The sequence below is a fragment of the Hyperolius riggenbachi genome, chromosome 3 (assembly GCF_040937935.1).
Source record: "Hyperolius riggenbachi isolate aHypRig1 chromosome 3, aHypRig1.pri, whole genome shotgun sequence".
NCBI lineage: Eukaryota > Metazoa > Chordata > Amphibia > Anura > Hyperoliidae > Hyperolius > Hyperolius riggenbachi.
In genome coordinates this window covers 495,894,250-495,966,338 of record NC_090648.1, presented here as the reverse complement: position 1 = coordinate 495,966,338, position 72,089 = coordinate 495,894,250, and the positions used below count along the sequence as shown (strand labels likewise).

The 72,089-nt window shown below is 46.9% G+C and overlaps 2 protein-coding genes across 2 annotated transcripts; both read left to right on the top strand.

Moving 5' to 3' along the window:
* The first annotated feature begins 14,336 nt into the window (after positions 1-14,336).
* Positions 14,337-17,001, top strand: LOC137561743 (E3 ubiquitin/ISG15 ligase TRIM25-like). The gene is made up of 2 exons (XM_068273088.1): positions 14,337-14,550; positions 15,250-17,001. Exons 1-2 carry the CDS (start codon positions 14,337-14,339, stop codon positions 16,617-16,619), a joined length of 1,584 nt encoding a protein of 527 aa, XP_068129189.1. The 3' UTR covers positions 16,620-17,001.
* Positions 17,002-23,929: 6,928 nt separating this feature from the next.
* Positions 23,930-68,105, top strand: LOC137562426 (E3 ubiquitin/ISG15 ligase TRIM25-like). The gene is made up of 2 exons (XM_068273770.1): positions 23,930-24,025; positions 66,508-68,105. The coding sequence occupies exons 1-2, from the start codon at positions 23,989-23,991 to the stop codon at positions 68,103-68,105; spliced, it is 1,635 nt and encodes a 544-aa protein (XP_068129871.1). The 5' UTR covers positions 23,930-23,988.
* The last annotated feature ends 3,984 nt before the right edge of the window (positions 68,106-72,089 follow it).

Sequence of the window (72,089 nt, the reverse complement as noted above, 5' to 3'; positions counted from 1 at the left end):
AATCATTTTCCCAGGTATGTACTGCTCTGGGTTCACAAGCTGGGGATGTATGAGAGTCACTTCTGCTCCAGTGTCTCTCAGCCCAGTGGCAACTGTACCCCCAACCGTGACAAGCTGCAGATTCTCTGCATAGCCAGTGGCATTCCTGGTAGCATACAGAGCAGTTGGGACTTCACGGGGGTTTGAGGCCTCACTGGATTTTGGTCTGGGCAAGTCGTGCTGATATGACCCACCCTGTCACATACAAAGCATTTCCGAGTGTCAGTGGTTGGTTGCCTGAATCCAGGAGACAGCGGTGCTTGCCTCCTCTGGGTGCTGGGTGAAACAGGTTTAGCAATCTGTTCTCCTCTCCAGCTGGGCGTAGTAGTCCTCCGGGACTCGGGTGCTCTATGGGCCGTGTAGGAATCGGCCATTTCCGCAGCCTCATCCACTGTCTTTGGTTCTCGATCCAGCACAAACAGCCGGACATCAACAGGACACGTGTGGAGGAACTGGTCTTTTATCATCAGTTCCTGCAGGGCATCCAAGGTTTCCACTGACAGTCCTTTTAGCCACTGCTGGAAGGCAGTGCGCATGTTGCACGCATGATCCAGGTAACTGTCATTAGGACCTTGCTGCACTGTCTTGAAACGTTTTCGATACACCTCTGGCGTGAGGTGGTATCGCGCAATGATGGCTTTCTTAATCGCCTCAAAGTCTGTTTCTTCCTCCTGGGGGAGACTCACAAACGCCTCCAGGGCCTTGCCTCTCAGCCCTGGTGTGAGGTATCTTGCCCACTGCTCACAGGGCACCCCATACTGCCGACAAGTCCTTTCAAACCCCTGTAGGAAAGTGTCTATGTTAGAGTCCTTGTCCATAGCGGGGAACTTATCCAGGGGGATTCTGTGGACTCGCTCACCTTCGCGTTCTGCGGGTCCAGCAGACCGGTTCTGCTGCTGAAGTTTAGCCAGCTCCAGCTGGTGTCGCTGGGCAGCTTGTTCCCTCTCGGCCTGGAGTCGCTGTGCCGCTTGTTCCTTCTCTGCCTGTCGGTGCAGTAGGATCAGCTTTAGGCGCAGTTCAGGATCAGCCGAGTTTAATAGCTGTAGATCAGCTTCCAAAGATGTCATCTCTGTGTTCGGTGGATCATCCAGGACATCGTCTCCCCTCGCATTCTGTGGCGGGAGCGATTCCTCCACTGGCGTGTCGTGAGCTGCATCCGCTGACATTGAAGCACGGGCTTGCTCTGCCTCATCATACTCCTCGAGCGCACGAACTAACTGCTCCTTAGTCTGGCCGCTCACCGTCTCGATGCCTTTGTGCTCACACAGGTTGAGTAGTATCTCTTTGTTTTGCCTTGCATAGCTGGATGCTTTCTGAGCCATCGTGTTGCAAAAAAGAAAAAGAAAAAAAGGGGGGAAGGGAAAGCAAAACACCAAGTGTGTATCTTTGAACAAAAAAAAAAGAAAAACGTATATAGATTCTGCACTGAGTAGACTTCTGTAGGCTAGTTGCTTCTAGCAAGCTTCCAGCCTTTAGTACTCAGGATAGCGAGCTAAACTGAGTACTAATGTACTAAATGATGCCACCACTGCCAGCCAATTATGTCAGGAACCGGCCCGCGGCACGCCTGCGTATACGGTTCCCGACTGCGGGTTTGACCAGATCGAGAGGGGAAGCAGCCTTAGTCAAGCTAAAACAAGGCTGGGACCCCTCAGAACACCTCTCACTGCCACCACTAGCCGTTTCTAGACACGTTCACTCAGCTGTCGAGTGCTCAACACGCACTCCGCGTTTTCGTATTTGGGTCAGCTTTGCGCTTAGGCCGAATACGAGAACGCCACGCACACACACACAATTGCAATCTTACACTGTCGTGCAGCAAAACCACTAACAGTCGTTCCGAACGATACTGTTAGACTTCCCACTCGGCTGTCGAGCGCAGAAGTGCCTCATACACACAATGCAATTACAATTTCATATGGTAGTGTTGCTCAAGCATACAATTAGGCCTGGATTTATACAGGTTACACTTCAGTCTCTTCTAGGCTATGAGTGTTAGTTTAGTACAGCAGAAGTCAGGCTTATTAAATAATAATTTAATATTCCAGGGAAAAAAGTGGAACAATGCAGAACTTAATATATACAAAAGATTACAAAAAGACAAAGTAAAAATGTTACAAGATAAAAGTTACAAAAATAAGAGGTTACAAAGATACACACCAAGCAATTTGCTTACCAAAATACAGGAATCCAGATAGAAGAACCTTGAACTTTTGTGGACGGACACAATTCTGGTTAGACCAGGAGTCCACTAGCTTGGGCCAAGAGACCAGCTGCCGCTACCGTCAGGAGGGGACTGATTTGAGGTAGCTGTCCCTTGGTTTTTATAATGAAATATTCGCCTCGAGGCTGTAAGCCTGTGTGGACGGGGGGGGGGGGGGGGACCTAGATTTAATTACATCCTCAGTCATAATTGGATTTCCAGAGATCTAACATCCACATACATGAAAAGATTCCCCTAGTCCAAGTTACAGGTGACAACCCCATTGTTGACAGTATTTCCTAGCTGAACTAGGACCTCCACCAATAATTTAATTTCCACAGGTAGAAAATGGTATCAAAAGGACTTCACCCCTTCAATCATTTCCAGTAGGCTGTCAAATACATTTCAAACATTCAGGTGTCAGCTTCCCCCTGTCCCCAAGACTCTGGCAGGCTTGCCTTGTATTGGACAATGGCTGACACCAGACTCAAAAGCCATGCCGACCAGCCTATTCTTCCTCAATTGGCAGCTAATTAGCAGTAGACACAGTTTCCCCTGCTGGACAATGGGGCAGAGGTAATGGACATCTACATACAGAATTACATTAGACTTCAGTTTACTCTGGCCAGGTGACCAATTACTCCCAAGCACAATACACATCTGAGGTTTTAGCCAGTAGACAGAAACAGGACAGAAATATGTTCTGTTATTATCCTTAACATTATCAGCCTCATAACTAACGGCTATATTCCTGACACTGCATCCTCGCAGTATGATGACTCAATAAATCACCCCAAACTCACCGAGGAAAATTGCGGGGCTCCTTCCGTGTAGAGGCAGAGCTTTGGGCTGTAGCTCTGCCTCTCCTCGCGTCAATCCCCGCTGATCACCGCCTCTCCCCACCCCTCTCAGTCTTCTTTCACTGAGAGGGGTGGAGAGAGGCAGCGATCGGCGCAGATTGACGCGAATGGAGGCAGAGCTACAGCCCAAAGCTCTGCCTCCTTCGGGCAGCAAAATCCATGACCAGAAAAGTCGTTGATTTTTGCCCCGGGAGTTTGGGGTGATTTAGTTAGTGTTCAGTTGCGAGGATGCGCCGTTTCAGTTAGGGCATTCATGTTAACAAGGTTTTTAAAGCAAAAACATGTTTTTTTGCAAGGCTTCAGAGTCTCTTTAAAGAGGACCTCCATGCAAGAAAAAAAAAATCTGTCAGCGCTGCTGTAATGAAAAGTTATATTTACCTCCGGAGACTTGCCCCACGAAGCCGCCCAGAATACCCCACATCACTACACTTCCACCACTTGACCCCGCCTCCGCTCTCTCCTCCGAGAAAAAACGCCTGGCAATTTAATGCAGGAAACAGCTTGGCGTTTTTCTCTCTGATGAGAGAGGGGAGGCGGGGCCAAGCGGTGGAAGTGTAGTGATGTGGGGTCTTCGGGGCAGCTTCGTGGGGCAGAGGTAAATATAACTTTTCATTACAGAAGCGCTGATGGATTTTTATTTTTTGCATGGAGGTCCTTATTAAGTAGGTAGATAGTTGGCACTGAGCCAAAACTTTGTACTTAAAAGAAAACTTAAGTCTCCTAAAAAAAAATGACTTGTACTCACCCGGGGCTCCCCTCAGCCCCCTGCAGCTGAACGGTGCCCTCGCCGTGTCTCTCCGATGCAGCTGGACTCGCTGATAATCAGCCGCGTTCCCAGCCTGTCGGCCGGTGACGGCCATACCGGAAGTGGCCGCCGGCGAGTCCAGCTGCATCGGAGAGACACGGCGAGGGCACCGTTCAGCTGCAGGGGGCTGAGGGGAGCCCCGGGTGAGTACAAGTCATTTTTTTTAGGAGACTTAAGTTTTCCTTTAACGCCTTTTAAATGTCCGTGGCACAGGAATATAAAGATACAAGAATGCCTATACACTATATCCACTGCAGACGGACGTTGTTTTGTACTAAATTACCTTTAAACCTCAGCGGCATATGGAAGACAGAGCACCTACACCATATTTTATGGCATATAAAACGCACTCGGGGAAAAAAAGTCCATGCATCTAATATGCCAAATACAGGGAGTCCCTGACATATGAACGCCCGCTGATGCAAATCGTCGACCCACCACAATGTTGGGGACTCCCTGTACTGTCCCCTGTGTGTCTCCTCCTCCTCCATGTATAGCCGCTAGAATCAGCAGCGGGGCTCACCTAATCCAAGGATGATCACGGACCTCTCCTCTCCTTCATGGCTCCCCTAATGCCAGGCTTCTGCTGATTGCATCATTACATGTGACCGGCACTAGAGACGCAGTGAAGGAGGGGAGAGGTCTGTGATCGCAGCTAGAGCTGCTGGATTAGGTGAGCGGCGCTGCTGATTTCAAAGCCCCATACACATGCTCAACAGCGGTCTTTTATGCTTTCACAACTTTTGTTGTAAAACTCCCTGCTTAAACCCACCCTCCGTTTCCTCCCTCTCTGCCACAGATTTAGCCACCCACTTCACCAACAAAATTGTCTCCATCCGCCAGGAAATATCCAATCTTCACCTCCCACCCCCTCCCAACCAGCTCCTCCTCCACCCTATCCTCCCCTCACCTCCTTCACTCCTACTACCACTGAGGAAGTCAACCACCTACTGCAGACTTCCAATACCACTACCTCCCCCCTTGACCCCATCCCTTCTGATTTACTCCAGCCTCACTTCACGGAATTGGCCCCAGTCCTCACTACCCTGTTCAACCTCTCCCTATCCACAGGCACCTTCCCCTCAGACTTCAAGCAGGCCACTGTACTACCCCTGCTCACTCGCACTCCCTCGACCCCTCGCTACCCTCCAACTACCGTCCTATCTCCCTCCTCCCCTTTGCCTCAAAACTCCTTGAGCGTCTGGTTCACAAACGCCTGACCCACTTCCTCAATGCCAACTCACTGCTAGACCCACTGCAATCTGGATTTCGGCCTGCCCACTCAACCAAAACTGCTCTCACCAAAGTGGTCAACGACCTTGCCTTAGCTAAAGCTGAAGGTAAATACTCCATTCTCCTCTTCCTTGACCTTTCAGCAGCTTTTGACACAGTAGATCATCCCCTACTCCTCCAGTCCTTGGGCATTCACAATCTCTCCCTGTCCTGGCTTTCATTCTACCTCTCCAACCGCTCCTTCACGACCGCCTTCAATGAGTCCTCGTCCACCCCCAACCACCTCTCGGTGGGAGTCCCCCAAGGTTCAGTCCTTGGCCCCCTACTGTTCACCCTATACACATCCTCCATTGGCAAGGTTATCTCCTCCATGGGTTTTACTATCATCTGTATGCAGATGACACCCAGATCTACCTCCACACCCCTGACTTATCCACCACTACCATGGATAAGGTCTCCTCCTGCCTATCAGTCATCTCCTCCTGGATGTCCGCTAGGTTCCTGAAACTAAATCTAGACAAAACGGAATTTATGATCTTCCCACCCCGGCCATCCACGAACCTCCCAGATGTGCATGTCACTGTTAACCACACTACCATTCGCCCTACCTCTCAAGCCCGCTGTCTGGGTGTCACCCTGGACTCCGCACTCTCCTTCACTTCCCACATCCAAAACCTCACAAAGTCCTGCAACTTCCACCTTCATAACATCTGTAAGATTCGCCCTTTCCTGACCTCTGCCACCACCAAACTCCTCATCCATGCCCTCATAATTTCCCGCCTTGACTACTGCAATGCCCTGCTGTCTGGTCTTCCTACGACCCGAACAGCCCCACTGCAGTCCATCATGAATGCGGCAGCCAGAATTATCCACTGCTCCCATCGCTCCACCATGGCAGATCCCCTCCTAGAATCCCTCCATTGGCTTCCTATCCAGTCCAGAATCAGATTCAAGATACTGTGTCTGACCTACAAATCTGTCCACAAAACCTGTCCAACCTACATTTCCGATCTTACTCAGAGGTACACACCTAGCCGCTCACTCCGCTCTTCCAATGAACTTCGCCTAACCGCCCCCCGCATCACCCAGTCCCATGCACGCCTCCAGGACTTCTCAAGAGCTGCTCCAACACTATGGAACTCCCTACCTCCACCCATTAGGGCAGCCCCCTCCTTCAACATCTTCAAGAAAGCCCTCAAAACTCACCTTTTCACTCTGGCCTACTACCCCTCACAAGTGCTCTAAACCCACAGCTGAACTCTGGTCCCCTACCTTTCGTGTCCTTACCTCTCCCTCTAGATTGTAAGCCTTTGGGCAGGGTCCTCCTCCTTTTGTGTCCTACCTGATCATGCACCTCCATTACTGTGAACCCATGCTATGCATCTGAGTGAACCTAACTTGCCTAATCTCCATGCTCAATCCAGTGACTGACTAAACTGTCACCCCTAAATATTGTCTGTAACCTAAATTAATGTTCAGCGCTGCGTAATATGTTGGCGCTTTATAAATACAATAAATAAATTAGTTGAAACAACTAAAAAAAAGTATTTTGCTATTGTTCACACAGCTAATAAGACTGATAAGAAGTCAATCCAACTGTTGGATTGACTTCTTATCAGCTGTTTGAACAATAGCAAGAGACTTTTTTTAGTTGTTTCAACTTGTTTCACAACAAAAGTTGTGAAAGCATAAAAGACCGCTGTTGAGCGTGTGTATGGTGCTTAAAGGGGAACTTCAGCCTAAACAAACATACTGTCATGAAGTTACATTAGTTATGTTAATTAGAATAGATGGGTAATATAATCTCTTACCCACCCTGTTTTAAAAGAACAGGCAAATGTTTGTGATTCATGGGGGCTGCCATCTTTGTCATGGGGGCAGCCATCTTTTTGGTTGAAAGGAGGCGACAGGGAGCAGGAGACACCGTTCCAACTATCCTGTGTCCTGATGACCCCTCCTAGCTGCACACGCTAGGCTTCAAATGTCAAATTCAAAATGTAAAAAAAAAAAATTGCACCAAAACAGCAGAATGAGATGAACAAATCAGAAATCCCATCATTCTTTGCACAGCATAAGGGGAAAACTGTTCATCACAGGCAAAGAAAAACGTGGGCACCAGTAAAATGCACACCTCTGTGTTTAATGATGCATTGCAGGCAACATTCCAACAGATTTGACAGCAAAAAGGCAATACTTCACCCCATCCAGGTGCACCCAGCATAGAGACCCCTCGGTCAACAATTGTTTCACATCAGAGATGCATCATCAAGGACCCTTCAGATCTTGGCAGCGTGGGACAGGAGCTCCACGCCAGCAAGACAGCGCTTCCCTTTTAAAGAACTTCCGGGTGCGCTCACATGATCCCACCGGCCAATCAGATTGTCCTGTACGCATGACGCGGCCGCATGCGTACAAAAATACGCATGCGCATGCGGCATATATGGGTTGGCTGCCTCCCACGGCTGAATGTCGCATACCATGCGTCCATTCATCCGCGTGGGATACATCATGCTGCCAATCCCTAGCAAAAAACTTTTTGCTTAGTACAGGGTTACTGACTAACCAGGGGGAGCAATGGCCTGGCGGCCTGTGCACACAAACTGGAAGAATACTCAGGATAAGAGGCACGGTAGCTCATACATATAAGTAATTACAAAAACCATTAGCGAGAGGTGAGAAAAGGTCACCAAGTGTAATGAAACAAGAAAAGCAACGCCACAGATTCAGCCCAAGAAGGAAGTATATCAAGGAGATCCAAATTGGAATTAGCTCGACCATTCGCTTTACCCTCCCACTTAAATAGCCCCTCCCATACAAAGACCCTCCCTCAAATATTCCCTTACAGCAAATTTATAAATGCATATCTAATATTTACATTAGGAGCAAGAAAAACCTATGTCATTTTTTATCTACCTTTCAAGGAACACAGCAAGGTCATTTTTATCATTGAAACCTAACGGACCCATGGCCTCGGTTTTAGAGATTAGGTAAGCTTCTCGCTGCAACAATATTTTCTCACGGTCCCCTCCCCTTTTGGGATTCTGGACATGCACCAAACCCACCATCCTCAACAGTGAAGGGTTGCTGTCGTGCGCTACACTAAAATGCTCGACCAGCCTAGGTACTCCTCCTTCACCTTTTCTTATAGACCTGATGTGTTCCACAAGTCTTTCACGCATAGGACGCGTGGTTTCACCGATATAATATCGAAGACAGGGACAGAAGAGCACATAAACGACAAATGCGGTTCTACATGTAATAAAGTGTTTGATCTGGACGTCCAAATGTCCTAACCTCACGTTAGATGCTCTCAGCATATGGCTACAAGTGGGACAAAAACCACAAGGGAAACTACCCATAATTCTTCGATTGTTTAGCCAATTGTCCTGATGCTGTTGAATCTGCTCGCTTTGAGTAACCACAGAACCCAGGGTAAACCCCTTTCTGTAAGCTATAGTAGGTGCCTTAAGCACCTTATCTCCTAATCCTGTGTCACGTTCTAAGATGGACCAATTTTTGGAAATAATTTCCTTAATTTTTCTTGACATAGGTGTGTAATCAAACACAAAGATGAAGTTATCCTTGTCTTTTGCTCTCACTTCTGGGGATTTCTGGTCTTCCGCCCCCTCCAGCAACTGGTTCCTATCCTGCTCTCTTACTCTCTCCAGAGCCCTATCAAGGACGGCAGCCTCGTAACCTCGCTCTAAAAATCTCTGGTACATCTCACCTGACTGTAATTCAAAATCCTGTTCATTAGTATTATTTCTTTTTAACCTCAAAAATTGGCCATAAGGGATGGCTGATTTAACATGGGGGGGGGTGATAACTGTCGTTATGTAGCACCGAATTTGTCGCTGTGCTCTTCCTGTACCCCTTAGTTATTAGGGTATCCCCCTGTACCTCCAGTGTTAAATCAAGGAAAGCGACCCGATCACCTCCCCATTCACCTGTGAACCGCATATTCAACACATTATCATCCAGGTACTGCATAAAACGGTCGAACCTGTCCCTGGTGGACGCCCAAATGACAAGCACATCGTCCACATACCTCGACCATGTCCTCAGATCATATCTATAGGGATTTCTTTCCCCATAGATTTACTCTGCTTCCCATTTCGCCAGAAACAGATTAGCGAAAGTTGGAGCTACCGCTGTTCCCATTGCTGTACCAGCTATCTGTTTATACCACCTCCCCTCAAATCTGAAGGCATTGTGATCTAATACAAACGAAAGGCAATCACCCAGAAACCGACTTTCTGCGTCAGTTTTCCAACCACAGTCATGTAAGTGTTCGAGGACTGCCTCAACCCCCATTTTCTGCGGTATCCTGTTATACAGGTTCACCACATCAATGGTGGCAAGGCAGTCACCCTTCCTCCACTCCAACTGTTGTACCATTTGCAGGACATGGGTGGTGTCCTTCAAATAAGATGGCACAAAAGATAACAGAGGTCTAAGGACATGGTCGAGGTACTTAGAAAGGGGCTCAGTAACTGAGCCCCTTCCAGAGACAATGGGCCTGCCCGGGGGGTCCACCAGGGACTTGTGGACCTTGGGCAGGAAATAGATCACTGGTTTCTTAGGATAGGGTAAGAACAAGTCTTCTCCCAGTTTAGCATTGAGGAACCCCTCCTGAACTCCCTTTCTGAGGAGGTTCCTCAGTTGATTTTGATACTGATAGGTGGGATCCCTCTCTAACTTTAAGTAAGTATTGGAGTCCCCCAACTGCCTCATGGCTTCATTGATATAACTAGCTGTGGACATCACGACAATATTCCCCCCCTTGTCCGCTTTTTTGACAGTCAAGTCACGGCGGGACTTCAACCATTTCAAGGCCCGCCATTCTGTAGCAGATAAATTCCTTTTATCCCGAGGATATATCAAGGCTTTAGCGTCCCTAAAACTTGCTTCTGGAAGATATCAAGTGCAGAGCCCGACATGGGCGGGAAGGGGGCGACAGACCTGCAGGCCCGATATGGTCGGGCCCGCAGGTCTGCCGCCTCACCCTCCCCGCCCAGGTCCCCACCCCCCAACAGCAGCGACTGCAAATCAGCCAACGCCATTACATCTCTCGGAGTTGGATTTGGAAAGAAGCCCAGATTCCCAACTGGACAGGAGGTAGGCACCGTTTCTCCAGAGCCATAGATACGACATATGTTCATCTTCCTCACATTTTTATAAAGATCGATCTCAAAACGTGTGTAATCAAAGTTCCTTGTGGTCACAAAATTCAAGCCTTTGGATAACACATCAATGCATGCCTTAGGAAGCTCTACATTAGATAGGTTTAGCACTTGTACAGTTCCAGATCCATCACTCTTAGGTTGTATTATCGGGGCGGTAGCCCCTTCCACGACACTCGTCTTGCACATTCTGCCCCTAGGCTTTCTCCGTCCCCTCCTTGTTTTTCTAAAGGGATATTTTTGGGTTTGGGCCCTCTTTTTTCACCTTCCGAGTCTGAACCAGACTCAGAGGTCCAATGTCCTTTTTTGGATTTAGGCTTGCGGGGCTTCCTTTTTTTGGGATAATTCTTTGGTTTATAGTCCTGTTGGACCCAGTCGAACTCACGACCTGTTTTAAAGTCCTCCTGATCTCTCAGGTATTTGTTAAGCTTCCTCTCCTTAACTTCCCTCTGAACTGGAATCAAACGTTTATCGATCTTATTAACAATCTGGTCAGCTTTTTCCTCTTCTGCAATTTTGTACAACTGATCTTTCGTGTCCTCTAGCTCACTGGAAACTTTATCGTATTCCTGTTCTGAGCGTTCTAGGGCCAAGCCCATTAACGTTTCAGCAAATGTGAGATGAGCGGTTTTCCACTTCTCCACGAAAGCAGAATCATCACTGTACTCAGCAGGGGGTCTATAATGACGAAACCCTCGAGAGGTGTAACCCTTCTCCTTATACCTCTTAAATGAGGCAATGGTCCAGAATAACCGAACCTCCTTCTCTGAGCTCTTCCACAGTTTATGCTCTAGCCGCCTGGTATGTAGGTCTCTATGCAAGGGTGTTGCGCTACTGTCATCTGAGAAATAAGTTTCCCAGTCAGACCTTTCAGACTGAAACGTATCACTAGGATCTGGTTCATCAACCACCAACATTGGTTCTGACCCTTCATGTGACGTTGTCTGTTGCATTGGTGCACAACTCATTGGAAGCAGATAAATATGGTAGCAAATTCAAAGATGAAAACAGTGATGTGTGCACACAATGAGGCCTTGTGGAGAAACAGGTGATAACTTGAAACCAACACAGCTCTTGCAACTTCTCTGTGCCTCCACATTTAAGAAAACAACAGTTCAATCTTGTTCATCACAGGCAAAGAAAAACGTGGGCACCAGTAAAATGCACACCTCTGTGTTTAATGATGCATTGCAGGCAACATTCCAACAGATTTGACAGCAAAAAGGCAATACTTCACCCCATCCAGGTGCACCCAGCATAGAGACCCCTCGGTCAACAATTGTTTCACATCAGAGATGCATCATCAAGGACCCTTCAGATCTTGGCAGCGTGGGACAGGAGCTCCACGCCAGCAAGACAGCGCTTCCCTTTTAAAGAACTTCCGGGTGCGCTCACATGATCCCACCGGCCAATCAGATTGTCCTGTACGCATGACGCGGCCGCATGCGTACAAAAATACGCATGCGCATGCGGCATATATGGGTTGGCTGCCTCCCACGGCTGAATGTCGCATACCATGCGTCCATTCATCCGCGTGGGATACATCATGCTGCCAATCCCTAGCAAAAAACTGCCCGGGCAGTTTTCTTCTGTACAGCTAAAAATGAGGCTTGTATAAGAGAAACAAAGTTCTGATGCCGTGAAACTGTTAAAGAAACACCAGGCCTTTTCAGTGCTGCTGAGTCGATTTTTAGTCTGGAGGTTCACTTTAATGGTTATACACATGGGAGTGGGAGACACATGGGGAAGCAGAGGACAAACGGGTGACACACAGGACACACGTTGGGGACACAATAATTGGGGGAGAACATCTACAAGATGCTCCTGGAACATGGACGCACCAGATATAGTATAAAAAAAAATTTCCCTGTTTTTTTGCCCTCTAAACCGAGGTGCGTCTTATATTTCGGAGCATCTTATCCACCGAAACTTACGGTAGTTGTCCGTGGCAGTCTAAGGGTTAATTAATTATTTGCAGAACTTGTAAAGAGTGCATAACACTTTTAGGTGAGAACAGTGAATTAAATAACCCTGATTAGTTTGATGCATTCGACTCATTGGTTCAACCCATTGGAAATTAACATTCTTTTATGGTGTAGTTTACTTCTAGTTGAGCTACCCAGAAACCACCTTACCTCACTCAGTTTCGGCTGACTGCGTTGATGAACGAAGTTCGCTGGAGACATCCGATATCTTGCTGACTGCAGGAATAACCTTACACGTAATGCTAAACCTACAGAGGGGTCTGGATGATGACTTCTCTGAAAATGGGTTATTCTGTAGAGTTGGCCCCATTGCAACAACATAACTGGTTCTTACAGACATGACCCATTTCCCTGCTCTGTAAGGCTGGTTCACAGTGGGACGTTGCGTTTTAGGGGACGTTAAGGTCGCATAACGTGCCCCTAACGCAACGCCTGTTGGTGTTGGAGCAGGACGCTACCAAGAGCCGCGTTACAAGCAGCTCTTGGTGCGCCTGCTCTGTCGGAGGCAATGCGGAGACCACGTGAGCGGAGCTCTCTGCATCACGTGGTCCCGCCAGCCAATCCGCGGCCGCTCCAGGATGTAAACACTGCAAGTGCAGTGAATAATAAGTAGCCATGTGCCTGGCTACGTAGCGGCCTCTCCCCGCCTCCTCTCCGCCCATAAAATGAAAAAAAAACCCTACTGAGCATGTGCAAACCGTCTAACGTGGCTTAGCCGCGTGTAAAGTACTGCATGCAGTACGTTATGTAGACGTGCTGCGTTACAACGTAACGCAACGTGGGCACTGTGAACAGCCCATTGATTTTTCATTGCTGTGCGTTGGGGTGCGTTACAGGCTGCTCTAACGTGCGCCTGTAACGTCCCACTGTGAAAGCAGCCTAAGGGATCTTTACGTTTAACCCTAAAACAAGGCCTGTGTCAGTTTCTGCTGTATTGCTGCATGGTCACACAGAGTAACAAACGCTATGAGCTCAACTAGTGAGTACAGGTGAACCCCAATGTCATCAACCTATCCAACAACAGACTGAAAATGAACCAATCAAATGCCATTGCAGCTGATTTTGATTGGGTTCACTTTCACTCTGCAGACTAATCATAACCAATTTAAGCTCACTGACCATCCACATTGCCTACCACCACCTTCCTATCACTATAATCTACCTATCACTAAAAATGATTATCTCCCTGTGATTAGAAACTATCACCATTGTTGTGTTATTAGTATAATTTCATTGTGATCTGTATTATCTGCTTGTTGTCAGAAATGTTGGCTTATATTTGCTACATTTTGTATGTTAAGAAAAGGGGGTGTGTCTTGGGGTGCGGCCTTTGCTGAGGAGCAGAGTTTAGGGCGCCAGAACTTATAGCCTATAGGCTCCTGAGCTGAAAATCCGGCCCTGGGGAGGATGCTGATGTTGCACCGTTGATGGAACAAACAGGACAAGCAAAGGGGTAACCACACCTTAGCAGGGGGTGAGTTGGGGAGTGGGGGGGTCCTATGGACTCTGGCAAGTGCCCAGTTCGCCCATATTGAAACTTCAACTGAGTACAATGTTCAAAAAAGGAGACATTAAGAAATCTGGACAAAGACTTTCTTTAAAAAGGGAAGGGGGGGGGGGGGGGGCTGTCCACCCAAAAGTAACACAATTGTTTACTCAGGTCGATTATGTTTTGATATGCCAAGCCAATCGATCCCCGTCTGGTTGGAAATTGATCAGATAGCGACTGATTCCTATCATGAACAATAACCTCAATTTCACTAGATTCCAAAAATCTATTGAGGCTCTCACTCGATAACCTGCACTAAATTGATGAAAGATCAACCGATTAGATATTTTGAAGCTCTCGATTACTGTCAGATTGGATCAGAAAAATCAATGCATGCATTGGCAGTTTTATCTCAGTAGTGTTTGTACAGATTGAGCAATACACTGACTCTGCCCCACCCTCATTGTGAGTCACAGTCTGCTGCTTCCTGACTGTCAGTTACTTTCATTTACTTTCATTTCTCTCTCCTGCTCTCAGCCATGGCCTCTGCTGATGTGAGGAAGGAGCTGCTGGACTGTTCCATCTGCCTGAACACTTATACAGATCCTGTAACCCTGAGATGTGGACACAACTTCTGCCGGGGCTGTATTGATTGTGTGCTGGATAAACAGGAGGAATCTGGACGTTACTCCTGCCCAGAATGCAGAGCAGAGTGTGTGGAGCGCCCTGTCCTGGTCAGGAACATAACTCTGTGTAAGGGCCGGTTCCACACTTGCGGTTTTGCAAAAACCGCACCGGATGTCCGGACCGCACCGGAGCCGGATCGGACCTGAACCGTACGGTTCCTGTCCGGATCCGGTCCGGTTGCATACGGTTTCCGTGCGGTATGAACACGGTTGCGGTCCGGATCCGGATAGTAACAACCTGTATAAAAACAAAAAAAAATGTTGGGGTCTGGGAGGTCAGCAGAAGGGGGACCTGTGGAATCAGGCCCTCTGCTGTTTAGCACTCACCTCCACCTCCGACATGCTGCCAACATCTCCGGATCCGGATCCAGCTGTGCTGCTCCACTCCAAAATGCTTGCCCATGTGTCCCCAGCCAATATCGCCGCAAAAATCCGCATAGGAAGTGGGGTAGAACATCCGGATTTTTTGCCAGTGTGTTGTGCGCTCTCCGGTTCTCATTGGTTTCCATTGGCCGGATGGTGCAGTCCGGCTCCGCCCCGGATACGGCTGCCGGAGGAGCCGGACCCAAAAATAGCGCATGTTGGAACGGACACCGGAGTCCGGATCCGGTCCGGCTCCGGTCCGGACGAAACGGACGCATGTGAACCCTGGCATAGCCTTACATTGCTATGCCGTGCGTCCGTTTCGTCCGGCCAGCATGCGGTGCGGCTCCGGTGCGGCTGCGGCACGGCTATTCCGGATAGCCACCGCTAATGTGAACCGGGCCTAACATTGTGGAGAGTTTCCTGCCTGCTCAGCCACATCAGGAGGAAAGTGGAGTCTACTGTACTTATTGTGTGGATTCTCCTGTTCCTGCTGCTAAGACTTGTCTGCACTGTGACGTTTCCCTGTGTGATAAACACCTGAGAGTCCACAGCAAGTCACCAGAGCACATCATCACTGACCCCACCACTTCCCTGGGGAGCAGGAAGTGCTCTGTGCATAAGAAGATCCTGGAGTATTACTGCACTGAGGACAATACCTGTATCTGTGTGTCCTGCAGGCTGGATGGAGAACATCAGGGACACAAGGTGGAGAAGCTGGAGGAGGCCTCTTCAAAGAAGAGAAAGAAGCTGAGAAATTATCTGCTGGACCTGACCACAGAGAGAGAGAAGGCTGAGAAAAACATTGAGGAGCTGCAGGAACGCATGAGAAGCAGGGGTGGAAAATCTGCTGATGTGAAAGCTAGAGTCACTGCCCTGATCAGAGACCTGAGAAGACAGCTGGAAGACCTGGAGGAGAAAGCCCTGGCTGAGGTCTCCAGGCAGGAAGAGCAGATGTTACTTTCTATTTCTCATTCTATCCAACAACTGGAAATAAACAAAGAGAAGCTGTCTGGGAAGATGGGTGACATTGAGAAGTTGTGTAACATGTCTGACCCACTGACTGTCCTACAGGATCCAGACACAGGTGACTTGTGTGACACTGAGGAGGGGGGTAATGGGGACACAGAGAGACATGATAAATATCTCCAGGCTGCAGGGGATCTGGATGTGGCTCTGATCTCACAGACATTACATACATTGTCTGGCATAATAACTGAGGTAAATGGAGGGATTTATAGAATAGGCATATCACTGGATGTAAACACAGCTCATGATAAATTAAATATATCAGATGACAGGAAAACTGCAACTTACGTAGGAGTAAAGCAGAACCGCCCAGTAAGACCAGAGAGGTTTCAGAATTATTTAAATGTAATCAGCAGCCAGAGTTTCTCTTCAGGGCGGCATTGCTGGGAAGCTGAGAGCAGTGAAAGAGGGGGGTGTGATATTGGAATGTGTTATTCTAGTATAGATAGGAAAGGTAATCAGTCAGATATTGGCTATAACAACAAGTCTTGGTGTTTGCGGAGAAAGAATAATCAGTATGCAGTGATCCATGGCCATAAAGAAATCCAGATTCCTCACAGTGTCTCCAGTAACAGAGTCAGGGTGTGTCTGGATTATGAGGCGGGGCAGCTGTCCTTTTATGAGCTGTGTGACCCAATCAGACGCTTACACACCTTCACTGCCACCTTCACTGAGCCCCTCCATGCTGCACTAGGTGTGTTTAATGTAAAGGGTAACTGGGTGAAAATTCTGCTCTATAAGTAGTTATGAAATGTAACAATATTACTTACTGGCCAGATTACCGTAATTCATTTTCTTTTCTGAGCACATGGTCTTTGGTGGTCAGTGGATGAAATTGATATATAAATCTAATATAAACAATATTTTTGGGGTTGGATTGTACCTGTGCATTTTACCAGTGATTGAAAACTTTATTATGGGAGGAACGTGAAGCGAGAGGCACCTGCAGGCTGGAATCACAAATGCCAGCGAGTGTTCCAGGTGTACAGCAGAGTCTTGTCACACCTGGAACAAGCATACAGCCAGTAGAGTAACAGCTGCATCATTTTTATTCTGGTCAGTGACTCTGGTGGTATTGGAACCAGACGATCAGCATGACAAGCAGGCAAGTAGGCTTCTGAAAGAGTCAGACCTATATTCCTACCACATTAAAATAAAACAAGTGAGGGGGAAAAAATAAGTCAGGTACTTACCTATGGAGAGGAAGGGAGCTGCATCCTGTAGAGCCTTCTCTGTCCCCTCCCCCCTCGTTCCAGCACTGTGTATTTGACCAACCAGTTGAATACACCTTCGGGGATGCTCGGGAGGCTTTGAGAGCACTTGTGTCCTCAAGTGCTCCTGGTAGGTGGGTGGTTCCATGTTGTAATGCAGTGGCATACCTACCACAAGGCTGCAGGTGCTCACAGCCCTGGGTGTAGTCATGAATAGGGGTGCCACTGTGGTGCTCAGCCACTGTGTTCTTCCACCTGCAACCTTTTTTCTTAGTTCGGGCAGCATTCGGGAAAATAGCAGCAGGCAGTGCAGGGGATGGTACTACTTCCTGCACTAGATGTAGCACCCCTCCCCCTTCCTGTCCCACGGGCAACGCTCTCCTTGCTCTCTACACACAGCCTGCAGTGGGTGAATGTGCAGAGCAGCAGGGTGAGTAGAGAGAATGATTGCTGTGCTGCAGATGGGACATTAGCAGGGAGAGGTGGCAGGATGTGTTTAGAGCTTCAGAAGTTGCCTGTCATTAGTAGCCATGTGCATTGGCTGCTGTAATACCAGAGTGCCCTGGTGGACTATTGATTATTTATCCTGATAAGAGTAATTAATCAGTTGGGTATTGTACCGTGTTAGCCATCAGTAAAAGCAAGAAGTTTTAAATCAGGATGATACCATTTATTGGCTAACTACAAATGAATAAGAATAAACAAGCTTTCGGCCTTGCAGCCTTCGTCAGGTTTACATCCTGTTAGTTTGCAAGCTGGTGGTACAGACAGCTTATATACATGCAACATCAAAAGGGATAACAGATATTTTTTTCAAGCATAAATACATCATTAAGATGCCTTAATAATACTGGGCAGTCTGGTGTCACAAAAGCCAGTGATACAGGTGCTGACAGCCGACTTCTGTAGTGAGCAGAGATGCAATCTCCACGCAATTTAGATTAGCTCGATTGCTGGTAATCTTATCTCTTTTCCCAGCTCCCCCTCCCAGACCCGTTTCTAGGAGCCGTCTGGCAGCCCTGAACGCACATGGAGAGAGGGCGCTGCTTGACCTCTCCCTCCCTCTCCCCGGCGATTGCAGAGTAATTAGCGCAGGGAAGCACTGTATACAGCTACTCACTCAGGGGCGGACTGGCCAGGAGGGAAGGGGGGCAATCTCCCCCCAGGCCGCCTTTCATTCAGTGATTTAGGGCAGGTCTGGTGTATTCAGGTTTGTTGTTGTAAGGCAATGTGAAACACTAGGCTAGCTGATAAAAGTGCAACTGGAGGGCAGGCAAGTTGGTAAATATACACAGCATGATGCAACGCTTGCCTGGAGGGTCTGTGGGAAAATATCTGTCTGGTCTCTCCCCATTGTTATAATGGCTGCATGTGTGGATAAGGTGTTATACAAGTTGAAAAGTTTTTGACAGTCCCTAGACTCCAGGAGGGCTGCTTTCTGACTTGTGTGAGAAACTGGCAGTGACAGGAGTCAAATTACAGGCAAGTAGCCTGTCTGATGTGGGACTGCAATACAAATAAGCGCTCTGCTCTATCTCAGGCTATTCTAAGTCTCTCTCCACTCCTCCTCTCTGGGCTAGTGCACGCCAAAATCACAATAGCAATCACTAGCAATTTGTGAAGCAATTTTCAGAGCGATTTTTTGTTTTTCTCTCCAAAAAATGCTTCATGCAGTGTGTTTGCGATTTTCAAAAAAAATCACAACGCTGCTGTGGGAACACCGTCATAGGGTAACAATAGCCAATCGCTTTTCAAATCACTGTCGATTTGAAAAACTCTGACACACTGTTGGTGGGCACCAGCTCTCCCTCATTCACCTTTGTTTCCCCCCTTCCCCTAGTGCTGGGTGTCTGTGTCTTCTTGTCATACAGAAAAGCTAAGTAAAAGTGCAATCCTGGTGAGGGTTGCTTTCTGACTTGTGTAAGAGACTGGCAGGGACAGGAGTCAAATTACAGGCAAGTAGCCTGTCTGGTGTGGGACTGCAATACAAATAAGCGCTCTGCTCTATCTCAGGCTATTCTCAGTCTCTCTCCACTCCTCCTCTCTCTGGGCTAGTGCACGTCAAAATCACAATAGCAATCGCTAGCAATTTGTGAGTGTGATTTTGTGAAGCGATTTTCAGAGTGATTTTTTGAATGAAACCCTCCAAAAAATGCTTCATGCAGTGTGTTTGCGATTTTGAAAAAAATCACAACGCTGCTGTGAGAACACCCTCAGGGCCCTTTTCCACTAGAGCGATTGCGTTTGCTGAATCGCAAACCGCTAGCGATTTTAAAATCGCTATGGTTTGCTAAATAACATAGGAATCGTGGTAGGTTATTTCCACTACCGCAATTCGATTTTAACAAAAACGCGATCGCACGGCGGAGCGATTATCGCAGCGATTTTACTATGCCCTGCAGGGTATAGCAAAACCGCAAACGCAATCGCCGGGAAAAAAATATTTTACTGAATCGCAGTTGCTAGCGTTTAGCGCGAACGCTAGTGATTGCTAGTGGAAAAGGGCCCTCATAGGGTAACATTAGCCAATCACTTTTCAAATCACTGTAGATTTGAAAAACGCTCAGACGCACTCTTGGTGGGCACCAGCTCTCCCTCATTCACCTTTGTTTCCCCCCTTCCCCCAGTGCTTGTCATACAGGAAAGCTAAGTAAGGCTGCTTTCACAGTGGGATGTTAGACTTCCACGTTACAGCAGCCCGCAACGCAGAACAAGTCACAGCAATGAAAAATCAATGGGCTGTTCACAGTGCACACGTTGCGTTGGAGTATAACGCTGCACGTTAAATGAAAGTGCAGCGTGCTGTGCGTTATACTCGTAGTTAGCTGCGTTAGACTGTTTGCACATGCTCAGTAGTTTGTTTGTTTTTTTAATTTGATGCATGCGCCGTTTTTGTTCTATCAGTATGGAACGAAAATGGCGCACCAAGAGACGCATAACGTGGCTCTTTATAACGCCCAACTTCAACACCACCATGCGTTGCGTTAGGGGCACGTTGTGCCACCTTAACGTAGCCCCAAACACAACGTCCTAATGTGAAAGCAGCCTAAAAGTGCAATCCTGGTGAGGGTGAGGGAGTGAGAACTGTTATCGAAGAAGGGATACCGAAACTTTGGAAATAGCATTAACGAGGCAGGGATCATGGTGCCAGCAGGAATATCAGTAAGGATGTGTCTGGTAAAGGGGGAGTGGATATCCGAGGTGGAAGAGGGGCATATTTGAGGGTTAGTAGAGATGGTGGCGAAGGGGAGGACACAAGTAGGGGGGGAGGGGGGGAAGGAATGAGCTTTGGGGAATTAAGGTGGCCATACATCTGCTGACTAGACAGGCGATCAACCAACCGTTTTGATATTGCCGAATCGGATAAAAAATTTGGGTGGAAATTGGTTGAATGTATCAATCTGAGATGTTGGGAAAATCTCGGGCCAATGTGGTTGTTGTATGCGATAACCACAAATGATAGACACGACGTAAACAACCCTGGCCGTTGTCCCTCAAAATGGATTATGTGCCCTGCCCCCCCCCCCCCCCCCCTTCACGCCTGTACTTTACTTGTCACGCTGTCCCTAGAGTGTTCTTTCTGTATTTCTGCATTGGCGCTCCACGTGACTACTGGCATATAAGACATGGGTTGCGTGTGTGATGTCTTTTGGGCTGGGGCTGCCATGATAATGGGCCTCTAGTTTGTGTTTCCCCCCAGGCCAAAAAGTCCCAGTCCTCCCCTGTACTCGCCTCCCTGGTTCCAATCGCCGCTCACTCGCTGCCGGTCTCCTCTCTGCATAGCCGCTGATACACACGCTGCTTCCTGTTTAGCAGGAAGCAGCGTGTGTATCAACGTCTATGCAGAGAGGAGAAGACCGGCGGCGAATGAGCGGCGATTGGAACCAGGGAGGTGAGTAGCTGTATACAGCGCTTCCCTGCGCTAATTACTCTGCAGTCCGAGGGGGGAGCATGGAGGGCGGCCCGGGGAGAGGAAGGAAGGGAGAGATCGGGCTGCCCTCCCCGGCTGCGGCTCCCCCCTCCATTATGAGGGGGGGCACCTACCTAACTTATACTGGGGGAAGCTACCTATCTAAACTATACTGGGGGCACCTACCTATATAACCTATACTGGGGGAACCTACCTACCTAACCCATACTGGAGTAACCTACCTACCTAGCCTATACTGCGGGCACCTACCTACCTAGCCTATACTGGGGGAAGCTACCTATCTAAACTATACTGGGGGAACCTACCTATTTAACCTATACTGGGGTCACCTACCTATCTAACCTATGCTGGGGGCAACTATTCTGGCTAACTATATTAGAGGCACCCACCTGGCTAACCTGTACTGGGGCACCTACCTATCTAATCTATACCAGGGGCAACTGCCTATCTAACCTATAATGGGGGCAACTATACTGGATACCTATACTGGAGGCACCTACCTGGCTAACCTATACTGGTGGCAATTACACTGGGGCACTTATGCCTGGTTACTTATACTGGGGGGACCTATAGCCAACTACCTATACTGGAGCACCTATGCCTGGCTACCTATACTGGGGGGACCTATAGCCCACTACCTATACTGAGTGCAACTAGACCTGGCTAACCTATACTGCAGGCACCTATACCTGGCTGCGGGGGGGGGGCGAAATTTTTTACACTCTCGCCCTGGGTGCATTTTAGCCTAGAAACTGCCCTGCCCCCTCCCACCCCCTTGTCTTTCCCCCCCATGACCCTTTCCTTTTTTCAAATTTCAGTAGATTCTTTTAACAGCATGTCCCTGCCAAACAGCACTGGTGATGTCTGCAGTCCTGGTGAGAGGTCTTCCTGCCATTTCTCCTCTCCCACTAGGCTCTCTGTCTTGTGCCTCTATATCTTTACCCCCCCCCCCCCTTCCTATGCATCCCCTATTTCATATCTCCCCTTTTCTGACGGTCCTCGGAGGAGCTCACAATCTAATCCTACCATATTCATAGTCTAATGTCCTACCATATTATTGTGTATTTATATAGCACTGACATCTTCGGCAGCACTATAGAGTACAGAGTTTCCTAACGGTTCGCTCCGTCCACATGCTGACGACTCCTTTCCCCAAACAATCCTCCAAAGTTTGCAGCAACACGTTCGGCACCCCAACCCGTCAACCCTCCCATAAAAACACAAAACACAAACAAACAAACAAAAAAAATGGTTGTTGGGGGGTTGTCTATAAATAATAAGCACTGGGTAGAAAAAATTGAATTGAGCGATTTCTGTATGAAATTGCTATTTCGATTCGATTCACGATTTCCTTCAAATCAAGCTTTGTTCCCCCTCTTTGCCTGTTTGTTCCCCCTTTGTCTCTTTATGCCTCCTCTGGGTCTTTCTCTTGCCCCCTCTGTGTCTCTGTGCCCGCTGTGTTTCTCTCTGTGTCTCCTGTGTCTGTCTCTGTGCCACCTCTGTCCCCCAAGCTGCATCAGGTCCAGCGATCCCCGTTTATCCACTTTGCCTCCTGCAAGCTCTAAGGCGCGGAATACTTACTGTATGTCATGTGACATACAGGAACCCGAAGTTTTGCCAAGCACAAGAGCCGGCAGACGGCGATAGAGGTCGGAAAGCGTTTTGACTCGTGCAGAAGGTATGTCCAACTCTGCAGGCCGCACGCGCCGGGACTTTGGGGAACTTTAAAGCCACTTCTTCAAACTTTCCCCATGTGGAAAGACGTGATCACGATAATTGTCTATTTGTCGATTCCGAAATTGTGATCTTGGTGATCACGATTTCGATTTATCTTTCAGGCCTAGCACTGGGTGTCAAATTCCCTAGGTACGCCACTGCTGCAATGCGGTATATTTAAACGAGGGACATCGCTGGAATGAGGGGACTGAGAGAGGATAGGGAAGGCTCTATGAGATCCAGAGTCTTCCTCCTCCATATGAAATTATATGACTTATTTCTAGCTTTAGTTTTGCTCTAAGATGAAACACTTGTTTAGTTGAGAAATAGCCATTCTTCCATTACAGCTCTACACATTGCTAGGATTAATGGCAAACCTTATTTCCAACTACTTACTTTTCATAACTGCATACAAATGCACAACTGCTTCACAGAGGGGGTCATCTATCAGTATGAATGCCTGCAGTGGATTGTGAAGACGTTTGCTTTGCCAATCAGATGCTTCTGCCACTGATGGGGGACAGACACGCCCTGGTTTGGGACGTGTGTGGGTGGGCACTGTGTAGTGTCGGGCTCTTGGTGATCTGAGATGGATTTTTCACGTCAGGTGCAGAAATAAGATGTTATATACGGGACTATTAACAAAGCTTTCTCAATATCATTAAATTCTAAAAGCATTTGAACTTGTACGATTTTTGAAAGAGCCTTTTAATTGTCCATGATTGGTTTGTGAAGAATAAGAATAGTATTGCTGCAGAAGAAAGAGATGAGTGATAAATAGATCTACCTTCTCAGTGATTCCTGTTGTATCCTCTGACTACACGCTGTATATAGTAACATGATACAAAAAGGACGATGGAGGCTGGTACTTCCAAAAATAGAAAAGCTCTTTTATTGAAGCATCATATAAAATCAGTATCTATACAGTGACAGCTTGAAGAAAGGCTGAAACAGCGGGCTGTCGCTGTATAGCCACTGATTTTGTGTGATGCTTCAATAAAAGAGCTTTTCTATTTTTGGAAGTACCAGCCTCCATCGTCCTTTTTGCATCTTGTTGGGATCCAAAGGTGTGCAGATCCACTGAGGCTTGGGCACGGTTATCCCTACTATATATGAGTGGTACTCTTTTTACCATTGTATAGTGACATGATAGTAATTACCCCATGGGGCTGATTTACAAAGGTGGAGAACATCAACAGATTACACAAGCAACTACAGCTGTTCTACAAGACCTTTCTACACCCTTACGGTCCTGATGAAGGGAAAGAGATTCCCAGACATTATAAGGAAAGGTGATCCATTTAATCCAGGCTACAGACTATCCTACATACTGACACAATATACAGATAAGTGTTTAAGAAACATTCTGAAGTTGTGCATTGAGTTTAAAGCCTCTAGGCCAGGGCTGGGCAAACCATGACCCACGGGCTGGATTCATGAATTCACCCAGTAATGTAGCTCTGGAGCTATGGGCCCCGGTACGATTTTTATATTGGGCCCCCAAGCAGTCTATACGTAACACTTGATACGGCACAACAAAACCTGCCAAGGTCATCCACAGTGTCAGAGGTGCAAGCAGGGGATGGAAAACAGTTTGTCAATGATTACTACTATTCAAAGGATCTATAGAAGTGATTATTACCACTGCAGGACCAATAAACAGCTTATACTTTGGTTGAGGAAGGGCCCCGATTCGGTCGCTACCTCTGCAACCCCTATTGCTACGCCCCTGAATTCACCGAAAAGTGGAATTGGATGAGTTACAACCAATCAGTCCCTGATTCAAATGGGAGGGAAACGCACACAAGCAGCGGGTCGCATCCTAGAGGAATGCAACCTGATCCAAGAAAAGTTTGCCCAGCCCTGCTCTAGGTAAGGATAGCCATACACTGTACAATATTTTTTTTGTCCAATTAGACAAAACATCTAATCATAATTTTAAGAAAATGTAAACATTTGCATTCATTATTATGATTTATATTAACCACTTCGCATCCAGACCTTGTTTTCTCCTTATTGACCAGAGCAGTTTTGACGCTTTAGCGGTGTCCCTTTTTAATCAGCCATAACTTTATCCCTACTCACGACACCTAAATGATCTAGGTATCGTTTTTTTCAGGACAAACTAGACTTTCATTGGCGGGTATTTTGTCCCTAGACCAAAAAAGTTTTCTATGCATTTTAATGGGAAAAAGAGGGGGAAAAGTAAAAAAAATGCATTTTTGCTCAGTTTTTATCAATTCCAGTTTAAAAATAAAAAGTGCCACAGAAGATAAAAACATGTCACCAGTATTCTGTCCCCCAGTATAAATAGCAAAATGTGTCCCGAGCATTAGACCCCCCCTTATAGCCAGATGTGTCCCCAATATCAGTCACCCCCAGTATAGCCCAATGTGTCCTCTGTGTTTGGCACCTCCCAGCATAGATAGATAGATGTATCCCCAGGATTGCTGCCCCTCATGTGTCCATATGTGTCCCCAGGAATAGTGGTCCCCCATTATAGCCAGATGCGCCCTCAGGATTAGCGGGTGCACCCTGGATTAGGGCCCCCCACCATTATAGCCAGATCTGCCCCCAGTATAAAATTATAAACATAAAATAAAATTGTACCCCCTCTTATTTTATTGTCCCCCCCCCCAGCTGCACATTTTACCCCCCACCCCCCACCAGGGGTCCACGCACCCCCATAGGAGCCAGCCAGATGCCCCACCCAGGCAGCCCCCTCGGTGGCCAGATCTGTTAAAAAAAAGGATTAGAAAGCAGCCTGACTCACCTTATCTCGTTCCAGCGATCAGCCTGCAGCCCAAGCCTCCGATCGCCGCTCTGCACACAGCCCTGTGATGCCGGTTACCGGTTCCCAGCTTGATGACGTCATCAAGCCGGGACTCGGCTATTCAGCATCACAGGGCTGCGTGCAGAACGGCGATCGGAGGCTTGGGCTGCAGGCTGGTCGCTGGAACAGGAAAAGGTGAGTCAGGCTGCTTTCTAATCCTTTTCTTTTAGCAGATCCGACCACGGAGGGGAGAGATGAATGATCACGCTGTTTGCTACAGCGGTGATCGTTCATCCGCGGGGGGGTTACTAATTGGCTACAAGGGAACATTTTCCCTTTCACCAATTAGTATTGCAGCTGTTAGTGCCGGGAGGTGCGCTCTGAAGCGCACCTGTCCCTGCACAACAGGGCTGCAAGCAGGTCAGTATATCTACGTCGCTGTGGCTTGGAGAGAGCCACAGCTGACGTAGATATACTGTATTGAAGGACAAAGTGGTTAAAGGATGTTCGAGCTGAAAAGTTAAGGTGGCCACACACCATACAATTTTTTTTAAATATCTGTTCAATTCAGGAATAGCAATCCATTTCTCTGACTGATTGTAACATTTCAAAAATCTGACTAATGTACCACACACATTACATTTTTCCCCAATTATGATAAAAATGATTTGAAGCTCTATTAAAATACACACCCAAATAATTTTCTCAAACTGACAATCTACCACACACCATTCGATTTTTATAAAAGTTGATCAGAAAAATCCTCCATTCCCGATCAACTTTTATTGAATAAAAATGGGAAATCCGATCAGATTTTTTTGTTCAAATAAAATAAAAAAAAAGCTGTTGATTTTTCAGGAAATCCAATTTGTTTTTTTATTGACTTGCCATAAAATCGGATCATTTTATTGTATTGTGTGCGACCGCCTTAATGTTTTACTTTCCTGGGGCTTCTCCCAGCCTCCAGCAGTCTGTGTGGGTCCTCACTGCAGTTCTGCTATCCTTCAGTGCGATGCTAGTCCCTCCATAAGATCACTGATCACAGCTGTGGTTGTGGTAGTGGGCATTCTGCACATGCGCGGGTGCATCCGCACGCCTCACTCGATAATGCACCCATACCCTGGAGCATTCTGCTCTTCCGTAGACGGGAGTGAGATTTAAATAAGCAGGCATATGCGCAGAAGGCTGCGATCAGTGATATTTGTGGGCTAGTGGTGTACTATAAGGAAACAGAACTGCAGCGAAGGACCACATAGACTACTGTGGCTAAAAGACGCCCCCGTTAAGTGAAACTTAACTTATACTTTTCAGGTCAGATATCCTTTAGGAACTCAAATCGATCGCAAAGTTGATGCAATATTGGTCGTAAAAAGAAAATCAAAATCGAATGATAATTGAATAGTGTGTGACAAGCTTACAGATAAAGAGGAACAGTGTTGCATGTTGAAGAGAAATAGTATTGAAAGTACCCTCCGCTGTTTGGCGTTAAGGCGTGGGCCTTCGACATGCAATACTGATCCAACATTCTTACCTAGATGTATGAAAAACAAAACATCCCTCCTACCTAAACACATAACATCTGCATGATTACACAATGGGTGTCGGTTATTGGGCTGTTTGTTGGCTGGAGTACAGAGTAATTATCAGTGTCTGGGAATCTCCATCACTTCACTAGGCTGGAAGGAGCTGCTCACTCAGTAGCAGTGATGAGACAGCTGCCAGAACACAAGAGCTGTCCAGTGTCCAGGTGAAGGTCATTACTTGTTTTTCTGTCATTATATCATGGCCTGGGATAATGAAAACCTTTACATAAATTATGGAAAACGACCAATTCAGCAAATCTGATCTGGATTTTTTTTAAATTCTTCTATTAGATGACAAAAGTTTGCAGCCCTTGTCTGGGTCATACCAGATTATAGTAAGGATTACTGACAGGTTAGTGAATTAACAGCATCCGCAATGTGAAATTCTTATTAATAATAAATGTTGGTTGATCTGGATTTATTATAAATGAGTTGTTTCTGGGCACATGTGACTGTAGTAGCACAAACGCTAAATCACTAACCTTTCCTAAACCCTTTTTTAACGATTGGTGTCAGCACACAGAGAACTCTGCTTATTGGTGATCTGCAGTATCCCCAATAATACAGATGCTATACCTGATTATGTGGTGATCTGCAGAATCACCAATAATACTGTAAGGAAACGCGGAAAAGCCGCCATCTCTCGAGGTGAGGCGGCTGTTTCCGCGTCCAGCATGGCGTCACAACGCGGAAAAAACGCCGCATGCCGCATAGGCAGTGCGGCGGAATCCGCATCAGAGGCGGCCCCCGCACTAGATACATTGCATGACAGTACTGGTGTGGCTGGGACTGATAGTCCACCAAGATTCAGACTTACACGCGCGCGAGCAGAGAGGCAGAGTTTAAATAGCAGTTAGAAGGGTGTCGGCTGACCAGCTGGGTCAGCTGACAAATTCCACTGCTCTCATTGGACCAGCAATTAGGGAGGTCCTGGAAAGGTCCTAGAGTATATATACTGCTGGTGGTTCACTTGCTCTTTGTCTGGCGTGCGATCACATACGTGGGAGCACCCAGATCCGTAGTCAGATCCTGAAGTGTGCCGGGACCAGCTGGAGCTGTAATCCTACACTTAGCTAGATATTTGATAGCTAAAGTACTAGTTTGATTGTGATTATATGTTATGACTTTTGCCTGCCTCGATTATCCTCCTGAACTCTGACCTTGTACCTCGATATTTCTGATACTCTGTTGCCGAACCTCGGCTCGTTCCTAGACTCTGTTTCTGCCTCCTGATTTTGTACCCCGATATATCTGATACCCCGTTGCCGAACCCTGCCTGTACTTTGACTCCGCCTTTGCCTACTGTATTTGTACTTTATCTGTCCGTGTGTGTACGACCTGGCTTGTCTGACCTCGAGAACCGACCTCACGATTGGAGGCGGTTCCCAGTCCTGTTAGTGAAACTTCTTCCTGAGTGTCACTCTCGGACTTTCCTTCCTACTGTCAGTCTGACTCCTCCCGTCTTGGAGAGCTCAGGTCTGCGGAAGGAATCCGTGCAGTTCTCCTTGCTGCACTGAGGCCTAGGCCTCCTAGTGTTACTGTTACACCAAAACACTACACTCTACTCAGGCGAACAGAGGTTAGTTTGTATATCGGATTATCGGTGAGACTGCAGATCACTTATAATCTGGTATATATCTGTATTTCCGGCGATACTGCAGATCACCGGTAATCAGATACTCTCTGCGCCCACCGATCGTCCTTTCGATTGTCCCATTGATCTCCGTTCAGGTTGTGTTCCCCCCCGGGGTCACTTGTACAATCTGTCAGGGCCCGAAAAATTGGCCATGCAGGAGTACATCCGTGAAAATTTGGCCAAGGGTTTCATTCGCCCGTCCCGGTCACCTGCTGGAGCAGGGTTCTTTTTTGTCAAAAAGAAAGACGGAGGCTTGCGACCCTGCATCGATTATCGCGGTCTCAACAAGATTACTATAAAGAATCGCTATCCGTTGCCACTGATAGATGATTTGTTCACTCAGGTTACTGACGCTAAGATTTTTTCTAAGCTAGATTTGCGGGGCGCGTACAATCTGATACGTATAAGAAGGGGCGATGAGTGGAAGACGGCCTTTAATACACCAGACGGGCATTATGAGTACCTGGTGATGCCCTTCGGGTTATGTAATGCTCCGGCCGTTTTTCAGGAACTCATTAACGAGGTATTCCGGGAGGTGTTGGGGAAATTTGTACTAGTTTATCTTGATGATATTCTTATCTTCTCCAACAACCTCACTGAACATAGAAACCATGTGAGGTTTGTGTTAAATCAGTTAAGGCAGAACTCGTTATACGCAAAGCTTGAGAAGTGCATCTTCGAAGTAACATCTGTTGCGTTCTTGGGGTACATCATTTCCACCACAGGCCTGTCTATGGATCCTGCCAAGGTCTCCGCTGTTCTGGAGTGGCCACAGCCGGTTGGGTTGAAATCCCTTCAGCGCTTTCTTGGCTTCGCCAACTACTATAGACGGTTTATAAAGGGGTACTCCACTGTCATTGCTCCCCTTACCTGCCTCACTAAGAAGGGGGCAGATACCACTCACTGGTCTCCTGAGGCTTTACATGCTTTTGCCACCCTGAAGGGCCTATTCTGTTCAGCACCCATCCTCAGACATGTGGATGCCTCTTTCCCATTCATTGTGGAGGTAGATGCCTCGGAGGTTGGGGTGGGGGCTGTGCTGTCACAGCGGTCAGGCTTGCAGGGTAGAATGCACCCATGTGCGTATTTCTCTCGCAGGTTCTCCCCTGCAGAGAGGAATTACGATATTGGAAACAGGGAGCTCTTGGCCATCAAATTGGCTTTCGAGGAATGGCGACACTGGTTAGAGGGAGCTGAACATACCATCACGGTTTACACCGATCACAAAAACCTAGAGTACATCGAGGGGGCTAAGAGGTTGAGCCCTCGCCAGGCTCGATGGTCGTTGTTCTTCTCCAGGTTTACTTTCATTATTACGTACACCCCAGGGAGCAAGAATGTTAAGGCGGATGCTCTATCCAGATGTTTTGAGTCAGAGACAGCACAGCCCTCCATTCCAGAGACCATTATTCCCCAGAAATTAATACTGGCAGCCACTGAAACTTGGGAGGATTGGAGGGAGACATTGGCTCCCTTTCAGCAAGACATTCCGGAAGGGAAGCCCGCAGGGGTCCTGTTTGTTCCTCTGCCTTTTCGCCTGCAGGTTCTTGAGATGTTTCATGCACATAAGAACGCAGGGCATCCTGGGGCATCCAGGACACAGGATTTGATAGCCAGATGCGCCTGGTGGCCTTCCTTGGCAGCGGATTGTAAGGAATACGTAAAAGAGTGTTTGATATGTGCCAAGAGTAAACCCTCCCGGCTGGCACCTGTCGGTACGTTGCAGCCTTTGCCCACCCCGAATGAGCCGTGGACCCACCTGTCCATGGATTTTGTGGGCGAGCTTCCCAGGTCTGAAGGTATGGCGGTCATTTGGGTGATAGTCGACCGTTTTAGTAAGATGGCCCACTTTGTGCCTTTGAAAGGACTCCCCTCGGCTCAGGAATTGGCCGAGTTGTTTATCACTCATGTCTTCCGTTTACATGGCATTCCCGAAGACATAGTTTCAGACAGGGGAGTCCAATTCGTCTCACGGTTTTGGAAAGCTTTTTGCCACCTCATGGGCATAAAGCTATCTTTTTCATCGGGCTATCACCCACAGACCAACGGCCAGACTGAGAGAATAAATCAGTCTTTAGAGCAATTTTTAAGGTGTTATGTGGCAGAGGCGCAGGACGATTGGGTCAGATTTCTGCCCTTCGCAGAATTTGCCCAGAATAATTTAAAAAACTCATCCTCCGGATTCTCTCCCTTTCAGGTGGTGACGGGGAGATCACCCAAATTTTCCCCATTACCTATAGCCTCCACTCCTTTCCCAGCCCTGGAGGCCTGGCAAAAGTCATTGAAGGACCTTTGGGGGACGGTTAGAAGTAACCTGGAGAAGGCCTTTTTGAGTCAGAAGGGTCAAGCTGACAAAAGACGGTCGCTGGAGTGGAAGTTCCGACCAGGAGACTTGGTCTGGGTGTCCACACGTCACTTGACCCTAAGACAACCTTCGAATAAGCTTGGTCCCAGGTTTGTGGGTCCATTCCCGGTTGTCAGGAAAGTCAATGATGTTACTTACACCGTTGATCTTCCCTCTAACATGCGGGGGGTGAGGTCTTTCCACGTGTCCCTTCTTAAGCCAGCAGTCCAGGTGGGTCCCACTCCTCCTCCTCCTGTCTTGGTAGATGCCCAACACGAATATGAGGTGGAGAAGATTCTAGATTCACGCTCTGTACAAAACTCGGTACAATACCTCGTGCACTGGAAAGGGTATGGCATTGAGGAGAGGCAATGGGTACCGGGGACGCGCATGCATGCAGACGAATTAAAAAGGGAGTTTCATGCCTTACACCCCGAGAAACCTGGTGGGAGTTGTCCGGAGTCCACTCCTCGGGGGGGGGGTACTGTAAGGAAACGCGGAAAAGCCGCCATCTCTCGAGGTGAGGCGGCTGTTTCCGCGTCCAGCATGGCGTCACAACGCGGAAAAAACGCCGCATGCCGCATAGGCAGTGCGGCGGAATCCGCATCAGAGGCGGCCCCCGCACTAGATACATTGCATGACAGTACTGGTGTGGCTGGGACTGATAGTCCACCAAGATTCAGACTTACACGCGCGCGAGCAGAGAGGCAGAGTTTAAATAGCAGTTAGAAGGGTGTCGGCTGACCAGCTGGGTCAGCTGACAAATTCCACTGCTCTCATTGGACCAGCAATTAGGGAGGTCCTGGAAAGGTCCTAGAGTATATATACTGCTGGTGGTTCACTTGCTCTTTGTCTGGCGTGCGATCACATACGTGGGAGCACCCAGATCCGTAGTCAGATCCTGAAGTGTGCCGGGACCAGCTGGAGCTGTAATCCTACACTTAGCTAGATATTTGATAGCTAAAGTACTAGTTTGATTGTGATTATATGTTATGACTTTTGCCTGCCTCGATTATCCTCCTGAACTCTGACCTTGTACCTCGATATTTCTGATACTCTGTTGCCGAACCTCGGCTCGTTCCTAGACTCTGTTTCTGCCTCCTGATTTTGTACCCCGATATATCTGATACCCCGTTGCCGAACCCTGCCTGTACTTTGACTCCGCCTTTGCCTACTGTATTTGTACTTTATCTGTCCGTGTGTGTACGACCTGGCTTGTCTGACCTCGAGAACCGACCTCACGATTGGAGGCGGTTCCCAGTCCTGTTAGTGACACTTCTTCCTGAGTGTCACTCTCGGACTTTCCTTCCTACTGTCAGTCTGACTCCTCCCGTCTTGGAGAGCTCAGGTCTGCGGAAGGAATCCGTGCAGTTCTCCTTGCTGCACTGAGGCCTAGGCCTCCTAGTGTTACTGTTACACCAAAACACTACACTCTACTCAGGCGAACAGAGGTTAGTTTGTATATCGGATTATCGGTGAGACTGCAGATCACTTATAATCTGGTATATATCTGTATTTCCGGCGATACTGCAGATCACCGGTAATCAGATACTCTCTGCGCCCACCGATCGTTACAAATACTAGTATAGCCTGACACTGGACAACAGGAGAGGAATTGTGTTTAGTGTAACAGTAATACGGATGAGAGAGTTCACCCGAGGAGCGGGTGACTCAGACTGTACTGCAGCCGGTGCTCACCTTATGAGTGGATGAGACAGACCGTGCTACAGCCAATAGGAACACAATAATACTGTACAGCTGACCACCTGAGGAGCAAGTGATTCAGACTGTACTGCAACCAGGTTGTGTTTGGTGCACAGTATAAGGGGGAGCAATCCTAGTGATGCTTGACTAAGGATCCCCTAAAGAACAGGTGGTACAGACTGTGTTGCAGCCTAGGAGTAGTTGATACAGTTGGTGCTGCAACCTATGTGACACATGCAGTACTGCCGCCTAAGAGCGAGTGATACAGACAGTACTGCAGCCTATGAATACCTGTAGGCAGGTATCACAACTAAGCATCAGTATCCTACACCTAAGAGGTAGGTGTAAGCAACTAATTTCCCTCACCAGTGTCAGGGCCCACTGGTGCGGGTAGTGAGGTCAGACAGACAGAGTTTGGCAACGAGCGGACAGATACAGTACAGAAACGGACTGATTCAACATCAAGGACAAGCAGGGTTGGCAACGTGAATCAGATAGGCTGAGGTACAGAATCGACAAACGGAAGAATAGTCAGAGCAAGCAAAAGGTCATAACAGATAAACAATGCAATAGTACTTTAAAGCTATCAACAGAATCTGACTAAGTGTGGATCCCCGGCTCCGGACGGTTCTAGCACACTTTGGGATCTGACTAGGGTCTGAGCGCTAACACACTTTAGCATTCGCAACAGCAGACGCGGAACTGACAGACCTGCTCTCTATATAGTCAACATGCTCCATAGCGCCGCCCCAGTCACTCAGCCAATCCCGATGCTAGCTGGAATCAGCTGACCGCATGATCAGCTGACTCCCCTCTTAGCTGCATAAAGGTCCTGTCACTCTGCTCTCGCGCGCGTAGCCCTTAACCTGTGAGCAATGGAAGGACCCTGAGCACATACCCGCACGGCAGAGGCCGCAGGTTGACACGCGGAGATAGCCGCCATGCCGCTTGACTCAGCGGCCGCATCTCCGCTATTCCTTACAACCTGGATGCAATCCATACTATTACCACCAATTAGCAGGCAGGATTTCATAAATCCAGTCCAGATTTGCTGAATCACACATATTCTCTGCAGGGGCAAACCCAGGATTTTCAAGGGGTGTATTCCTGAAAGGTCTCCCTTAATACAGTATAATATTATGGTAGGACATCACGCTGGGTACAAAGAATGCAATATCCCCGTCTGACTGACAGGATCTGACAATTAATTCCTAACTGTCCGATCTGCTCCCTATTGACAACAGGATTGATCAGGAGCAGTTTGCATACAGATAATAATGAGGAAAGCTGACATTGGTAGTGAAGGGGGAAAGTAAAGCAGTCACACAGCAGGGTACAGGGCTGTGCTCATACCTGACTCTGTCAAGTTCCCCAGAGCTGCTCCATGCTCGGTACGCATACTGCTGCTCCATGCACTGTACACACGCTGCTGCTCCATGCACTGTACACATACTGCTGCTCCATGCACTGCACACACGCTACTGCTCCATGCTCTGTGCACAGGCTGCTGCTTCATGCTCTGTACACACACTGCTACTCCATGCTCTGTACACACGCTGCTGCTCCGTGCTCTGTACACACGCTGCTGCTCCGTGCTCTGTACACACGCTGCTGCTCCGTGCTCTGTACACACGCTGCTGCTCCATGCTCTGTACACACGCTGCTGCTCCATGCTCTGTACACACGCTGCTGCTCCATGCTCTGTACACACGCTGCTGCTCCATGCTCTGTACACACGCTGCTGCTCCATGCTCTGTACACACACTGCTGCTCCATGCTCTGTACACACACTGCTGCTCCATGCTCTGTACACACACTGCTGCTCCATGCTCTGTACACACACTGCTGCTCCATGCTCTGTACACACACTGCTGCTCCATGCTCTGTACACACACTGCTGCTCCATGCTCTGTACACACGCTCTGTACACACGCTGCTGCTCCATGCTCTGTACACACACTGCTGCTCCATGCTCTGTACACACGCTCTGTACACATGCTGCTGCTCCATGCTCTGTACACACGCTGCTGTTCCATGCTCTGTACACACGCTGCTGCGCCAAGCTCTGTACAAACGATGCTGCTACATCCAAAGTCAACTGTAGCAGGTAAAGAAAGGGGGCAGAACATAGTGCAGGCAACGCAGGTGTCTCAACTTATGCCTGTCCCCAGACACCTTCCCTGGTCTGAGGGGGGATCCTGGGCAGCTGTAATCCCCCACTGCATTTGCCTATGCTCTACTACTGTGTACCTCACATGTACGGAACATAGGTGAGTGTACCTCACATGCATACAGAGCATAGGTAAGTGTACCTCACATGTGTACTGCCTATGGGTAAGTGTACCTCACATGTGTACAGTGCATGGATAAGTGTAAGTTCTACCTCACATGTGTACAGCGCATTGATAAGTCTACCTCACATGTGTACAGCGCATGGATAAGTCTACCTCACCTGTACAGCGCATGGATAAGTCTACCTTACGTGTACAGCGCATGAATAAGTCTACCTTACATGTGTGCAGCGCATGGATAAGTCTACCTCACGTGTGTGCAGCGCATGGATAAGTCTACCTCACATGTGTGCAGCGCATGGATAAGTCTACCTCACATGTGTACAGAGCATGGATAAGTCTACCTCACATGTGTACAGAGCATGGATAAGTCTACCTCACATGTGGACAGAGCATGGATAAGTCTACCTCACATGTGTACAGAGCATGGATAAGTCTACCTCACGTGTACAGCGCATGGATAAGTCTACCTCACGTGTACAGCGCATGGATAAGTCTACCTCACGTGTACAGCGCATGGATAAGTCTACCTCACGTGTACAGCGCATGGATAAGTCTACCTCACGTGTGCAGCGCATGGATGAGTCTACCTCACATGTGTACAGCGCATGGATAAGTCTACCTCACATGTGTACAGCGCATAGGCAAGTGTACCTCACGTGTACAGTGCATGGATAAGTGTACAGCATATGTATTTCCTGAGCACAAGTGTAACACATGTCTTGAGCGTGGATCTCTGTCACTACCTAAAACTGGGGGGCACCTGTCACTAAATATGGGGGGGTGAGGGGTCCCTGTCACTGCCTAAAACTGGGGGGCACTTGTCACTAAATATGGGGGGGGTGAGGGGTCCCTGTCACTGCCTAAAACTGGGGGGCACCTGCCACTAAACATGTGGGATGAGGGGTTTCTGTCACTACCTAAAACTGGGGGGCACCTGTCACTGAACATGGGGGAGTGAGGGGTCCCTGTCACTGCCTAAAACTGGGGGGCACCATCACTACCTAAACTAGGGGGAGTCCATGACACTAAACATGGGGGGTCCCTTTCTCTACCTAAAACTGGGGGGTCCCTGTCACTAAACGTTGGGTTCCTATCACTACCTAAAACTGGGGGGCACCTGTCATCACCTAAGATAGGGGGTTCCGGTCACTAAGCAAATACCTACCATAGTCCTAGTCTAATGTCCCACCGTTGCGAAGCTCATGTAAATTTGGCTCCACCCATGACCACACCCACATCCTGGTCTGCGCTGCTCAACTTGCCTCCCACCCTTTTGCCCTTCCCCCATAAATTTTTTTGCGGACGCCCATGATGCTGATATCCAGCAGATCGAAGAAACAAGCAGGACCGACTACCACTGCTGGAGGTAATGTATGAAGATTGCATTGCTCCACTGTGTTATCTGATCTGCATGATATATGCTACAACTGATAAGCACCGGACCACTTTCCTGGCCTCCATAACTTAGCAGGTGGGGAAGGGGGGCATTTTGGGGCCACCTATGTGCTCTAGGGCACTGGGGCATTTGCACATATTGATGCGCCAGCGCTGAGTAAATTGGTCTAAAATGGAGACATTAGCAGAAAAAAACTTGACAAACTCCTATGCTTTTAAAGCAAGCCTGTAAGGTAGTAAGGAGAACAATTCAGATACATACCTCAGTAGAAGGAAGCCTCAGAATCCTCCAGAAGCTTCCCCCATCCGCCCTCCACCTGGGCATGTTTCCATATGTGAATAAGTGCGGGCGCATGGTGCAGGATGGCTCACGCCTGCCCCAGTAGCATGGAGCTGCCACTCAGGCTTGACAAGCCCGTTTGGCTCCATGGTACTGCACAGGTGCAAGCTTCAGGGGGAGGGGGCAACGCTGGAACAGTGAATTGGGGGAACAGTGGAAGGCTTCCCTCTACTGAGCAGGGATGGGATTCCGAGCAGTGATCTACTCTAATTCGGAATGCTAATGAGAAGATGAATTACTCAATCTGTGACTGCGGGATGGGGAGCTAACTTACCCAGAAGTCTGTGGTTCCTATGCATGTTATTGCTGTCATACGCAACCTATGGAACGCGTTCCACCACTCACTACTGCATGTCGTCCTTCCAACAGAAGAAGGAAGTGCAAAGTGCGGTAGTGAGCGGTGTAATGGGTCCCATAGGTAGCTGAGTGATGACAGCCATGACATGCATAGGATCCACGGACATCTGGGGAAGTTAACTCCCCCCCACCCCGCAGTCACAGGTGGAGTAATAATTAATCTTCATTAGAATTCCGAATTCAAGGAGCTCAGCTCACCACTCGGAAGCCCATCCCTGCAACTGAGGCAAGTATCCAAACTGGGCACTTTTTACCCTTCAGGTACACTTTTAAAGAGGGACTGTCCCCCCCCCCCCCCCCCAAAAAAAGTACGACAGTTGTGAGCTATGTTAAACTAGCCATACCCGGGTCGATTATGTTCTGATAGGCCAAGCCAATCAATTCCTATCTGATTGGAATTCAGACAGTGACTGATTCCTAACATGCACAGTAAACTCCATTTTTGCTACATAGCAAAAAAAAATCTATTGAGTATCAATCATACTACAAGTATTGTACTAATCAATGAAGTGCAGCACTATGGGTCATGGATACGGAAGCTGGACATTTGGGCATTCTCTATTGGAATTTTGGGCACCGATATAGGCGCCCATTGAAATATCAGCATTGAGGCAAAATATGGGCACCCACAGTGGTGTGTGCCCTAATTATCGCTCAATACCACGTTTTCAATTGGCACCTATGACGGTGTCTGAAAAATTGCATTTTTTGTTTTATTTGTGGGGTAGGGGACTGCGATTAGTGGCAAGACGGGGGTTACGGTTAGGCATGTGGGGTGGGGTGGTGGTTAGGCGTCAGATAGGGTGTTTGTGCGGGGGGGGTTATGGTTAGATCGCAGGTAGGGTGCCCGTGGGGGGTAGTTACGGTTAGGCGTCAGGTGGGAGGGTTCTATGTGAGAGTAGGGCTAGGTTCAATTATAGTAAAATATCGGTATTTAATAGTGATATTTTACAATCATTCTTTATAATTTAATAGTAGAATATTTGTTAAATTGACAGATATTCTACTATCAGTTTTCCTGGATGTCCACATTTCCAGGTGCCCACATACAGTGGCTTGCAAAAGTACTCGGCCCCCTTGAAGTTTTCCACATTTTGTCACATTACTGCCACAAACAGGAATCAATTTTATTGGAATTCCACGTGAAAGACCAATACAAAGTGGTGTACATGTGAGAAGTGGAATGAAAATCATACATGATTCCAAACATTTTTTACAAATAAATAACTGCAAAGTGGGGTGTGCGTAATTATTCAGCCCCCCTGAGTCAATACTTTGTAGAACCACCTTTTGCTGCAATTACAGCTGCCAGTCTTTTAGGGTATGTCTCTACCAGCTTTGCACATCTAGAGACTGAAATCCTTGCCCATTCTTCTTTGCAAAACAGCTCCAGCTCAGTCAGATTAGATGGACAGTGTTTGTGAACAGCAGTTTTCAGATCTTGCCACAGATTCTCGATTGGATTTAGATCTGGACTTTGACTGGGCCATTCTAACACATGGATATGTTTTGTTTTAAACCATTGTTGCCCTGGCTTTATGTTTAGGGTTGTTGTCCTGCTGGAACGTGAACCTCCACCCCAGTCTCAAGTATTTTGCAGACTCCAAGAGGTTTTCTTCCAAGATTGCCCTGTATTTGGCTCCATCCATCTTCCCATCAACTCTGACCAGCTTCCCTGTCCCTGTTGAAGAGAAGAACCACCAGAGCATGATGCTGCCACCACCATATTTGACAGTGGGGATGGTGTGTTCTGAGTGATGTGCAGTGTTAGTTTTCTGCCACACACAGTGTTTTGCATTTTGGCCAAAAAGTTCCATTTTGGTCTCATCCGACCAGAGCACCTTCTTCCACATGTTTGCTGTGTCCCCCACATGGCTTGTGGCAAACTGCAAATGGGACTTCTTATGTTTTTCTGTTAACAATGGCTTTCTTCTTGCCACTCTACCATGAAGGCCAACTTTGTGCAGTGCACGACTAATAGTTGTCCTATGGACAGATTTCCCCACCTGAGCTGTAGATCTCTGCAGCTTGTCCAGAGTCACCATGGGCCTCGACTGCATTTCTGATCAGCGCTCTCCTTGTTCGGCCTGTGAGTTTAGGTGGCCGGCCTTGTCTTGGTAGGTTTACAGTTGTGCCATATTCCTTCCCTTTTCTGAATGATCGCTTGAACTGTGCTCCGTGGGATGTTCAAGGCTTTGGAAATCTTTTTGTAGTCTAAGTCTGCTTTAAATTTATCAATAACGTTATCCCTGACCTGTCTGGTGTGTTCTTTGGAGTCCATGGTGTTGTTGCTCCCAAGATTCTCTTAGACAACCTCTGAGGCCCTCACAGAGCAGCTGTATTTGTACTGACATTAGATTACACATAGGTGCACTCTATTTAGTCATTAGCACTCATCAGGCAATGTCTATGGGCAACTGACTGCACTCAGACCAAAGGGGCTGAATAATTAAGCACACCCCACTTTGCAGTTATTAATTTGTAAAAAATGTTTGGAATCATGTATGATTTTTGTTCCACTTCACACGTGTACACCACTTTGTATTGGTCTTTCACATGGAATTCCAATAAAATTGATTCATGTTTGTGGCAGTAATGTGACAAAATGTGGAAAACTTCAAGGGGGCCGAATACTTTTGCAACCCACTGTATTACATATTGCGGGGATACCGCACTGCTCCAGTCCCCGATCAAACTGAGGTTTTTCAAAATGTCTTGTTGTGAAACTTTTGGTCAATGACCTGCACTAAATTGATGAAAGGTTATTCATAGGATCAGATATTTTGGAGCAATAGATTTACTGACATATTTGGATCAGAAGAAAAATATCTCAGCAGAGTCTAAACAGATTGAGCAATACACTGACTCTGCCCCACCCTCATTGTGAGTCACAGTCTGCTGCTTTCTGACTGTCAGAGTTACTTTCATTTCTCTCTCCCGCTCTCAGCCATGGCCTCTGCTAATGTGAGGAAGGAGCTGCTGGACTGTTCCATCTGCCTGAACACTTATACAGATCCTGTAACCCTGAGATGTGGACACAACTTCTGCCGGGGCTGTATTGATTGTGTGCTGGATACACAGGAGGAGGCTGGACGTTACTCCTGCCCAGAATGCAGAGCAGAGTGTGTGGAGCGCCCTGTCCTGGTCAGGAACATAACTCTGTGTAACCTTGTGGAGAGTTTCCTGCCTGCTCAGCCACATCAGGAGGAGAGTGGAGTCTTCTGTACTCATTGTGTGGATTCTCCTGTTCCTGCTGCTAAGACTTGTCTGCACTGTGAGGTTTCCCTGTGTGGTAAACACCTGAGAGTCCACAGCAAGTCACCAGAGCACATCATCACTGACCCCACCACTTCCCTGGGGAGCAGGAAGTGCTCTGTGCATAAGAAGATCCTGGAGTATTACTGCACTGAGGACAATGCCTGTATCTGTGTGTCCTGCAGGCTGGATGGAGAACATCAGGGACACAAGGTGGAGAAGCTGGAGGTGGCCTCTGAAAAAAAGAAAAAGAAGCTGAGAAATGATCTGCTGGACCTGACCACAGAGAGAGAGAAGGCTGAGAAAAGAGTCCAGGAGCTGCAGGAACGCATGAGAAGCACACATGGAAAATCAGCTGATGTGAAAGCGAGAGTGACTGCCCTGATCAGAGACCTGAGGAGACATCTGGAAGACCTGGAGAAGAAAGTCCTGGCTGAGGTCTCCAGGCAGGAAGAGCAGATGTTACTTTCTATTTCTCATTCTATCCAACAACTTCAAATAAAAAAAGAGAAGCTGTCTGGGAAGATGGGTGACATTGAGAAGTTGTGTAACATGTCTGACCCACTGACTGTCCTACAGGATCCAGACACAGGTGACTTGTGTGACACTGAGGAGGGGGGTAATGGGGACACAGAGGGACATGATAAATGTCTCCAGAGTGTAGGGGATCTGGATGTGGCTCTGATCTCACTGACATTACATACATTGTCTGGCATAATAACTGAGGTAAATGGTGGGATTTATAGAACATACATAATGACAGACATATTACTGGATATAAACACAGCTCATGATTTTTTAAATATATCAGATGACAGGAAAACTGCAACTTACATAGGCGTAAAGCAGAACCGCCCAGTAAGACCAGAGAGGTTTCAGAAACGTTTCATTGTAATCAGCAGGCAGAGTTTCTCCTCAGGGCAGCATTGCTGGGAAGCTGAGAGCAATGGAAAAGGGGGGTGGGAAATTGGAATGTGTTATCCCAGTATAGAGAGGGAAGGTGATCTGTCTAAGATTGGAAATAACAACAAGTCCTGGTGTTTGCGGAGAGAAAGAAAACATTATGCAGTGATCCATGACAGTGAAATGATCCAGGTTCCTCACAGTGTCTCCAGTAACAGAGTCAGGGTGTGTCTGGATTATGAGGCGGGGCAGCTGTCCTTCTATGAGCTGTGTGACCCAATCAGACACTTACACACCTTCACTGCCACCTTCACTGAGCCCCTCCATGGTGTGCTATGTGTGTATAACATAGAGGGTAACTGGGTAAAAATTCTGCCCTGTAAATAGTTACGAAATGTAACCATATAACTTACTAGCCAGAGTAATATATTCTCTTTTCTGAGTACATAGGCTTCAATTCATCAAAGGGTGTTCGATAACAAAATCCCAGTCCTTAAAATACCGCATTCGGTATTTTACACTTCACTGTGCTAATTCATCAATATTTTCCCATGTGTGGTAGAGGTTCGTTAAGTTACCGAAGTACTACGGCTTCAGTTCATCAAAGGCTGTGTGATAACAGCAGAGTGGTGCAGAGCAGCTTGGAATGTCTCTGTGTTGTTACAAGCTGATAACAATAGAAGGCATCCAGACATCCCTTTACATGTAAACCTGTTATATTTACTGTTACTTATACTGCCTCTGCTGCTCTGAATCTGTCCATCAGTGTTTCTTAACATTTTACTTATTTGCCACAACGTAGATAAACTTCCTGGAGACATTACAAATGCCATGCTTGGTGATTTCACCACCAGCATCTTTGCATATTCAAACAGGGACTCAAAGGGTTACACCACCGTTCTCTCTGCTCACTGCCTGGAAGCTTGTGTGGAGAAGCCTGTGACCTATCAGCACCTATCAGCGGCACTTGCAGGAGAATAGGGGCTGTTTCTATTGGCTGCCTGCTCCTGCTAATCATGAAAACATTCACACAGAAGGCTTTCGAAGCCTGTAACGACAGGGGAGAGCTGGAGATAATCACCGAATGTGTTAGCGAATGTGGTAACCTTGCTGAATTAACATTTACTGACATTTGCTGACATGTGTTGAGCACATGTCGGTAATTTATCTCATTGCTCTGTCATTTCAGCTTCTCATTCGGTAACAGCTTTGATGAATTAACATTTTCGAAAGTGTTCCGTTAAGTCAGCTGTTTTCAGCATTACCGAATGCGGTAATGCTTGATGAATTGAAGCCATAGTCTTTAGTGGCCAGTGGATGAAATTGATATATAATTGTAAGATAGGCAATATTTTTGGGCTCGGTTGTACTGACTTACTTTATCAGTGATTGAAAACTTTATTATGGGAGGAATGTGAAGCTAGAGGCACCTGCAGGCTGGAATCACAAATGCCGGTGAGTGTTACAGCTATTCCTGCTACCAGCCGTCTTGTGTCACATCTGGAACAAGCATACAGCCAGTGGAGTCACAGTTACATCATTCTTGTTCTGTCAGTGACTCGGGAGGCATTGGAAGCAGAGGATCAGCATGAGAGGCAGGCAAGTAACATTCTTGGAGTCAGAATTGTCACCTTCTGTATCCCTATCACTCTATAGTCTCTGCTTTAGCTGCACATAATGAAAAAAAGGTCCCCTGGGGGGGTCCTTACCTCGGGCAAGGGAAGCCTCTGGATCTTAATGAGGCTGCCCTGACCTCCTCTGTCCCACGGCGGCAGCACTGGCTCCCCTGAAACCACACAAGGATGTCAGCTGTGGTGCAAGTGCAGTAGCGCCTGCAATATTTACCTTTCCTGGCTCCAGCGCAGGCACAATAGCGGCTTACTAATAGGCTCAGGTGGAAATAGCTGAGCCCAATTGGGTCTGCTGTACTGCGCAGGTGACTCACAGGTTCAGCTATTTCCATCTGAGCCCGAGCGGAGAGGCGCTACTGCACCTGCGCTGGAGTCAGAGAAGGTAAATATTTACGTGCCCACTGTTTGGGGGCTTCTAGTGATGCCACCATGGGATGGAGGATGGGGGCCTCGTTAGGATCCAGAGACACCCCCCCCCACACACACACACACACACACAAAGGATTTTGTTTAATTACAGGTTTTCTTTAACCACTTGCCCTCCCCCGGGACGAGTAACTACGTCCCTGCTTTTTCCCATAACTTCTTGCAAGGACATAGCTCCCGCTTGCCCTCCACGCGTTCCCATGCTAGTTACCACCGCCAATCATTAGCCAGGAGATCAAAGTACAGGAATACAGTTCCCATTCATTGATTTAAGTCCTCATGTGAATGAACGGCACCGTCATTCACAAAACCTGATGCTTTCACGTCCACATAGCTTCTTCTTTGCGTAGTAATACGACGCATAGGGAAGTTTTGCATGAGGACATCTTATGGCCAAATAGTAAAATTACGTATAAAAACATTTAAAATAAAAAGTACTATTTTTACATTTTAAATTAACCCCTCCCACACTTCCCAATAGTTACCCGCAAAAAACTTTCGTAAAAAATAACAATTAAAATAGATAAATAGTAACCTTAGGGACTGAACTTTTTTTAAATGTGTATGTCAGAAGGGTATGTTACTGTTACTTATAAATCATGGGCTTGTAATTAGTAATGGATGCAAAACTGGAAAAAATGCACCTTTTACTTTCCAAAAAAATAATGGTGCCATACATTGTACTAGGGAAAAAATGTAAATGTTGCAATAACCTGGACAATTGGGTAAATCAAATGTGTGGGTTTTAAATACGGTAGCATGTATTATTTTATCTATCAATCTACTATGGATGAAAACTGAGAAATGTTTTTTTTCTCGTTTTTCCTGTTAAAATACTATGGGCTTGATTAACTAAGACAAATAGCATGCCTTATCAGAGTTAAACAAAGCTTATCAGAGTTAGTATGCCTTATCAGAGTAGCATAGCGAGCGCTACGAACTTATGCCTGCTAATTGGCAATGACGGGAGCTCCACTCATCCTGCCCTGAGCCCCTGCGGGGCCGATCATTTAAAAAGGACATTATTCCCCGCACTTTGAGTGGCCCAATGGGCTGCCTGTCAAGTTTCCTGTCAAGTGACAGGCAGCCTATTGGGCCAATCAAAGTGCGGGGATAATGTCCTTTAAAGTGATTGGCCCTGCAGGGACTCAGGGCAGGATGAGTGGAGCTCTTGTCATTGCCAATTAGCAGACATCGGTTTGTATGCTGCTCTAATAAGGCGTGTTAACTTTCATACGGCATGTTAACTCTGATAGGGTGTGCTATTTGTCTTAGTAAATGAAGCCCATTTAGAATAAAACAATTATTTGCAAAAAGTAACCCCCCCCCCCAAAGAAAACCTAATTGGTGGTGAAAAAAATAAGGTATTGATCATTTTGATGTGATAAGTAGTAATAAAGTCATAGGCCAGGCATGGGCAAACTCGGCCCTCCAGCTGTTACGGAACTACAAGTCCCACAATGCATTTGCCTTTATGAGTCATGACTGTGGCTATCAGACTCCTGCAATGCATTCTGGGACTTGTATTTCCGTAACAGCTGGAGGGCCGAGTTTGCCCATGCCTGTCATAGGCGAATGAATGGAAGCAGCGCTGACAGGTGAAAATGCTCTATTTTTTATTTTTATTTTTTTGAGGGAAAAAACCCTTGGAGGTGAAGTGGTTAAATAAGGGCGTTAGGAGAAAAAAGGGGTGTGAGGTGAAGTCAAAATTTCAAAATATTGTTTATGAAGTTTTTTTATTGTTTCTCCATCCATTAGAATAATAAATATGTTGAAATAACTATATCAAAAGAGCGCAGGGTGAAGCTGAAATCCGTGTAAATGATAAATAATGTATGTTGGGTGCCAAATGAACATGAAATAAACATTTCTTCCATTACAGCTCTGCTCATTGCTAGGGTTAATGCAAACCTAATTTCAAACTACTTACCTTTCTTAAAGAGACTCTGTAAAGAAAAAAGTTTCCCCTGGGGGGTACTCACCTTGGTGGGGGGAAGCCTCTGGATCCTATTGAGGCATCAGGGCCGGTTCTAGACAGGCACATATGAGGGGGCAGACAGAAATTTTCAGGGGGCATAAAAAAACCTGCACCGAAAATGGGCGTGGTCATGCAGCAGACTGTGGGTGTGGTCATGGGTGGGGCCAAATGTACATGACCTTAGCAGTGGTGTTAAAGGTCTTCCGGGGAAGTTTGAGCTCTGCTGTAGTGTATCCCCCAAAAATATATGTAATCTGACAGCATTTCACCAAAAATACACGTAATCTAGCAAAGGTTCCTTGCAAGACAATTGTGGGCACAGTGGTAAGGTGTAACACATTTTTCTTCAAATGCTAATATGCTGCTATTGCGTGTTTTAGCACAAAAACAATTCTGCACACTGAGGGCCTGGGGCAACGGCAGATGGCGAAGAACGCTCACAAAATAAATGTGGCAATCTGAATGATTGATTTGCCAGTCAGGCTGCAGTGCACTCTGGCAGTGACACTGATTGACTGACAGGACTGCTTCTGAAGGGCAGCTGAGGGCCTGAGTAGATTAGTCAATTGAGTGCATACTGCACACAAAATAAATGAGGCAATCTAAATGATTTGCCAGCCAGGCTGCAGTGCACTGTCTCTGGCAGTGACACTAACTGACTGGACTGGCAGTGGCACAGCAGTCACAGACAGACAGACAGAGGTGAGGCGGTGGCAGATCGCACTGCGGCGGCGGGCAGCCAGAAGCAACAACAGAAGACAAGTGCTCCTCTGCTCTCTTCGAGAGGACTCTCTGTTCTGACGCAGGCAGTGGTGGGAGCAGGACCTTAAGAAGCCGCCCTGCATAGAGGAGTCGACTCTCTCAGAGGATAATATAGTTGACTCCTCCTCTATGCGGGGCGGCTTCTTGTTGTCCCGCCACTGCCTGCGTCAGAGCAGAGAGTCCTCTCAGAGAGGAGGAAGAGGAACTAGTGGTCATGTGACTGTGCACATGATCGCACACTACACTGACTGCATTCCACGGACCAGGAAGCAGCGGCTCTGATTTGAGGAGGCAAGAAGTGTATTTGAGGGGGCTCTGCCCCCTCTTGCCACCCCCTAAACCCAGCCCTGCCTCCTGTGTCCCACGGTGGTCTCGCTGCAGTCGACGGAACGCACAGTCAACAATTTGTCAGGATATGCAATATTTACCTTTTCTGGCTCCAGCGGGGGCGCTGTTGCGACTCTTCGCTCGGAAATAACCGATCTCTGTTGGGTCCGCTCTACTACTCAGGTGCAGGAGACTTGCGCCTGCGCAGTAGAGTGGACTGACAGCGATCGTCTATTTCCGCCTATCTCTGAGCGGAGAGCCGATACCGTGCCTGTGCTGGAGCCGGGAAGGTAAATATTTACATCCTCACCATTCGAGGAGCTTTATCGCTGCCGTGTGGGATACAGGAGGATGGGGAAGCCTCAGTAGGATCCGGAAGCTAACATTGTCAGTCAACAGGAATATAGTCTTAAAGAGGTTTACAAGCAGACAGTGTTTTTTCTTTTAAATTAGCCAATCAAGTCTAGTTTCTAGTCTCCAGCAATGCTTAGCTACTAAGATAAGGAATTACACACACACACACACACACACACAGTGTTTCTCTCCCACCTACCTCTTCACCCCCCCCCCTCCCTCCCCTTACTTGTAGAGTCGTGAAACACAAGCTGGAGTCTGAAATGATTTATCTGTGATCTGTCCATACCGGAGCAGCTTGCTGGCTAGTTTGCTGGCATGTTTTAATAATTACTTGCTAAGTATATCTGTAGGTGAATTTTCTTCAATAATAGCACCCTTATTTGGACAGCTATGCTTAAAAGCTATGAGTAGAGATGGCCTAAACTGTTTGACGGTGGACAGTTTCTGGTGAATTTCTGCTGTTTGCGTTCTCGGCGAACTGAAACTTTGACCCCTTACTTCACAGTCAGCAGAGACATGACAGCCATTCAGCCAGCACCCCTTCCTGGATCCCCTCCCCTATTAAAAAGCAGTTGCGGTGGCGATATTCGAGTCATTCTCTGCTGGCTGCTGTTAGTGGGAGCAGGGTCAGACTTGCTGCAGATAGGTTGGGAAAGCATTAGCTAGGCCTGTGTCCTTGTTCCTCACTGAATACTTGCTAAAGGCACCCCAAATAGCCCTTTTGAGAGCTAGTTGTGGCCACATTAAGTTGCAGGCACAGTACCACTCATTGCATTATTTGTAGGAATGTACTGTGATTTCTGCCCTTTAGGGATTAAAACCCGACTTTGCATCAACTCTATAATTTTTGGTGGGACTTTTGGCATGGATCCCCCTCCGGCATGCCAAAGTCCAGGAGTTGATCCCCTGAAACAACTTCTCCATCATTTTTGTGGCCAGAAACAGTCCCTGTAGGTTTTAAAATTCACCTGTCCATTGAACTCTATGGTAGTTTGCCAGGTTCAAATGTTTGTGAACATTTGCGAAAGTTCGCTGTTTTTTTGTTTGCGAACCCAAAATTTGATGTTTGCGACATCTCTACCTATGAACTTCTGTTCGTGATGTTTACATTTTATTCCTATCACTCCTAAACTAGTTAGCCTTCATTTTATCACCTGGGTTAGGCAAAAAATATCTAAAGCTCACCATACAAACATTGTTTTTGATCACCCAGAAGGGCCCCACCTGCCAGCTATTGTGCCCCATTGGTGCCCACCCAAAATTTGAATCTGGAGCCGCCACGGATTGCCAGGATATTCGCATTGCCAATCAGATGCTTCTTATGCAGCAACTAATGTGTGATGGACCTGCCCTGGTGATGTGATGTGTGTGGGCACTTTGTGTAGTGTCGGCTTCCTGGTGATCTGCGATAGATTTTCTATATAAGGCAAATGCAGAAATCAAATGTTATGGGAGGAGTCACAAAGCTATTCTACCTTACCTGCTCTCACCTTATCTATGGAAACATTTTAAGCCATCAAAGAGCAAAAAAAAAAAAAGTACAAGTAAAGGAGTCATCAGGCAAAGTAAATGACAGCCCATTACCTGGGTCTTCCTCCAGCCCCTTGCAGCTGAATGTCCCGCACTGACAGCTCCATTTGCAGCCACCGGCCCGGGATCCCCACACGGTGCAGAGGCCGTTCTGTGCCTGCGCAGTACGCCACGGACAACGTGGGCTTGATTGAGAGCGGCGCTTCATGCAGGCACAATAAGGACCACCTCGAGGTCATCCTCTGCAATGGCGGGGACCCCGGGCCGGCGGCTGCGAATGGAGCTGTCAGCATGGGACATTCAGCTGCAAGGGGCTGGAGGAAGCACCAGGTAAGTAAATGGGCTGTCATTTACTTTGCTTGATGACTCCTTTAAAGTGTACCAGAGATAAAAAAAAACTAAAATTATACATACCTGGGGCTTCCTCCAGCCCCATACGCACGGATCGCTCCCACGCTGCCGTCCTCTGCTTCCCGCAGCTACGAGAACCGGCTCCCCGCTCTTCCGTCAGTTGGAGCCGGTCTAGCGTAAGAGAAGTGCGCTGTTTGTGTATCTTTTCAGCAGCCACTGGAGAGATACGTGGAGGGCGCACTTCTCCTGCGTACACTGGCTCAGATGACATCAGTGACGGGACCCTGTTCTCGTAGCTGCGGGCAGCGGAGGACGGCGGCGTCGGAGCGATCCGTGTGTATGGGGCTGGAGGAAGCCCCAGGTATGTATCTTTTTTTTTTTAATTTGATCTGAGTCCCTTCTAAAGCAAACCTGGGAGGAATAAAAGATTGATACACACTGACCTAAGTGGTGGGATGATTCTGGATAGTCAAGAGGATTTCCAGCACATCAGGTTGTTTCTAGGTATTGCCATAGCAGTGATGTTATACTGCACGGGGCGTGTAAGGGTAATTCAGGGACAGCCGGACCCCGGATAACTCCCTGATTACACCCTCCGAGTTGCGATGTCCCGGAGGAGGGATAGTATGGAGGGGGGGGGGGGGGGGGAAACATCATTCCGCTCACCCTGCGCCCAGCCCACCAGCGGCTTAATGACACATACGCGATTTCCAGACTCACCTTGAGCCCTCCACTGCAGCCCAGGACCAGCTGCTTCTTGTAGCTGCAGTCCTGGTTCATTATGGGATTCTCTGTACTGGGCATGTGCAAGTAAGGTCCCTGCATGCCCAGTAGAATGAAGTGCTTGTGCATGGAGGGAAAAAGTCATGCATGTGCATCTTTGTTCTACTTGACATGCGTTAACCTTATTCAGGCATGCCCAGCAGGGAGTACCTCATACTTGTATGGATGTGATTGTCCATGTCAAATATGTTTTCAGCACAATTAAAGGACACCTGAGGTGAAAATATACTAATGAGAAAAACAATTGTATTTATCCTCCTCCTAAAAATGACCTATTTTAGCTATCTCACAGGTTTATTTTATATTTAAATCCACTTTTTAAGTTTTTGCTGTTTCATTGTTTCTGTTCAATCACACATGCATTGAAGTATGCCAGAGCTAAAATCTATGAAATATTGATCCTTCTTATCACTTTCCTGCTCTCAGAAGCCTTTTTCTGCCAGGAAAGTGGTTTATCATTGTAATTCCTTATCAGTGAGGGTTACGCTGTAGTCCGACCCAGTTCCAACCCACACAGAAACCATCACTTACATACCAGATATTTAACTCTTTCAGGCAAAAAAAGAATAAAAAGGAACACAGCATAGTTCTTAGTATGCTTGTCACTGTACATAGACATGTCTATCATCTCATCATGTCACATGTCACCTCGGGTATCCTTTAAAGGGCAAGCAGCAACAATTTGTACCAAAGTATAAATCATAACCATGGAATGCGCAGAATAATCTATGCATATTACACAACCTCAAGAAAGTAGTTATAAAGCCGCACCAGACCAAAGGTCACTAAATAATTCATTTTATTGTCAACTAGGTTAAAAAAACAATTAAAATATACTGTATGTACAGTGGGGTCCATAATAAGTAATAGTGCAAAATATTGCACCAGGTAAAAGCAGAATACGTATCCAATTGTATTTATACAATATAAATATATGAATCTGTAATCTCAGGGGTAAGAGTAAAGTGCAAAGATATGGGCTATAACGATCACCCCAATAAAGTGCCCGTGCTGCTTATTACTGGCAGAGAAAGGGATGGTGGAAATGCCTAACAAACCCAGCAGCAGAAACCACAGCGTGCAAAAGAGAAACTAACCTGTATGAACATAAAACACCCAGGTAGGTACCTTCAAATGACAGTACCAGAAAGGTGAACGGAGTGTGAAGGCTCTTCCAGGAAAGCTATAGAGAGGATACGTGCTGCTGGGACCACCAGCTGCCCCTCAGGACCTTAAAGGACAACCGAGGTGAAAATAAACTAATGAAATAATCAATTGTATCTATCCTCCTCCTAAAATGACTTCAGATATTGCACGGTTTTATTTTACATTCAAATCTACTTGTTTTTACTGTTTATTGTTTTGCACAATGACACAATCATTGAAGTATGCCAGAGCTAAAAAGCTATGAACTAATGACCCTTTTTATCTCTTTCCTGCTCTCAGAAGCCATTTTCTGCTAGGAAAGTGTTTTATAGTTGTAATGTCTTATTAGTGAGGATCATACTGTAGTCTGACCCAGTCCTGACTCAGACAGGAACTGCCACTTACATACCAGATGTTTAACTCTTTCAGGCAGAGAAAGGAAAAAAGGAACACAGCATAGTTATTAGTGTGCTTGACACTGTACATACACATGTCTCTCTCATCATGTCACATGTAACATGTCTATCTCACATGTCAACTCGGGTATCTTTTAACCCCTTAACGACTGCCTAATGCCAATAGGCGTCGGCAGGTTGAAGTGGTGTTTCCATGGAAACAGCCACTCGGCGCCAATCGGCGCCAGGCTGCGCTATGGGGTGGATCGGGACTCCCTGTGATATCACGACGTCCATGACATCGATGACGTCACTCCGTTCGTCGCCATGGCGACGGGGGAAGCCCTCAAGGAAATCCCGTTCAGAACGGGATTTCCTTATGGGCAAGCGGCGCTGGCGGCGATCGGGGCATACGGGGAGACGCCGCAGGGAGGGGGGGAAGCATGTAGCTAGCGCTAGGCTAGCTACATGCTAAAAAAAAAAAAAAAAAAAAGGTCATACCGCCAGGGGGGTTAAGCGCTTTTGATTTGAAAAGGGCTTGCTAATGAACTGATCATGTTGCTGTGGGTGCTCCATGGTGCTGGCGTGGGTGGGCGTGATAGGTGTGGTGGGCGGAGAGTGGGTGGGCATGGTAGGTGTGGTGGGCGGAGAGTGGAGCAGGAGCTCCGCAAGGACAGAGATCTAAGGCCCCATTCAGACATTCTATAGCACTGAAACATGATCGCCGGGAAATCGCCTGAAAATGGTGCAGGCTAAGCGTTTGGCCATTTGCGTTAATTGCCGGCAAAACGCTCTAGTGTGAATGGGACCTAAGGCCAGAAACCCACTAGGAGCGATTTCTAATCACTAGTGATTTGAAAAGCTCTTGCTAATGTAATGCTATGGGGGATTGTTATAAAATCACATCCCTCAAGTGGGATACCACCCATAGTATTACATTAGCAAGAGTTCAAATCACAAAACGCTCAGAAAAGCGCTCCTGGTTGGTTCCTGGCCTAAGTATAGCTAGAGCAAAAGCATCTTTTAGGGCTTGTTCACACTAGAGGTGCTTTTTCATTTTTTTGAAGCGCTGGCGAGTTTTCAAAATCGCCCTGAAAGCGCTTACACCATGCTTTCCTATGCGCTAGTTCAGATTAGGGCATTCCGATCAGAAAAGCGTTGCATGGACCATTTATGGACGATTTTGCGATAGTGGGAGGTATAGGAAAAAAGCACTTTTGCCAGCGATTTCGTGGGCATTTTTTCCCCTGACAATTTAAATGTGAAGTTTTTCCGGGTTAGCTGGCACTTCCTGTTTATAGAGAATATTAAAGTGGACCCAAATCAAACATTTTTTTAATTCAAAATATTTAGTTGCACCACTCTGACACATACAAAGGTAAATAAACACTCCTTCAAGCCTTTGAGCATTTCAGTGCCTGCTTTTCACCCTTCTCTTTCTATAACTAGGGTTATACTGGGGGCAGCCATTAGCAATTCCTCCTTTGCTGGACACCACCTACTCCACCAGTTTGCCGGATTCTGTGCCGGCAATATGAAAGGAAGGGAGGGGTTCCTCCAATAAATGTAAAATATTTTATATTTGTCATCATGCAGCTGAAAAAAAGGCTGCTACTTATTATTATTATAATTTAAAAAATAGATTTTATTTCTGAAATCTTGTATTCTTAATTTGGGTCCACTTTAAGGCCTCTTTTCCATGGACATTTTTGCCTGAAAATGGTGCAGGCTACGCGTTTGCGCTTCACGATTTTGGACGATTTGCGGTAATAAGCGCAAATCGCCCAAGTAAGAATGGGCCCATAGGGTTTTATTACACAAGCGCTTTCAAAAGCATTAGCGTTTGAGCGTTTTGCAGAAATTGCTGGCAAAACGCTCAGGTGTGAATAAGTGTGTTCCCTGCCATAGAGAAAATGCCTGCGCCTCACTGCTGTCTGTTTCTATCTGCAGGGGGAAAACACATTCAAGTGCGCACTAGTCAATTAAATAACACTAGCCGACCCGCGTCGTAGCATACGCCGCATCTTCTATTTATCTAATAGAGTACGTGCCTCAACCTTGAAGCAAGAAGAATAAAGGTGGGTACACACATCAGATAAAAGTCTTTGGAAAATCAAAGATCACAGACCAATTTTACCCCCTTCCATGTAGTATGAGAGCCATACTCTACACAGTCTATTCTATTGAGCTGAACTCCTCATCAGATAGAAATCTTTGCAAGATGCTGCACACACAGATGCTGTACACATTCAAAAGATCATTATCTGCAAAAGATCAGTTCCTGCAAAAGATCAGTACCTACAAAATACATTCATAGTCTATATCTGCAGATCTCATACACACCTTGTTTAACGGACAATCATCTGCAGATCAGATCAACCAGGATGGATCTTTGGATCTGCAGATGATTGTCTGATCTGCAGATGAATGTCCGTCAAACAAGGTGTGTATTATGCTGGGCATACATGGTACGTTTTCTACCGTGTAATCGAGCCGCTGGCTCGATTCTCACTCGTCCCCGCGGGCGCCCGGATCGATTCCCGCTCGTCCCCGCGAGCGCTTGCTTATTTTCCACTCGTTTGTTCTTTTGTCCTGCCCGCCGGTATTGAGCGCAGAATCGATCCGGCGGGGTATCGGACACGTCGGAAATTATCCATCGAGCCATCAGCGGCTCAATTACATGGTAGAAAACATACCGTGTATGCCCAGCATGAGATCTGCAGATATCATAGACTATGAATGCATTTTGCAGAAACTGATTTTTTTGCAGGAACAGATCTTTTGCAGATACTGATGTGTTGCATGTGTACAGCATCTTTGTGTGCAGCATCTTGCAAACATTTTTATCTGATGGGGAGTTCAGCTCAATAGAATAGACTGTGTAGGTATGGCTCTCATACTACATAGAAGGGGGTAACATTGGTCTGTGATCTTTCATTTTCCAAAGACTTTTATCTGATGTGTGTACCCACCTTTAGACTTTCCATTAGAAAATGTATGCGTGCTCAAACACCAAGTTTAACCCTAGCAAGTCTGGCTTTCCAAATCTGGCCTAATTGGCTATTCATGAGGCAATGCTCATGCAAATATGCATTTGCTTTCGCATGCCAAACTATGCAGGGTCAAAAAACTAATACCACAAAGCGGTCGCCCTGCGAGAATTAGTTCATGCTACATTAGTACTATCCAGGAGCGCCACGGGGAGGCTTCCCAATACGCCCTTTTTATACAACCCGGGGGAACCACGGGGTCCCAGGCTCTCTCACTGCCTGGGAACCATAGCATAGGTGCCGCAGGCGACAAACCCAAGCATGGCCAGCGCCAGGGAGAGCCGTCCGCACCCACCTCCCAATATTAAAAACAGGCACTTACTTTAACGTCCATTGCGTTCTGCTTCATGCGCACTAACTTGGGCCCCCCACATGAGAAAGGAGTGAAGCATGGGTCACCCCGAGCTTTAGAGTTCAGGGCTGGCTCACATACAACACTCCAGAGGGGGGGGGGGGACAGGCGCAGACAACTCCCTGCAGGGATCACACCACCGGAGCAAGCCATTCACAACCTGCCTCCAAAGGATACAACTGCAAAAAATGCTTTCCATGAGAAAAATTATGCGTGCTCAAACACCAAGTTTAACTCAGAAATATTTTCGTTTTCGACCAGCATCGAAAATTCATTTTATGCGGATGCTTATGCCCTTATGCAGAAAAATGTCCACAATTATCCGCATGGAAATTCAGTCTATGCGGACGTTTATACGGAAAAATGTCCGCATATAGGCATGGTCGGAAAATTCAGCGGAATTTTTAATTCCGTGATTCCGGCCGGAATTAGACTAATTCCGATTCCGGCGGTCAAAACGGAATTCCTATACCTCTCAAACGGAATTCCGCGGAAATTTTATAATTCCGACGGACTCTCTCTCTCTCCTCCATCCATCCATCCGCTTATATCATCAAGTAGGGAATTGCAGATTTTCAAAACAGCTTATATACCATAGCTGGGATTTGAACCCAGGACACAGTGTGTAGTAGGTATCTGTCTTACCCTCTAGACCATGAAGCACACTACATGCTAAAGCTGGCCTAGCATAAACCATACTACCATTATGATCAATTCGATAGAAAAAGTAGAATGATTAAGGATTTGTACTTTTTGAAAAGCATGCTTATATACCATAGCATATCTATTGAATTGATCATAATGGTAGTATGGTACATGCTAGGCCAGCTTTAGCATGTAGAGGTGGGACAAGGTCCTTCAGCACCCAAGGCTGAGACAGCAAAGTGCGCCCCCCCATCCCAGCCGTCACACACTGATTGCTATTACACTAAGAGGTGCCCCAGGGCCCCCAACCCCCCTCAACACCTTAATCTCTACTTATCTGGCTTGCAGTCGCTGCCATGTATCACCTTTTCTTATTTCTTTCTGCTTCAAACACAATTGGGAATGACAGCTGAATGAATTGTGCACCCCCTCCTACACTGCGCCCTGAGGCTGGAGCCTCTCCAGCCTCTGCCTCGGCCTGGCCCTGAGTGTGGTTGATGGTCTAGGGGGTAAGACAGATACCTACTACCATGTAGTGTGGTTCATGGTCTAGAGGGTAAGACAGCTACCTACTACACACTGCGTCCTGGGTTCAAATCCCAGCTATGGTATATAAGCATGCTTTTCAAAAAGTACAAATCCTTAATCATGCTACTTTTTCTATCGAATTGATCATAATGGTAGTATGGTTTATGCTAGGCCAGCTTTAGCATGTAGTGTGCTTCATGGTCTAGAGGGTAAGACAGATACCTACTACACACTGCGTCCTGGGTTCAAATTCCAGCTATGGTATATAAGCATGCTTTTCAAAAAGTACAAATCCTTAATCATGCTACTTTTTCTATCGAATTGAACATAATGGTAGTATGGTTTATGCTAGGCCAGCTTTAGCATGTAGTGTGCTTCATGGTCTAAAGGGTAAGACAGATACCTACTACACACTGCGTCCTGGGTTCAAATCCCAACTATGGTATATAAGTATGCTTTTCAAAAAGTACAAATCCTTAATCATGCTACTTTTTCTATCGAATTGATCATAATGGTAGTATGCTTTATGCTAGGCCAGCTTTAGCATGTAGTGTGGTTCATGGTCTAGAGGGTAAGACAGCTACCTACTACACACTGCGTCCTGGGTTCAAATCCCAGCTATGGTATATAAGCTGTTTTGAAAATCTGCAATTCCCTACTTGATGATATAAGTGGATGGAGGGAGAGGGAGATTTTAAAATTTTTCAGACGGAATTCCGTATACGTCGGAATTCCGCGGAATAGGTCAGAGATACCATCGGAATGAAACAGTAGCGGAATTTCGGTATGACGGAATGTGGAATTGTCCCGGAAACGGAAATGGGTTCTTCCGACCATGCCTGGTCCACAATAATGCGCAAGAAACTTCTCTGAATGCGGACGCTAATGCCCTTATGCGGAAAATGTCCGCAATAATACGCAAGTAACGCGAAAATGACTGGCATTAAGCGAAAATTAACGCGAAAAATGGAAAATTTGCCTGTCAAAACGACATTAGGCGAAAATTCTGTAAAAATTTGTCGAAACAAATTTTTGCATTTTCACTCATCACTGGCATGTAGCAGGGCGACCGCTTTGCGGTATTGGTTTTTTGACCCTGCATAGTTTGCCTCATGAATAGCCAATTAGGCCACATTTGCAAAGCCAGACTTGCTAGGGTAGGCCTCTTTTCCACGAACAGTTGATAGGCAGTAAAATGCCTCTCAAACTCTTACAACTGCTCACTACTGCCTGGTAACAGCTTGCTGCTGCCTGGTAACAGCTTGCTGCTGCCTGGTAACTGCTTGCTGCTGCCTGGTAACTGCTTACTGCTGCCTGGTAACTGCTTACTGCTGCCTGGTAACTGCTTACTGCTGCCTGGTAACTGCTTGCTGAGCACACAGCTCAACAGTCCGTGGAAAAGAAGCCTTAAACTTGGTGTTTGAGCACGCATAAATTTTCTCATGCAAAGTACTTCTTCTTGCTTGAAGGTTGAGGCACGCCCTGGGGGCAGGGCGCTACTTCTTCTTCTTGCTCGAAGGTTGAGGCACTTAGCCTATTATATATATAGATTGGTTCTCACTTCTCAGTTTACCTGTGCAGAAAGTGAGGGGGGAGGGGGCCCCATCCAAAGTTTCGCAGGGGGGCCCAGTGATTTCTAGTTACACTCCTGCTGGTAACTGCTTGTTTCTGCCTGGTAACTGCTCACTGCTGCCTGGTAACTGCTTGCTGAGCACACAGCTCAACAGCCCATGGAAAAGAGGCCTAAGGGTTTGTTCACATCTCAGGCGTTTTTGGCCTTTTTTCAAGCGCAGGCGATTTTCAAACGCACAGGTAAGCGCCGGGAGACACTAGAAAAAATCCGCACAAAATGCTTGTGTTTGCGGACAGTTGATAGGCAGTGAAATGCCTCTCAAACTCTCACACCTGCTCACTGCTGCCTGGTAACTGCTCACTGCTGCCTGGTAACTGCTCACTGCTGCCTGGTAACTGCTAGTGTTGTCCGGATCATGAACGATTCGGATCTTTGATCCAAATCTATTTTGTGAGTCGAATCATCAAAATGAGTGATTCGGAACGCCCCTCTCAGCGGGCAGCAGGGTCCTGGAAGCAGAGCTGAGATGGATCGCTCTGTTAGAGGGGAGCCAGCCTTGCAGGGAGACAGGTAGATGAGAGAGAGGGGACATGGGTGCCACTGCCAGATATGTGTAGAGCACACATACTGGCTATAACGTGCTGCCCATTATAGGCTGCCTGTCTGTTCCATAGTTGTGCACAGTGAACACATTGGAAGCTTTTGGCTCAGCTCAGCACAGCTCAGTAACTTTGCAGGCACTGTGATTGCAGCGTAATATGATCCTCCTGCACTCGCTCTAAACAGCGGCACTTTACTTCTGGGAATGCTTTCTTTCACTGTGCAACGTTTGCATTCAAAGTGTACATATGAACATATAGGTGAAATACATGTGAAGCATAATGATTGCAGCATGTGGGTATTGTGTGCAAACATTTCTGCTCTCTGCTCGTCCCTCCTCCCTTCTCTGTCCACTCCCTGCCCTCTGTCCATCTTCTCCCCTTCTTTGTGTGTCCACCCCCCTCCCCTTCTCCTGTCCACAGCAGGGAAAGACCTGTCCTGCTATTCATTTCACCCCCGAATGCTTCGGTAATAAAATGATCCGAGATTCGGATCAATGATCCGATTCGAATCATCCGGATCATTAAAAAGATCCGAACTTCCCATCTCTAGTAACTGCTTGCTGAGCACACAGTTCACCTGTCCATGGAAAAGAGGCCCAAGTGTATGCAGTCTAAACCATTGAAATGCAGTTGCTGAGGAATATGATTGGTCCATTTTCAAGCTGCATAAGGGCCTGTACACACTGAAAAACGCAAGCAAAATCGCAAGCGCATGCGTTTTTAAAGTGCATGTAGTTTTAAAAACGCATGCGCTTTTGCCTGCGTTTTTTGTGCGTTTGCGTTTGGCTGATTGGCTAAAGAAACCTTTGTTTTTTTTCTAGTTTACATTTCAACAGGAATCAGGAGATTGCAGAGTCTTCTGGGATACTGACTTCTGAAAAACGCAGGCAAAACGCAAGCGCATGCGTTTTTAATGCGTTTTTCATGCGCTGCGCTTAAAGCGCAGCAGGCACTGCGATTGCGTTTTTCTAAAAACGCATCGCACCAGTGTGTACAAGTCATGACGATTTTCATTCTTTTTCAAAAGACCTTGCGATTTTAAAAACGCAGCGCAAGCGCAGCAGTGTGTACAGGCCCTAAGACCTCTTTTTCCACAGACTGTTGAGCTGTGTGCTCGGCAATCAGTTACCAGGCTGCAGTGAGCAGTTACCAGGCAGCAGTGAGCAGTTGTGAGAGTTTGAGAGGCATTTTCACAGCCTATAAACAGTCCATGGAAAAGAGGCCTTAACCTTCCTGGCGGTAAGCCCGAGCTGAGCTCGGGCTATGCCGCCGGAAGGCACCGCTCAGGCCCCGCTGGGCCGATTTGCATAATTTTTTTTTTTGCTGCACGCAGCTAGCACTTTGCTAGCTGCGTGCAGTGCCCGATCGCCGCCGCTACCCGCCGATCTGCCTCTATCCGTCGCGCCGCAGCCACCCCCCCCCCAGACCCCGTGCGCTGCCTGGCCAATCAGTGCCAGGCAGCTCTATGGGGTGGATAGGAATCCCCTTTGACGTCACGACGTCGGTGACGTCATCCCGCCCCGTCGCCATGGCGACGGGGGAAGCCCTCCAGGAGATCCCGTTCTTTGAACGGGATCTCCCGATCGCCGGCGGCGATCGGAGGGGCTGGGGGGATGCCGCTGAGCAGCGGCTATCATGTAGCGAGACTTTGTCTCGCTACATGAAAAAAAAAAAAAATTAAAAAAAAAAAAGATTTGCTGCCCCCTGGCGATTTTTTAGCAAACCGCCAGGAGGGTTAATGCGCTTATAATTACCTGCTTTGCCTCTGAATGATTTGCATCTCACTGACCATCCCTGCAATTGAATAATGAATATTAGCCCCACCCCCTTGGAGATGGCATGCTCTGCTATTGAATAATAAATGTTAACCACACTCCACAGGCACGGCATGCTCTGCATTGAATATTGATGTTAGCCACACCCCCTCAGGCGTGGCATGCTCTGCATTGAATAATGAATGTTAGCCACACCCCCTCAGGTGTGGCATGTGTTTTCCCCTTTCCCATCACAAGGAGTTGGGATGTTTGAGCTGAGCACACTTCCAGTTCTTCTCTCAGCTGCAGCAGTGTGCACTACAAACCCCAGCAGACCCATCACTCTCCTACAGCCAGTCTGTGTTGACTTCCAGGATAGCTGAAAGGTGAGAGATGGAGCTACACTGATTAGTCTTTGGCATTATGCGGGTTTAAGGTGCATACACACATCCAATTGTGATTGGCCAGTTTTACCAACTCTATGGGCTCTATTCTCAAGTTACCACATGAGCTAAATTAGGTAGTGATAAACACTGACCAAAATATCTCCATTTTCAAATTCACAATTTTTTTTCTCCCTAAATTACCTCATGAGGTAAAAGTGTGGTAATTACCTCAAAATGTATCTCCAATTTGAGATTCTCAATTGGAAAGTTGGTGTTAATTAAGGATTTTTTTATCACCTACAAATGGTAGGTGATAATTATCACTTCTCTGCTGTTGGCCTTCAGGATGGAGCCTTTTGGGCTTTCTTTGCTCGAGTTTATATCAATGTTACATAGAAGGCAGAAAAGACGAGTGTGTCTAATCTCAAGGCGCACTTTCACACCTCGTACAGTCTTTTACATGATTTAATAGATGCTGAGGAGGAAATTCATCTCTGCTCTAAAAGATAAGCAACAGCATAATTACCTTTAAAGAAAAACATTTCTTTGTTACAGCTGATACAAATCCAGCAAAAAATCTCCAGTGTATGTACTTCCTGCTTTTATGGAAGCAGGCATGGGGTTAATATCCTGTGTTTACACATTAGTTGCTTTGGTGAGGCAGCCAGCTGGCACAGCTGAGAGCTCAAATTACAGTTGTGATTGTTTACAGATGAGGGGGAATTAGACAGGCTAAAGTATATACATATATAGGGTGCATTTCTACAGGGAGTGCATTATTATTAGGCAAGTGGTATTTTTGAGGAATAATTTTATTGAACAACAACCATGTTCTCAATGAACCCAAAAATCATTAATATCAACGCTGAATATTTTTGAAAGTAGTTTTTAGTTTGTTTTTAGTTTTAGCTATTTTAGGGGGATATCTGTGTGTGCAGGTGACTATTACTGTGCATAATTATTAGGCAACTTAACAAAAAACAAATATATACCCATTTCAATTATCTATTTTTTACCAGTGAAACCAATATAACATCTCAACATTCACAAATATACATTTCTGACATTCAAAAACAAAACAAAAACAAATCAGTAACCAATATAGCCACCTTTTTTTGCAAGGACACTCAAAAGCCTGCCATCCATGGATTCTGTCAGTGTTTTGATCTGTTCACCATCAACATTGCGTGCAGCAGCAACCACAGCCTCCCAGACACTGTTCAGAGAGGTGTACTGGTTTCCCTCCTTGTAAATCTCACATTTTATGATGGACCACGGGTTCTCAATGGGGTTCAGATCAGGTGAACAAGGAGGCCATGTCATTAGTTTTTCTTCTTTTATACCCTTTCTTGCCAGCCACGCTGTGGAGTACTTGGACGCGTGTGATGGAGCATTGTCCTGCATGAAAATCATGTTTTTCTTGAAGGATGCAGACTTCTTCCTGTACCACTGCTTGAAGAAGGTGTCTTCCAGAAACTGGCAGTAGGACTGGGAGTTGAGCTTGACTCCATCCTCAACCCGAAAAGGCCCCACAAGCTCATATTTGATGATGCCAGCCCAAACCAGTACTCCACCTCCACCTTGCTGGCGTCTGAGTCGGACTGGAGCTCTCTGCCCTTTACCAATCCAGCCACGGGCCCATCCATCTGGCCCATCAAGACTCACTCTCATTTCATCAGTCCATAAAACCTTAGAAAAATCAGTCTTGAGATATTTCTTGGCCCAGTCTTGACGTTTCGGCTTGTGTGTCTTGTTCAGTGGTGGTCGTCTTTCAGCCTTTCTTACCTTTGCCATGTCTCTGAGTATTGCACACCTAATGCTTTTGGACACTCCAGTGATGTTGCAGCTCTGAAATATGGCCAAACTGGTGGCAAGTGGCATCTTGGCAGCTGCACGCTTGACTTTTCTCAGTTCATGGGCAGTTATCTTGCGCCTTGCTTTTTCCACACGCTTCTTGCGACCCTGTTGACTATTTTGAATGAAACGCTTGATTGTTCGATGATCACGCTTCAAAAGCTTTGCAATTTTAAGAGTGCTGCATCCCTTTGCATGATATCTCACTATTTTTGACTTTTCTGAGCCTGTCAAGTCCTTCTTTTGACCCATTTTGCCAAAGGAAAGGAAGTTGCCGAATAATTATGCACACCTGATATAGGGTGTTGTCATTAGACCACACCCCTTCTCATTACAGAGACGCACATCACCTAATATGCTTAATTGGTAGTAGGCTTTCGAGCCTATACAGCTTGGAGTAAGACCACAAGCATAAAGAGGATGATGTGGTCAAAATACTCATTTGCCTAATAATTCTGCACTCCCTGTATATGTTTTCCTTCTGTTCTGTGCAAGAGTTGAGGTCCCACTTTAAATGTGACTGGCTTTCCTGGGTTGGCTGTGTGTGTAATGGGCGGCAAGTATATGGGCTGCCCTACAGTGGTCAAAAAAGCTTTATTTCCGTACATATTACTGACAGTTTTATCACCCGTTTTACCGCACTTTTATCAAACATTTATCACACTTGGTACATTTTTAGTGAATACTCACTATTTTCACTATTTTTAGTGAATTATCACTGGAGGTAATTTTTCACCCAAAAAAGTTACCGCGCATGGTTTTGTGAATAGAGCCCATTGGGCTCTATTCATAATAACATGTGCAGTAACTCTTTTTTGGGTGAAAAATTTGAATTTTTTTTTTTGTTTGTTTTTTTCACTAAATATTTACCGAGTGTGATAAATGTTTGATAAAACAGGTGCATACACACATCCAATTGTGATTTGCCAATTTTACCACCTCCATGTATTGAGCTTTCATACTTCATGGAAGAGGTAAAAGTCGCCAATCAAAATTGGATATGTGTACAAAACTTTAGATGTAAATGAGTTCCTTTAAAAAGTTTCAGATATAGAAGTATGGAAGCTGCTATCTGGCTGTATGCCCTTTATCACAGCACAAAAGTCACTTGTTGGCTCTCATGCTGATTAGTTTGCCCCCCCCCCCCCCCCCCCCCCCCTGCTAAGCCTGTACACAGGTATGTATGGATCAGGTCATCTCTGCGCCTGATCTGCACCTGACTTGGGCTCCCCCATAGACCATAATGTTATTATGACTGTGGCAGATCAGGGGACCCAGCAGGAAATCTCATAGGGAAATTCAGCTAATATGATTAGGTGGGTGACATCCTCCCGAACTGCTAGGTTTCCAATAGGTTGTAGTAAACTGGGGCGAGTGTCATATGTGGGGCGCACGCACGCACACACGTACACACACGTTTTGCCAGATAGGTGCCTCGCAGTATAGATTAGATAGGTGCCAGCCTGCAGTACATGTTAGATGGGATTCTGGGAAGGTGGCTGCAGCGGTGGGGAGAGCGGGCAAAGTAGTTAAAAACTCACGTTTCTTCCTCCGATGCTCACAGCTTCCATCTCTTTCCTGTCCCGGCATCTGTGTATTGCTAACAGCGCCAGCGCCCCCTGGGATGACGTGACCGCATGTCACCACAGGGGGCGCTGTTACCAATACACAGATGCCGGGACAGGAAAGAGATGGAAGCTGTGAGCGTCGGAGGAAGAAACGTGAGTTTTTAACTACTTTGCCCGCTCTCCCCACCGCTGCAGAGAGTGCGGGACCTCTTCAGGCGCGGGGCCTGGGGTGATTGCCCCACTTGCCACCCCCAAAGACCGGCTCTGACACCCACACTATTCAGCCAATCACAATGAGTTGTGCTGGTGAGGGTGCTGTGATTGGAGAACTGTTACCTATAAGAACTCATGCTGAAGTGCCTTAAAGAGAACCCGAGGTGGGTTTGAAGAATATTATCTGCATACAGAGGCTGGATCTGCCTATACAGCCCAGCCTCTATTGCTATCCCAAACCCCCCTAAGGTCCCCCTGCACTCTGCAATCCCTCATAAATCACAGCCACGCTGCTGACAAACAGCTTGTCAGAGCTGGCTGTGTTTATCTCTATAGTGTCAGTCTGCTGCTCTCCCTGCCTCCTGCAGAACTCCAGTCCCCGCCTGCATCCTTTCCCTCCATGCTGATTGGAGGGAAGGGACGGGGGCAGGGACCGGAGCTATGCAGGAGGCGGGGGAGCAGCTGAGACTGACACTACAGATGTAAACACAGCCTCACAGCATGGCTGTGATTTATGAGGGATTGCAGAGTGCAGGGGGACCTTAGTGGGGTTTGGGATAGCAACAGAGGCTGGGCTGTATAGGCAGATCCAGCCTCTGTATGCAGATAACCTTCTTTAAACACACCTCGGGTTCTCTTTAAAGGGATACTGTAGGGGGTCGGGAGAAAATTAGCTGAACTTACCCGGGGCTTCTAATGGTGCCCCGCAGACATCCTGTGTTGGCGCAGCCACTCCCCAATGCTTCGGCCCCGCCTCCGGTTCACTTCTGGAATTTCTGACTTTAAAGTCTGAAAACCACTGCGCCTGTGTTGCCGTGTCCTCGCTCCCGCTGATGTCACCAGGAGTGTACTGCGCAGACACAGACCATACTGGGCCTGCGCTGTGCGCTCTTGATGACATCAGCGGGATCGAGGACACGGCAACGCAGGCGCAGTGGTTTTCTGACTTTAAGGTCAGAAATTCCAGAAGTGAACCGGAGGCGGGGCCGGAGCATCGGTGAGCGGCTGCGCGGGCACAGGATGTCTGCGGGGGACCATTAGAAGCCCCGGGTAAGTTCAGCTCATTTTCCCCTGACCCCCCTACAGTATCCCTATTAAAGTAAACTAATATTGAGGGTTTTCTCAAGCAATAGCTGGAACCCAAATTGTGTCTCCCTGAGTTGCTACAACGTGTCCCTGAAGTTTCAGTGGTATCAGCACCCAACTAACACATGCATGGTTTGTGTTCTTGGGACTTTGAGCTTCAGGTGACAGGTCAGGGCTGAGTTGTTGTTTTTTTTACGATTTTATCCGGAGTGATTGCATTCAAGCCAGTGAAGGGGCAAATCAGGACTGCTCTGGAATTGCAACCGAAAACGCAGTAATTCAGAAATCGTTTATCACCTAGCTTAAAGCCTGGTACACATGTTCAACTGGCCAATCACTGACCAATTTTACCACCTCCATGTAGTAGGAGGGTCAACAAATATTGAATACTATGAGCAGATTGTGTAGTTAAACCTGCATACTACATAGTGGTGGTAAAAATGGTCAGTAATTCACCAATCATAATTAACAGTATACCAGACCTTAGTGTTTACATGCATCCAATTTTGATTGGCCAATTGGTAGCGGTGTGTGGGTAGTTAGCTCCAGGAATTTCACTAGATAGATTTTTGCTATCTAGAATCATTTGTACTGCAAGTGTTGTACTAATCAATGATGAGCAACACTAAAGGTAGGAAAAAAGGGCGCATGCAGCAAGTGGACTAAATGGGTGCAGCCATAGGTGCCAATACAAAATATTGGGATTTGGGCACCCGATATATAGCAGACACTGATACAGCACCCACTATATATTAGGCATTGCGGGTGACCAAATCCCAATATTTTGTATTGCCACCTATGGCGGCGCCTATTTACTCCACTGCGCTGAGAAGGATGTGCTGCTAGGAGAGGGATGGGAGCTCCATTGGGGTGCCGGGTGGGCACCAGGCAGGGGGATGGGTGGCACAGGCTGCACCAAACCGCTGGGCACAGGAGGGCTGCACATGCCTTCTGCGTGGAGGTTTCCCAGCACCTCTTCCACTGCTGCAGATGACATATCGCCTGCTGATCCCAGCGGACGCAGGTGCCAGGGCAGTGATGTGGGTGCACCAGCTAGATGTTGGGTGGGAGGGTATAAACTGCATTACTGGGCACCCTTTTATCCGCACATACCCCATCATGGATACCCTGCCACTGCTCCTGTTCTTCCCCATCAAACAGAGATTTTCCAGTATGTCTTGCAGGGGAGGACTGGCCAGGGGGGAAGGGGGGAGATTTCCCCCCAGGCTGCCTCTCATTTAATGATTTAGGGCTGGCCGATCCACTAACCGCTTCAATCATTATTATCCAATCGGATGAAAATCTGTACCGCCACAAGAATGCTCAATCAACAATTTGACTTATTTCGGGTGGAAAGTAGTTCAATCTGAGATGCTGGGAAATCTTGGGCCAATGTGGTTGTGAAGTGCGATAATAAACTATGAACGTAATGGAAACCATGGCCGTTGTCCCTCAAAATGTATTATGTGCCCCACGGTGCCTGTGCATTTATACTTTGCCTGTCATACTGTCCCTCTAGTAGTCTTGAAGTTTTTCTGCATTGGCGACCACATGACTATCGTTATATAGCATGTGGGGCGCGTGTTGACGTCATTTGGGTTGGGGCTGCCGTGCAACTGGGCCTCTAGTTTGTGTTTTCCCTCCAGGCCAAAAGGTCCCAGTCCTCCCCTGATGTCTTGTGAGACTTTGGCTTGATAACCTGCACTAAATTGATTAAAGGTCAGTCGACTGTCAGATTGGACCAGAAAAATCAATACATTCATGGCCAGTTTTATCTCAGCAGTGTTTGTACAGATTGAGCAGTACACTGACTCTGCCCCACCCTCATTGTGAGTCTCAGTCTGCTGCTTCCTGACTATCAGATTTACTTTCATTTCTCTCTCCCGCTCTCAGCCATGGCCTCTGCTGATGTGAGGAAGGAGCTGCTGGACTGTTCCATCTGCCTGAACACTTATACAGATCCCGTGATACTGAGATGTGGCCACAACTTCTGCCGGGGCTGTATTGATTGTGTGCTGGACTCACAGATGGGCGCTGGACGTTACTCCTGCCCAGAATGCAGAGCAGAGTGTGTGGAGCGCCCTGTCCTGGTCAGGAACATAACTCTGTGTAACATTGTGGAGAGTTTCCAGCCTGCTCAGCCACATCAGGAGGAGAGTGGAGTCTTCTGTACTCATTGTGTGGATTCTCCTGTTCCTGCTGCTAAGACTTGTCTGCACTGTGAGGTTTCCCTGTGTGGTAAACACCTGAGAGTCCACAGCAACTCACCAGAGCACATCATCACTGACCCCACCACTTCCCTGGGGAGCAGGAAATGCTCTGTGCATAAGAAGATCCTGGAGTATTACTGCACTGAGGACAATGCCTGTATCTGTGTGTCCTGCAGGCTGGATGGAGAACATCAGGGACACAAGGTGGAGAAGCTGGAGGAGGCCTCTGAAAAGAAGAGAAAGAAGCTGAGAAATGATCTGCTGGACCTGACCACAGAGAGAGAGAAGGCTGAGAAAAGAGTCCAGGAGCTGCAGGAACACATGAGAAGCACTTGTGGAAAATCAGCAGATGTGAAAGCGAGAGTGACTGCCCTGATCAGAGAGCTGAGGAGACAGCTGGAAGACCTGGAGAAGAAAGTCCTGGCTGAGGTCTCCAGGCAGGAAGAGCAGATGTTACTTTCTATTTCTCATTCTATCCAACAACTTGAAATAAAAAAAGAGAAGCTGTCTGGGAAGATGGGTGACATTGAGAAGTTGTGTAACGTGTCTGACCCACTGACTGTCCTACATGAACTAGACACAGGTGACTTGTGTGACACTGAGGAGGGGGGTAATGGGGACACAGAGGGACGTGATAAATATCTTCAGGCTGCAGGGGATCTGGATGTGGCTCTGATCTCACAGACATTACATACATTGTCTCACGTGATAACTGAGGTAAATGGAGGGATTTATAGAACATACATAATGACAGACATATCACTGGATATAAACACAGCTCATATAGAAGTAGCTATATCAGATGACAGGAAAACTGCAACTTATGTAGGAGTAAAGCAGAACCGCCCAGTAAGACCAGAGAGGTTTCAGAATTATTATAATGTAATCAGCAGTCAGAGTTTCTCCTCAGGGCAGCATTGCTGGGAAGCTGAGAGCAATGAAACAGCAGCATGGAAAATTGGAATGTGTTATCCCAGTATAGAGAGGAAAGGTGATCTGTCTAAGATTGGTGATAACAACAAGTCCTGGTGTTTGCAGAGACACAAAAAACGGTATACAGTGATCCATGACAGTGAAGTGATCCCGATTCCTCACAGCATCTCCAGTAACAGAGTCAGGGTGTGTCTGGATTATGAGGCGGGGCAGCTGTCCTTTTATGAGCTGTGTGACCCAATCAAACACTTGCACACCTTCACTGCCACCTTCACTGAGCCCCTCCATGCTGCACTATGTGTGTATAGCAGAGAGGGCTACTGGGTGAAGATTCTGCCCTGTAAATAGTTATGAAATGTAACAATATAACTTACTGGCCTGAGTAATATATTCTCTTTTCTGAGCACATAGTCTTTGGTGGCCACTGGATAAAATTGATATATAAATGTAAAACAATATTTTTGGGCTCGGTTGTACTTTTACTTTAACTTACTGAAAACTTTATTATGGGAGGAATGTGAAGCTAGAGGCACATGCAAGGTGGAATCACAAATGCCAGTGATAGTTACTTATATTCCTGCTACAGCCGTCTTGTGTCACATCTAACAAGCATACAGCCAGTGGAGTCACAGCTGCATCATTCTTGTTCTGTCAGTAACTCAGGAGGAATTTGAAGCAGAGGATCAGCATGACAGGCAGGCAAGTAACATTCTCAGAGTCAGAAATGTCACCTTCTGTATCCCTATCACTTCATAGTCTCTGCTTTAGCTGCATATAATGAAAAAAGGTTCACTGGGGGGGTCCTTACCTCGGGCAAGGGAAGCCTCTGGATCTTAATGAGGCTGCCCTGTCCTCCTCCGTCCCACAGTGGCAGCACTGGCTCCCCCAAAACCACAGCCAACAAGGATGTCAGCTGTGGTGCAAGTGCAGTAGTGCCTGCAATATTTACCTTCCCTGGCTCCAGCGCAGGCGCAATGGCAACTTACTAATGGGCTCGGGTGGAAATAGCAATGCCCAATTGGGTCTGCTGTACTGCGCAGGTGACTCGCACCTGTGCAGTAGAGCGGACCCGTTCAGGTTCGGCTATTTCCACCTAAGCCCAAGTGGAGAGGTTCTACTGCGCCTGCACTGGAGCCAGGGAAGGTAAATATTTACATCCCCACTGTTTGGGGGCTTCTAGCACTGCCACCATGGTATGGAGGATGGGAAAGCCTCATTAGGATCCAGAGACTTATTTTTACATTTTAAATTAACCACTCCCACACTCCCCAATAGTTACCCACAAAAAAATTTCGTGTACCAAAAAAAAAAAAAATTAAATTAAAAAAATATATAAATAGTAACCTTAGGGACTGAACTTTTTTTAAAATATGTATGTCAAAAGGGTATGTTACTGTTACTTATAAATTATGGGCTTGCAATTAGTGGTGGCGCAAAACTGAAAAAATGCACCTTTATTTCCCCAAAAATATTGGCGCCAAACATTGTACTAGGGAAAAAAATTAAATGTTGCAATAACCAGGACAATTGGGTAAATATGTGTGGGTATTAACCACTTTACCCCCGCGCGTACGTATTTCTCCGCCCCTTTTTCCATCCTTTAAAAACCAGGGACGGAGAAACACGTACTTTCCGCGTTCCCGACGCTGTCCGCGCTCCCGCTCGTAAACACGCCGCCCGCCGCTAGTAAACACGCCGCCGCCCGCTCGCCCGGAGATCAATGAACGGGAAAATCCATTCCCGTTCGTTGATCTAAGCCCCACAATGACCCGCTGCTCTCCTATGGGCAGCGCGATCATTGTGAGAAGAAACTCACGTGTCCAGCCTCCTTATTCTTCCTCCAAGCTTCCGGAAGGAGGCTTGGAGGTCGCAATAAAGCAAAAAGTTACTGTGGCCATCTTGTGGCCAAATAGTAAACTACACCCTACACATTTTTCACATACAAATAAATGACTTTTACACAAAAAATTAACTCATTACCTCCCACACTCCCCATTTTTTTTTTTTTGTAATTAAAAAAAAATTCAAAAATTTACAATTAAAAAAAATACATAATTAGTTACCTTAGGGACTGAACTTTTTAAATATTTAAGTCAAGAGGGTATAACACTGTTACTTTATAAACTATGGGCTTGTAATTAGGGATGGATGCAAAACTGAAAAAAATGCACCTTTATTTCCAAATGAAATATTGGCGCCAAACATTGTGATAGGGACATAATTTAAACGGTTTTATAACCGGGACAAAAGGGCACATAAATTTCATGGGTTTTAATTACAGTAGCATGCATTATTTAAAAACTATAATGGCCGAAAACTGAAAAATAATTTTTTTTCCCCCACATTTTTCCTATTTTCCCATTAAAACACATTTAGAAAAAAATAATTCTTGGCATAATGTCCCACCTAAAGAAAGCCTAATTGGTGGCGGAAAAAACAAGATATAGTTCATTTCATTGCGATAAGTAATTATAAAGTTATAGACGAATGAATGGAAGGAGCGCTGAAAGGTGAAAATTGCTCTGGTGGTCATGGGGTAAAACCCCTCAGTGGTGAAGTGGTTAAATACGGTCGCATGTATTATTTTAAATCTATAATGGCCGAAAAATTAGAATTTTTTTTTCTTATTTTTCCTGTTAAAGTACTATGGGCTTGATTCACTAAGACAAATAGCATGCCTTATCAGAGTTAACACAGCTTATTAGGGTTATCATGCCTTATCAGAGTAGCATAGCGAGCGCTACGAACTTATGCCTGCTAATTGGCAATGACGAGAGCTCCACTCATCCAGCCCTGAGCCCCTGCGGGTCCAATCACTTAAAAAGGACATTATCCCCGCACTTTGATTGGCCCAATAGGCTGCCTGTCAAGTTTCCTGTCAAGTGACAGGCAGCCTATTGGGCCAATCAAAGTGCGGGGATAATGTCCTTTAAAGTGATTGGACCCGCAGGGGCTCAGGGCAGGACGAGTAGAGCACTCGTCATTGCCAATTAGCAGGCATAAGTTTGTAGCGCTCGCTATGCTACTCTGATAAGGCATGCTATTTGTCTTAGTAAATCAAGCCCATTAAGAATAAAATAATTGTTTGCAAAAAGTACCCCTCCCCCAAAGAAAGCCTAATTAGTGGTGAAAAAAACAAGGTATTGATCATTTTGTTGTAATAAGTAGTAATAAAGTTATAGGCAAATAAATGGAAGGAGCGCTGAAAGGTGTAAATTGCTCTTTTTTTTTAAGGGGAAAAACCCTTGGAGGTGAAGTGGTTAAATAAGGACGTTAGGAGAAGAAAGGGGTGCTGGGTAAAGTCAAAATTTCAAAATATTGTTTATACATTTTTTTTATTTTTATTTTTTGTTTCTCCATCTTTATCTCCATTAGAATGATAAATAAATATGTTGAAATAACTGTATCAATAGAGCGCAGGGTGAAGCTGAAATCCGTGTAAAAGATAAATAATGTTGTATGTTGGTCACCAAATGAACACGAAATAAACATTTCTTCCATTACAGCTCTGCTCATTGCTAGGATTAATGCAAACCTAATTTTAATCTACGTTACTTATCTTTCTTAAAGAGACTCTGTAACAAAAAAATTTTCCCCTGTGGGGTACTCACCTCGGGAGACGGAAGCCTCTGGATCCTATCGAGGCTCCCCCGTCCTCCTGTGTCCCACGGTGGTCCCGCTGCAGCCCACTGAATGCACAGCCAACAATTTGTCGGGCTGTGCAATATTTACCTTTTCTGGCTCCAGCGGGGGCGCTGTTGCGGCTCTCCGCTCGGAAATAGGCGAAAATAGCCAATCTGTCTGGTCCGCTCTACTACCCAGGCGCAGGAGACTTGCTCCTGCACAGTAGATCGTGTCTTTCCGCCTATCTCCAAGCGGAGAACCGATACTGCGCCTACGCTGGAGCCGGGAAGGTAAATATTTACATCCCCACCATTCGGGGAGCTTTATCGCTGCCGCGTGGGACACAGGAGGACGGGGGAAGCCTCGGTAGGATCTGGAGGCTTCTCCTACCTGAGGTGAGTACCCCCCAGGGGAACATTTTCCGTTACAGATTTTCTTTAACTGCATACAAATGCACAGCAGGTTCACATAAGGGGGCATCCAGTGTTCTCCTCAGAATTTTTTTCCAGCCGGGTGGCATGAAGAAGTATCAATGTACCTACAGCGAATTGCAAGTGTGGGTGGCGCTACATTGGGGTGCTACACTGAGGCACTACACTGGGGCACTGCCCCCTACCCGGGAATCACTGTGCCCCCACCCCTTCTCAGTAACATACAGTAAGCTGTTTCCAGGCTCCAGCAGTACAGTGAACAGGATAGGGTCTGTAA

What these genes read in the sequence shown, in the direction of transcription:
- LOC137561743 (XM_068273088.1), top strand. Translation starts at nt 14,337, where the DNA reads ATGGCCTCTGCTGATGTGAGGAAGGAGCTGCTGGACTGTTCCATCTGC. An exon ending in GGTCAGGAACATAACTCTGT is followed by an intron (nt 14,551 to 15,249) that starts GTAAGGGCCGGT and finishes TGTGAACCGGGC; the next exon opens with CTAACATTGTGGAGAGTTTC.
- LOC137562426 (XM_068273770.1), top strand. Translation starts at nt 23,989, where the DNA reads ATGAAGGGAAAGAGATTCCCAGACATTATAAGGAAAG. An exon ending in CCCAGACATTATAAGGAAAG is followed by an intron (nt 24,026 to 66,507) that starts GTGATCCATTTA and finishes TCCCGCTCTCAG; the next exon opens with CCATGGCCTCTGCTGATGTG.